Raw genomic sequence first — 70,383 nt, 5'->3', positions numbered from 1 at the left:
AGTTACCGGACATCTACTCTAAGATAATTGTCTTGTCCTCAAAACAAAAAATAACATAGCTAAATCACCTCTCGAGGTCACTGCAGACACTGGTTGATAGGTATCGTTTCAATGGCAAATCAAGGAGCGAAAAAACGTAAAGAAGAAAATACCCGTCACATGAAGAACCTCCTCCGCCTCATCATCGTCTCCAATGTAACCTTATCATCCACTATACAAATTTGAATTTTATTTATTAGTTTTCGTGATTTCTTTTGGTTCGCAAATTTTTTGTCGCAGGTGATTTATTTAGCGATAAGGATTGGAGTATTCTACTCCAGCTTCACGTGGAAGCATTGGGCAGGATTGATTTTGACTTCGCTTGCTTATGTTATTCCGTATCAGCAGCTCTCCGTAATGGCAAAGCCTGCTTACACTGAAGGTGGGGAGCTTCTCGATGGCGGGTTTGATATGAGTACTGGAGGGATTTGTGGGTATGTGATTTTTTTGTTGTTATTTTTTTTTATGGTTCTTGGTTCGCAATTGATGTGGCGTGACATTGATTTAACAAGTTCATACTTTCTTAATTTGAAGAATTGTATTTGAGTCTTGATTTTGATATCAAATTGTGATGACTGAGAGTGGAAAATTTGAGGATTTGATGAATTTTAACTTTTGAGCTGTTTGTCCTAGACTCGGTAATTTTGTTTTTCAGACAATGAAATGATATGTATATACCCCTTCTTGAGTAATAAGCTGCATCCAGTTCAAATTCTCGCTAGAATGTATTGAATTTGTTGCAGGATTAATTGTCACACTGAAAATGTGGGTAAATGCTGCCAGAAACCTTTAGCAACGTCTTTTATACAAAAAATATGAATGATTTATAGTGTAATGATACTAGTAGAGTTAACAAATTGATTGTTATAAAGCTCATATGCTGCCCTGAGATTTTTATTGGCCTTTTATATTTATCATCTAATAGCTAATTAAATGGTACAAGTGTCCTTTTTGGGTTCATAGGAGATGAAGATAAGGATCACCATACGGTTTTCACCCTTTCGGTTGGTATCTTGGTTTGTTAATATTTGTTTTTATTTGAAATTTTTCATTAGTTTATGTTTATTTCTGATCTTCAATAGGAATGGTTCCTGCTATTGTTTTAAATTTTAAGTACCCTGGGTCATTTATGCTCATAGTGTGTTTTATATTTTAGATTTCATCTTGTTTACTCTGGTGATGCAAAAGTATATAGCTGCTGGTGAAAAAATGTTGTTTCAAATGTAAGAAGTTATTTTACAATTCATTTACATAGTGGGTTTGTTGTTGGTTATGTGTTTCATAGCCTCAAGTTTTGAATAACACCATTCTACTTGAGAGTGATGATTAATCTTAGTGGATACCTTTTCTTCTGATCTGGTCAGGAAATGCATGCATGTTGATAGAATAAGGCCATATATGGTTTACTTCTGCAGCATGGGTGTCAATGGATGTCATAATGCATTTCCTTCTATTCATGTTTCGGGCATAATGTCTTCTCATATTGAGTGATAGTTATTCCCATTACAACTCTCAATACTTCATGCTGTCCATGTATAAGATGACATAACATAGTTAGGAAGCTTTGACTTATGTTTACTAACATAGCTTCTTGACTTATTCTCCTTACTTGGAAGTGGGGTGGAGATGCAGAATGGGTTGTTGTATTGTGAAATGATGTTAATTTGATGTTTGAAGCTTGTTGGTTTGATATGTTTTAAACTCTCCCCCTAGTGGATGTTTGAAAGATTCCTATTTTGCTCAATAAGATGGATGTGGCACTGGCAAATTCGAATTGTTGAAGCAAAATGAAATAAAGGAAGAAATTTATTATTGTAACCTACTTTTGCATACATGTTGCGAATTTTGATATATGTGAATGTTACTTGACTTGTTTCTTTCGTAGCTTCATAGTCTTTTTGTTGCCACGGTATACATATTGCCTACCGTATGCCACATAGATATGTATTATATTCACCACTCACAAATCATTTTCATGAAGAAGAGAACTATAGTCTTACTTTCTGTATTTTTTTTATTGCAGATATTTGCACGATTTGATCTACATTACGTGTTTTGTCCAACTCAGTTCCATCATATCTGAAAAATTTTGGCTAGTATACTTGGTGGTAAGTTATATTCAAAATTCAGATCTTTTTTACCATATCTACCCATGCATTGTTCCTTGATATTTATAAATATGATATGATTTTGTTGAACAAGTACTTGATATTTGATAAGCTCAAAAGGATCCACATGTCAATTTTATCCATTCAACTACTCTGCTATCCTGTTTTAGCTGACGTATCTAATTTCCTTGTTAGTTTCGTTGAAAGCCGAATGAACTTGAATGGATTTTCATTTTGTTTTGTAGATTCCAGCATTCGCAGCATATCAACTATTTGGACTTGTCAAAGGGTTCTTGCCTCATGGTTCAGAGGTACTCACCAGTTACAACCCACACTTTCAGTTTTATGTCTTTCATAAACAATAATTCTGCAAAAAATTATAAATTTGGTGTCATGATTCGCGGATGGTTTTCATTTATCTTGATCAATGGTATAGGGAGATGAAGAAGATGAAAAAACTCGAAAGAAAAGAGAGAAGATGGAAAAGAGGGCTTCAAGAGCCAAATTTGTCAAGACAAGGACCAGATAAAACGAAATTCTGCCATCGAAGCATTTGAATATTGGTCCAGAAAATTTTTGTATGAAGTGATTTATTGCAGCCGATGCCAACTTATATAAAACTACGACTCATATGACGATGACAACGATACAATAGGTTCTTGTGTCTTATTTTCAGCTGTAGAATGAGTGATTATGAAATATTTGTGCTTTACCAAGACATTTTCACGAGCGTCCGGGACTGAGGGTACGAAATCTTTAATAGTATTATTTTAAGAAAAAATATCTCATGCTGTATTAAATTTAAAATTTCATGATTGTATCAAAAAGGTATCAATTGATTTGTTTACTCAGAAAAATTTCATACAATTGATGTCCAAAACAAACGATATTATCAAATAGTGATATGATGTCATTTTATCTATTAGATGCAGAAGTTGATGTGTTTCACACAGATTTTATAAAACTTACAGAAGTTCAGCCCAAAAAACATTAGTTTTATGTTCTTCCACATTCATCTTATTAGTACTGGTAAAATGATGGATTTTTAGATAATTGTTGTTGAAAATATCGTATCAGACAACCTAATTTTCCCATATACCATACTTCTTTGTCTTTGGATCAAATATATTTTTTAGCATCCAACATGATATACCTAGATCATCTCTTCCTTCTGCATGTCCACTCATCAACTGAAAAGACGATTTTTATTTAAGCCCAACATCTTCTGCCGAATCAACTCATAGGCGCCTGATCTTCTGTAACATTATGTTGGAAAACCAACATGTGAACTGTCTCTTAAAGATGGAGCGGGTGATTATGTTCTTCGATAAACTCAGTAACTTTATACTTACTATCTTCAAATGTCACTTCCAATATTATTTACAATTTGTTCGCGTCTCAAGCCGAGGATTGAGTGTCAAAGAATCTCTTTTGTCTTGTTTACGAACTCCCTTCTTGCAACAAACATATTTATACAAAGTTATAAAGTTAGTGTTCTTGTTCTTGTTAAATTAATGCTTCCTAACTCCAAATCCAGTTTTCACACCATATTCAACCCAATACTTCCAAATCTCATCTAAGCTGTCAATTTTTATATCAATCTTATGTTTGAATTCAATATATGAACCACAATCCATCAAAAACTCTGCTGATCAATTAGATTTTTGTTTTTATATATGAACAATATTACAAAACAAATCTTGATTGAGCTGAGCGCTTCTACATTTATGAACAAATCCAATTAACATATGCATGAAAAATGGTGCGAAATAATTCCAAACATCTTATGCAAAAATGAGAAATTGAAAAATAGAAAATTGATTTTGTTGCAAGTTAAATATTTGAACTTGAATCCACTACGTGAATGTATAAAAACTATGCAAAAATGTAGTGTACTATATTTATAATATTTTAGCACAATGAGTAAAATCCATAAAACTAACCATATAAATCAAAAACACTAATTTGATTTGACGCACAATCTATCAACAATTTCAGTTTATAACCATGACAAATATAATCAAGTTTTTGGAAATCTTAAAGTTTGCTGCAAGAAATAATCTTTGGTGGTATTATCAAGAAATAGCATAGTGACCTAGGTAGTTGGAGGATTACTCCTTAGGCGTCATTGTCCTGATACTTAATGTTAATACTTTGGATTGGCTAAAAACATTATAAAAAAAATAGAAGGAAAAAAAAAGAATGATTAAAGATGATTAGTCGCATATCAGTGCTAAACTAATAAACCAAAATCTTCAAATCATTAAATATTAAAAATTTACTAAACTTAAGGATTGTGTGGCACACGGTTGTTTGTGGAGGGGACAAAAGAACATGGGATTGATGAAAATGGAGTGAAATGGAGAGAAAAATAGGGAAATTTGTGCCCATTTTTGCAAGCCCGATTGAAACAAAAACACACACAGTACTATGTCGTTTGATAGCACGTCATTATGTGTTGTTGTCTTTTGCACAGCAGAGGATCTGGTTCCATTATGAACACATCAAAACTAGAAAGCCAGTTTATTTTAGGTGTTCGGGTGGAGAATCTTGGGGGAATGATTTTGAAAACAGAAAGTGTGTATTTCTTTAAGTTTTTGGGAAGATAATTTTTTTTTAATATAAAAATCGAATAATATCAGATGAAGTTATCAAATGATACAAAAGAATCATAATGATCGATAAAACCTGATTAAAGCTACGAAAGGCCACTAAAACGATAAACTGCTTCTTTTCTTTTCCAATTTATAGCTACAAAAGACTAATCGAAAACATCGGGTTTTTAGAGTAATACAAGAAGAAGACAAATGCAAGTAATATAACTAAAACTGCAAACTACCATCGACTGTAGGCGCGAGTGAATTGAAGAATATATGGGGAATGAAGCATCTAAAAACGCCGATTTTGTTACAGCAGTAAGTATCTTTAAACATAAATTTTAAGACAGTCTGCTTAACATTATCTGCGAATACTAGGTATTCTTCAATCAATTTTTACCGACGAGAATAAGTAATGGACAAAGTAAAAAGATGTAAGAAAACCGATAGTGCCAGTAGAAAGCATAATTGCAATCGCCATTATCAGCGAGTACCCAACATAGAGAGTAGCTGACACAGGCCCACTCAAACTCTGGAGGTCGAAGATAAGGTAGTTTATGGAATAGAGGAACACGTACAGTGCAACCGAACCCGATGCATAGAATGCTTTCCACCACCACATCCAATCCTCGACGCAGAGATGCATGTACGTTAGGACAACAGAAACTTCAGCACAAACGGTTGCTAACAACAACATTACAATGAGCAAGAAGCCAAATACGTAATAAAATCTTCCAAGCCAGATGCTGGAGAGTATGAAGAACAGTTCAATAAAAAGGGTTCCGAATGGGAGAGTTCCGGCACCAAGAATTAGAAGCCACGAGGGATATTTGCGTGAGGGGATCTCTCTTGGGATCTGATTGGTTCGGACAGGGTATTGTATCGGCTGAGCTTGTGTGCCTAAGAATCCTCCAACAAGAGTGAGTGGCACCGAGATACAGAACCAAAGTGCAAAGAGTGTGAAGTACAAGGAAATGGGAATAGCACCTGTGCTATTACTTCCCCAAAGGATGAAATTCAAAGCTGTCAAAATCACAAAGACAATTCCCGGAAAGAAGCATGCTACTGACCAAGAAACTGATCTCCACCCTTCAGATGAACCTTTCATGGTCCTCCACATGCGTACACTTATATAACCAGCAGCAATTCCGAGGAAAAGATAAAGCATTATCATACCGGTTAACAGCATACCTCGTGAAGCCGGTGACATGAAACCAAGGGCTGCAAACACAAGAGTGACAAGTGTCATCCCAGTTATCTGAAGTCCATTTCCGACCATGACACATAGTAACTTTGAGTGGAATGGTTCTCTGAATACATCACCAACCACAAGCTTCCATCCAGAGAGCTCCTCATTCATCTGCGCCTGGGCTTCTTTGTCCAACTCTTCGTACCTCGTCAAATCTCTTCTCACCGTTCTCAAGAAGATGACAAAAACGATGCCTGCCAAGAAGAAAATCACCATCAATGAGTTCAGAATTGAGAACCAGTGCACACGGGATCCTTCCATCTTCAGATATGCATCCCAACGAGATGGCCACCTAATGTTGCTTTTTACAAATGCAACCTCGTAGGTAAACGATACCCGCTCTTGCTCCCTAATAATCTGAGACTTGTCAAGCTCCTTTGGACAACTTACAGATGTACTGTTATCATAAATGTGGAGTTTTGACATCTTCTCGGGGTCATTCTTAATGCTGCAAGGAACAACCTCAAAACCAACAATCTCATAACCTGAAGCCTTCTTTTTATCAGATTGTGAAATTACACCCATGCCTTCTTCTCCAGTACCAATAATCTCCACACCTGCTCCGTCATACTCATGTATCAAAACTGTAAACTTGACATGATTGATAATGTAATCATTGTCACTGCTGGCAGGAGTGTAACCAACTGGGAACCCAGTCCATTGGATTTTAAATCCGTTTTGCTCCGTATACCTCATAGCAGGCAAATTGTCAAGATTGATGTTAACCTGATACATATCTCGAGTCCTCTGTTTCAAAAGTTTGACCTCGTGGTCACTCAATGGAGGCGTAGTGCAGAGGTACACAGTTTCGTTAACATTCATTCTGAAACGGTATGGAGAATTGTCGATTTGATCTCCCATTAGAAGTTCTCCAAGATTTTCAGCACTTTTCTTGATGCCCCCTTGAGGTTTACAATAAGGAAGGCTGTAATAGCTGAAGGGAAGCTCGGTTTCAATGGAGGTCAAAGAATTCACTTTTGCATAAATCTCTTCCCCTGTTGAGTATGTATGCATATAACTTCCAGGTAGATAAAAACCTTTACATGCTTGCAATGTGAGTACCAAGTAGATGAAAGCAGTACATAATTTCCTTCTTGAAATCAAGTGCAACTCCATTTTTAGTAGAAGGAAAGCAAAGAAAATGTCCTGCAACTTGCTGAACCCAAGCTAGGATTGATGGCGCATTAAAAAAAATATTCTGCAATCGGATAAATTGAATATATGACAAGTGGCGACTGAATGAAGATCAATAATTAAGTATCACTAATCATGTCATGGTGGAGGCTTTTCAACCCATAAACACAGTTAACATGCATCATTTTCACTCGATGACACTGGTTAGCTACAACTTCAATTTGTGAGTGAGAGCATGCACTGAGAAACAATAACAGCAAAGAGATCATATATTTCGAGTTCATAAAAAAAATTCAGGAATCCTGACATTGAACCACACCAAAATTATATTGATGTATGAAGTTTTATCCTGTCTTCCACAGTATTTACATATGGACATACAAAATCTGAACATGGAATAGTGATTTACTTAGGCCATCTCCAACCCATAAATCTATTTTGGTGCAGTGCAATTTCTGCACCAAATATAACATTCAATGGAGCTGCGCTATTTTAGCTCCGTTGGAGAGCAATTCTTGCACCAAAATGACGTTTCACGCTATTTTGGTGCAAGGGTTGGAGATGCCCTTAGACACATCAAGCCAAGCCTAGCGTCATGCATATTAACAAACAAGAAAATCAACTAAAGACGTGAGGATCTGCAGAGATTAAAAAATTATGAGCCTGTTCAAGCCACATTTAACATTGAACGAAAGTGTTTCCATGCCAAAGATAGTAGCATGATTAAACATAATCAATTATTCAATTTGCACCCCACTTTAAGCAGTCAAATTGACTCTTTCCTACCTGAAAAAATACCAGGAAGATCCAATCTCTACAATGATATAATGCAAGGAATCATAAATAAGTCAGTTAACAGATAGTATTCCAAGTAGACATTTTATTGGAAATGAGCGGATAGCTACTGTACAAATGAGAGGAATATGTGCAAGCTCAAGTCAACAGTATGCAGTCATCAATAGCATTCGTTATGCACATCATCCTTTACAATTTTAATACGAGTAATGCAAACAATAAACTAAGCAGATGTTATTAGCAAATTAACCACAACAAATCGAACTTTAACATCTTAACTGCACAAGTACGAAGTACAATTGCACACCTCGCACCTAAAAACTGGGTAGACAGAATACTAGCATATATTGAAAGAAAAATATAGAAATGCCAGAAATTTGATATCTCAATCACAAAATTAGAAAATTAAAACATCAATCAAAACTAACATCCCATACGTGGATCTTCACACCGACCCAAGAAAGGACTCCAAACACCGACAATAACGTAAGAATCACAGATAAGTAAATCCAATCGAACTTTCAACTAACCTACAATTTTTTTAGAAAAATGCAATCATAATTTTACGTTGGCCTACATTGCAAAAAAAAAAAAAAAAAAAAACTCAACACCCGTACTAAGTGTTAGGAGAAACACATACCAGATGCAGATCTGAACTCGGATTGCGCGTAGTTAGGGTTTATCGAGAATTAGACAGATTTCTGATTTTTATAAGTGAAATCATGTGATTATGTGTAAAAGGTGCTTGCATGTTATATCATCCAGCAAACGCCCAGCTGAATCGCGTGGATCTGAAGTTTGGGGTGATTACTTGCATGACATCGCCTAGATGAAAAGACATCCATACCCCTTCTCTGAATCAATTTGAATATTTGCTATCATTTTCTTTTATATTAATGAAAAAATTGATCACAAGAATACATAGTGAGTTTTTTGATAAATCTTTACATCATTTTTAAATCCCAACAAAATTTTCAAAAATAATAATATTCTAATGGCAAAGATTTGTGTGAGACAGTCTCAGTCGTATTTTGTGAAACAGATCTCTTATTTGGGTCATCCATGAAAAAGTATCACTTTTTATGCTAAGAGTATTACTTTTTATTGTGAATATCGGTAGGGTTGACTTATCTCACAGATAAAGATTTGTGAGACCGTATCACCAGAGACCTACTCATACTCAAAGATACTAGTGACCAAAAAAAATAAATTTCTTATCAATCTCCTTCAATTGTGTTACATATATTACTTACTACTTGTTAATTTTATGTAACTTATTTCTTCGTCATCATTCTCAAGTGATTTCGAGCAAAGATTTTAAGTTTGCTGCACGAGATCGCACAAAGATAATTCTATGTTACACCGATGTGTTGTGATTATGATGCATGCAAAGATGGGCTACTTTGAGAACATCCAATACATATGAAAGAGTGTTACGTGAGGAAATTTCATTCTTTAAAAAATAGTTGATCATAACTTTAAAAAAAAATACCCGTGATACATTTGTAGGAAATTTGTTTTAGATAAGTTTATACTCCTTTAGCATTTTATCCATGATTGATGGATGGGTAATAACCCAATTTGAATTATTGTGCCCATTTAAAATATAAGTTGGGTTTGGCTCATATTTAGTTATGGGCTCCTTGTCGAAATCTACTAAAATTAAGCTTAGACCAAATAGGGTCCAAGACATAAGTTTTTTCAAAGTGTACAAATATGTGAGATCAAGGGAGTTTTTTTTTTTTTTTGGAATTATTTTGGAACATTCTTTTTTCTTTCCCCTCCGCAAGTGTTTTATAGCTTGCTACTCTTGGAGTGAGCTGTGGAATCATTATCGATTCCTTAAATTGCCATCTAAAACCTCCATAACTATGTATCAACCTTCCGCCCTCGCACACACTTATATATAAAGTAAATATTCTGTAAGATCAGTCAACTCGATTCATATTTAGAGTGCAGAGTAATACATTAAGCATAAAAATTCATATTTTCTATGAGTCGGATTGGATGAGAGATTTGTTTCATAAAATTGACTCATGAGATGATCTCATAAGAACTTTTACGATATATTATATGTAAGCATATTTGGTGGTGATGTCAATTTTTTTTGTTGCACACTATTCAATTTTTTTTTTTTTTAAATCGTAATAGCAATAATGATAATGAGTCGGTAACATTTAGGATTTCAGGTTATCTTGGTTGTTTTTAGTTGGGGGTTTAAATTTTCTCATCCCTCTTTTTTTCCATAGAATTCTTAGCTAGTGTCGGGGTATTTTCCCCATTTTTTTAAAAAAAAATTTGAAACTCGTACAATGTCATATGTTGAATAGTCCATTTTTGAATGATGACAACCTTTTCTTTTAATTTTTCACGGATAATGTCCATGTGAATGCATGAATTTTGAAATATCTTATTCAACAGTAAAGACATAATTCCGAATTTTATCTCGTATGCATGAATTTCCAAAATAATTCCGATAGCCAAATAGGGTCCAAGACATAAGCCAATCTTGTATTCAAATGTCAAGTACTCTTACTCTTTAATCACATATAAACATGATGCTAACTGATCACCCAAATTTGAAAGAAAAGTTGAGAACAAATAAGGGATTAAAAATGGTCACAAAATTATAGATTGAGCCGTGCCGCCAATATCACAGTACCGGCAGCGCCGCCGCAGCACCACCACCGTCAGAAACCGATAGAACAGCAATGGGTCGAGAAGTCAAACCCCATTTACAAAGACGAAACTTGGAACCGGCCCAAGTCAAATACACAGCCGAAGAAAAGAAGGCGTACGTGTACATTCATTTTCTTGGCAGCTCCATGCTCAAATTCAGCTCTCACGGCTTCCATTCTGCGCCAGAACTCTTTCCACCGCCGGCCGAACCAACCTATTGCCATATAAACGGGGAAATCTAGAGTAAATGTTGACTTTCTTTTTCTCTACGCACCCATCCAAGAAAATAGTAAATCTACAAAGGGGTTTTGCCTTTTGGGAAGAACTTCAAATGGTATTAATTTTTTTTTTAATCTTCCTCTTGTTCTTCCAAGTACCTGTTCCAATGGCTTTGATGGGCATTCTTGTCTTTTTGCTTCGAAATCAGAAGCGTAAAAACATTTTTATTTAAATCTCTCCGGTAATTGATTAGGTTATATTAACTGAGATAAAATAATTACTTCTCGCCCCTAGAATTATTTATCTAACTCTTAATTTATCTTATTTTTTCAATTTTAATATTCTCCTGTATCCAAACTCAATACCACTTCCCGCCGCCGACCGACCACATCCGACCCCGCCGTCGAAGTGGATGGGCAATTTTGTCAATTCATCCAAAAATTCTTAATTATCTCATTCTTAACAATCATATCAACATAATATTATTTTATCATTATATATTATATTTCTACTTCAATCAATCTTTTTATAATTTTTCTTTTTATCATTTCATAATTTTATTTAAAAATCTTTTTTGGACAATAAGTTTCCATTTTAACGTGTAGAAGTACTAAAGTTCTGTTGTCCCCCCGGTGTTGCTAGATTTTCGCTATATTTTTGCTCCTTTTTTAACCTTCGGAATTGAGGAAATCCCCATCGTATCCCTTCCGGCAGTTCAAAATCGCCAACAAAATGGATATTTTGTTATTTAAATCCAATTTCTTTTCCGAGTTTGAGCTATATGATGATCAGTTAAAAAAACTTTAACCACGTGACAAATAAAATTTAATTCATAAAAACAAATATATTTTATATAAAATGATAAAGCAATTTTTTTTATTAAAAAAAACGGCTTTTATAAGAATAATTAGCTGCCCCTCCACTGCTGATATAATAAATTTTTATACTGAAGACAGTATTTGGATAACATTTATTTTTATAGACATTGTTTTTTTATGAGTCGGGAGTAGGCGAATGTTACACAATCGAGTCTCGAACATAAGATATCGTCTCAAACTTATAGGACCAATTTAGTACTCAATTTCAACATAAATTCAAAAAATAACAGCCATTTTTTTTAATATTTATTAATAAACACAATCGTTCTCACAAGAACACAAGAGTACTAATACTATATATAATAATGCTGAGTGTACATTTTTATCAAATATTAAACTTGCAGTACCTTTTATTTATTTAGTCACTCTGAAATGGGAAAAAAGAGGAGATCGGACTTGTGGTCCAATAATCTCATCCGTCGTATTAGCAGGGCTCTCCTCCTCGGGTTCGATCCCCTCCTCTTTTGTAATCAAAAAAAAAAAAAAAGGAAAAAAGAGTCCACGAACGAAGCCATAATTTGCTCTTCTGGGAACTCCCTTTGTCTGTGCAAGTTTTGTACAGTTACTGTGTTTTACGCAACCGCTGTTAAAAGTATGGCGGGAAGGAAGAAGGTTTCATTGAACCTGTATATGTACAGTATCCTATCACAATACAATACAATACAATTGACGCCCGGTGTCTTCATCTTCGGATGAAGAAAGAGGGGATTATGCATATCGATTTTTAATTTGTTGTGGTTGAATCCATTTTGAAAAAAAAAATCGAATATGATTTCAATCTGAAAAAAAGACGAGCATCTATCGAATATGATGGCAATATGAAATATTCGAGGATCGATTGGAAAAAAAAATGAAAGATCGATGAAGCACACAAAAATATTCATGGTTTTGATGTTAAGATTGAGATCCAACTCGACACAAAAAATCTACTAGCTCAAAGATTGTCTAGATCTATATATACAATTTCAAAGACTTAGTCCAATAGATGTCGAACATTTAACATACCCAATCATGTCCACGAATGAACATATGAAACGTGAAGTTTATAAGACATTATCGGGTGACTAATAAGATGGTCCACTACATAACGATGAATTTGAACTCTGATATCATGTTAAAATATGATATGAAGGAAAGAATTAAACTAACACAAGAGTTCAACCAATATATGTATAGTATGCTCTCACAATACAAGACAAGTACTTTACAACATGAAACACGATTTCTAATTACTTCTTTAGGTACTTTTTAAAAAAGTGTGTGTGTATCTTTACATTCTAAGATCACCTAAAATTCTTTTTTTAGAATAAAACTTTCTTGGAAGAATAATATTTCAGATACAAAATCAAGTAATTGTTGGTATTAATTTATTTTGATTTATTTAATGTTTGTTTATCATTTGAAAATATTGAAAACCAATTTAATCGCATACTATGAATATTTTATAGTAACAACAGGTATTGAACACACAAGTTGTGGGGCGATTCAATACCAAGAAATTACGTTTTTTAATATATTAATTTAAGTAATTTAAATGGAAAAAACACGTATGATTATAGTATATTATATTTTTTACGACCCACACTCAACTAACAGTAATTTAAAGCACGTTGATTTTACTTTGGTCGGCTCAAATTTAGTTTTTTCCGCTAGCTGGTAGTCAGAGCATATAAACTGTCTCCTTAAAATCACCATGAAGAAATGCATTTTGAACGTCGATCCATCTGATGTAAAATTCTTCTCCAATATTCTCGTGGTATTGGATGCCTAATTCTTGATTCTCAAGTGGGATCAAACCACATGCACAGATTTTATCAACACTTTTGTGCTTGGAAATCCGAAGCACGATCAATTTCATGAATCCACTTGATCAATGAAAAATCAACCGATCTCATCCGAACAAATAAATAAAAATCGGTATGAATTCCATCTTTCTTGAATTTAAAATGTAGTGCTAATTGACGGGCGTCAAATGTAATGGAAAAATTACATTTGTTGTCACGTAACTTACATGTTTTTCATTTTTGGTAATGTTATCGGTCAATAGTCTTAGTCCACTAATTTGTATTTTTTTAACTTTGTACTTTTTAATCAGATCGTTGACGTGGTGGCGTCAGAAAATGATATCGTCTCACAGAAAAATTACTGACATGGAAATTGAAATTGACGACATGTCTGATGTCATGTCACTGCTTTGGTGAAAAAGAACCAAAAAAATTGGAAGAAAAAAATGCAAGTTAGATGAACATATAACATGACATAAAACGAAAAACGTGCAAGTCACATTACCAAAAATCGATAGAATATTGTTATCCCTTGCTTGGGAGAATATGAACATCTTATATTACACAACTTATTTGTTATTTGTTTGTATTAACGTATGCAAGCATAATTAGATCGAATTGAAAGGCTGAAATTTTAAGTTTTTTTTTCACACTTTCATTGTATCAGATATCTTATTACAACTACGCAGTGGTTGTTGCCTAAATCAAGAATTTCATGTACGTTTTGGATAAAATATTCCCTTCAAGAACAATTTATTATTCTTAATTTGTATCAACGTATAATGCAAACTCAGACGTATATCAATGTGGAAAGAACCTAAATCTTTATTGTATCAGATACCTTATTCTTTTCGCCTTTTAATTTGAAGTTAAGGGTTGTTGGATATATCTGGAAAATTGAGTCAGATTCATTATAAAATATTAAATGCAACTCCTTCGAAGAATAAAGGCAACATGTAAAATCCAGATTCTAATATGAATAAATATAGTCATTAAAAACATTTTCTACCCGATATAAATAATTTTAATATAGTAATTTAAAGAAATAAAAAATAGAAACGACTATTTCCGGTTTAAGAATAGAAGAAAAATAATTTTTCATGATTGGAATTTAATTGTGTTAAAATAGTACGAGTTATTATAGATGATACATGTTAAAATAATCAGTTCGATGGCAGTTGTAACTTTAAAATATTGCAATTTCTGCATAAAAAAACAAAACGTGGTTATACGGTAAATTTGACTCTGAAATGGATATTATCGGAATATTTTTGTTATTTTATTTATAACGACATTTATTCAACGAAATATTTATTTACGCACATATAGGAATGTGTTTTCTTATCATTTGATTACATACCTGATTTCATGTTAGTTTTACAAAAATTTCACTATCCATGCTTTGAAAACATAAAAGCACGTTCATTCCAAATGCTATACCAAAATACAATAAATCTATCAATGGCTAATGTGTGTTTGAAGCGATTGGAGGATGATGCAAGAATGCTTAGAAAATCAGATTTTCCTACTATTGAGGATTTGGTCTCCTCGCTGAAAATGGTGACATATTGTCTAAATGCAGAGACTGCTTTTCGCGTTTGGTCTCTGGGAACTTCATGCCAAAAGAGTGATAAGATACGTTTCAAGCGTGGATGATTATCATCCAGAGTATCAATCGCTTGAAATTCAAATTTTTTAGCAAATCTATTCATTTTATGTTCATCTTCTAAGAAAGAAGTAACGAGATCATGTACCCATGATTCAATGATATATAAGGACCGCTACTACAAAGAATGTTACACCCTTCATCGTATTATTATATAGACTGAAATATGATATTTAACATCCATTTTCAATCGATTCCCTTGTTACTCGTACGATGTTAAGGTAAATTTTGGTTTTTGGAAAATCAGCTTTTGAAAACGTATACTAAGGTTTTCCAAATAGATTCCGAGGAAAAAATCCCCATTATATTATTTAATTTTGTCAGTTTTTCCACATTTCTTGATAATATTTGCATCGTTCAATGTCCACCGCGGAAAAGGACTTTGCGAACTGCGAAAAGTCATTTTTGTTGTAGTGATAGTATAGATTATTATCATAATATAGCTGTTTCATGATTAATTTTAATCTCCCAATGGTCGACCACGCACTACTATATCATAATTAATTACCTCGTCGGAATATAATCTTATATATTCGTTCACTCAATTTGAAACTTCCCTTGATACTTATTCTTTCACTTTTCTTCCTATAAAACAAGGACCATTTCTGGAATCATGTGTACTGCCATACCAAAACCTTTGTAAAAGTTTCAAGTTCTCACAGTAATTAAAAATAATGAAGGTCGAAGGCGAGAAAAGATTTGCATTGTTACTCGCGGTTAAGGACTCGGACTATGTGAAGAAAGTGTATGGTGGATATGTCAATGTGTTTGTGGAGGCATTGGGTGATGAAGGGGAGAAATGGGATTTGTTTCGTGTGGTCGATGGCGATTTCCCGTCCGTCGATGATCTTCAGAACTATGAAGGATTCGTGGTGAGTGGGAGTCCTCACGATGCTTATGGAGATGATTTCTGGATACTTGAGCTTTGCTTTCTACTGCAAACGTTGTTTGCCATGCAAAAGAAAGTTCTTGGCATTTGTTTTGGTCACCAGGTATAAGTTAATGTTGGAAAATTTATTCTACAAAGTCAATTTTGATTCATCATATAATTTATATATTATGGTATTTATAGCAAGGACGGATTCTCTCTCTCTCTCTAGTTTTACATGTAATTTGTCAATGTTACAAGTTTCCACTTATTTCAAAATATATAATGATGTGGAATATATATATATATATATATATATATATATATATATATATATATTTAGGTGTTATGCAGAGCTTTGGGTGGGAAAGTTGCAAAATCTAGTAGTGGTTGGGACATTGGAGTTAGAGAAGTGAGCTTCACGCAGGATTTCTACTCATATAGCTTTTCTGATGGTTTGGATGAAATGCCTAGAAATCTTTCTATAATAGAGTGCCATCAAGATGAGGTATATACAAACTCTATGGTTCCAACATTCATGATCTTGTTTTCAGTTCTTTTTGTGCGTTTAAACACAAATCGGTGAGCTCAAACTCCAGCATGAATGATCTTGAAATTTTGGCGGGCTTGATTGATCGAATTCGCTGCCATAATAGGTGTGGGAATTACCTATAGGAGCTCAAGTACTCGCATCCTCGGAAAAAACAGGAGTGGAAATGTTTGCATATGGAGGAAACATTGTAGGAATTCAAGGACATCCTGAATACACCAAAGACATACTCGACAACCTCATTGATCGCCTCCTCGCTAACGGTTCCATTGAGGTAAGAAACCTCTCGTGTTGATGACTTTAGGTCACATGCATTGGAGGACAGAACAGGGGTGCTCAAATACAGGAAACTTTTCTACACTTTTGTTTAAATTTCACGTACCATATTCCCAAGATTTAAGTAGCCCTACCTCATCCCATTCTTCCAATCTTTGTCATCTCTTTTCCAAATTTCGTAATCCATTTTTAAGTCATTGATCTAGACTTGAGTTCGAAGCAGTTGTCGTGGTCTCTAATTTGTTCCTGTATCTTGTAATGATAATTGTAGAGGAAAGTTGGTGAAGAGGCAAGATTGCAATTGAAGAAGGAGCCAGATAAAACTAACTGGAAAAGGATGTGCAAAAGCTTTCTCAAAGGGGAATGGAGTCAATTCCAAATATATTTTTGATGGCATCGTGTTTTTCCTTTCAAATGTTAGTTTTGGATCTGTTGCTTTGTTCTCCTAATGTAAGTTACAGTCAGCATACTATACATAAATTTTAGCATGTAACATAAATTTGTGTACAAATAACAATATGCGGGGGGACGGGTAAAAAAAAGGAACACAAAGCTAAGAAAACAATCTCGATACAATACAGAAATATGAATGACCAACAATTCTTACTGAACTTCTTTAACAGTAAACATATGTAGTTATTCTTTCAAGTGCTCCTATAATGTAGTAAAATGACAATTGCATGCATGATACAACAACAAAAGAGATCGAAAGTTAACGAAACTGGGGCATCAGCATTCTTGCTCGTCTTGTTGATCTTCGACCTTTCAGACCCCATGAAATCTCTATTTTGATTCTCCGTTTAGTCCCAAGATAGCGTCGGCATTTTGAAGCCCTGCAGTGACACTCAACTTCTGGTCCAAATTGTACAAATCTGAGAAAGTAAGCTCTTAGTATTTGCAGATTATGTATGTATACGGAACTACGGCAGCATAATTTTTAGAATCAAAATCTACATCACCTGCAAATCCAGTTTCTTTTTCACATAAAATTTTGGAGCTCTCCAAGCACGTTAGACAATCCAACACTTAGGAATCACAAGAACCGGAAAGTATAAACTATGCTTGAGCACTTAAGAATTAAGATTTAGTAGGAGTTTATAAAATGTCAGATCCTATGTTTGAAAAACTAAGTTCTCAACTTATTGAGTTAAATCAGTCTGAAAAGCATATTAAGTTCTCGTTGTTGTGCGTACATGTAAAAGGATTGAGCCAAAGATTTTGCGAGGTTTAAACAAATAAGCTAGTCTGCCTGAGCTCTATAAAGAATCCGTTTGCATTAACTTTGATATTCAACGAATTCATCAATACATTTTTAAAAGATTCCCTAGACAACTTTTATGATGAGCCAAACACCCTCTCACATTCAATCAGATCATGGCTTCCCCGTTGATTTTTCACACAAGAAACTAGATATGAAAACCAACATGTTCAAGATAGAATTAGCTGCTATCAAGCCCAAAAATTTATTGTTGGGAATATCATTAAGTTGCATTCAAATAACAGGAATGCAAGAGAGAAGAAAATCAGCAACCGACTAAAACATACCGGTAATCATATGTAAGCGATTCTCCAACTTGAATAGGTCTTGATGCAAAGACACCAACACGTGTCTCACCATCAACTTGCCTTGTGAAAAAGTAAAAGATAACACGAAGAGATACAATCAGAATTTTCTATGTTTTCATAAGGATACAAATATAAGGCACCACTCCAAGAGAAAATTAAAGCCTGGTAAACGTAAAAAGACAATGCAGTAGCGATGTGGTCTCTATTAACAGGTTTATACCTAAAGTTTGGACATATTTTTCCAATTACACGCAGAGTTAGAACTACGCAACTTTTTTTCCTTTTCTTGGTCGCAGTGGGTTGTTTATAGCCATTGTTTCACAAAAAAAAACTTAGGAGCGGAAATACTTACCATATCGATGCACACAGAATTTAACTTGTCTCTTTAATTATAGGAGGTCAGTTATGGTGTAAAGGCATGAAAATCTGTAGTGGGATGATTTTACTTACCATTTTTCGAGTAGACAATTGGAGCCGCAGCTGTGGTTTAGAAACCTTGAATAATTTCCCTTAAACGTAGCATCAATTACAAAATCCTTGCTAATTTCACACATGTAAAAGTTTTTAGCATCCTGGTCTTTCATGGCCCACAGCCTTTCTTCACACATAGCATCGTTAATAACTGAAAGCATTTAGGCCAGATTTAGACTATTAAACCAAATATCAGATTTATTAAAGTCTTCTGTATTTAATATAGAGAAGCTAATACTTAAGTTATAACAGGTGAAATGACAAAATTTGAATATTATAATGTCATAGATCAGACAAGCAATTGTACAATTAGCAAACCTCAGAAAGGAAACTGGAAGAGAAAGTTTGCCATTCTTCATGATGGCCATGCAAACAAATGAAAACAACTTAAACAGTAAGCCCAACTCTAGTTTAAAAAGTTCTCAGGCTATAAAATGTTGCGGAATCTTGAAAATATTAAGAAGTTTGGAACAATATATTTGGATTCTAGAATTCGGTAATGGATTAAATCATACTGTTTTGTCCATGGTACAAAAACATTTCTTACCAAAAGAGAATCTGCAACTTCTAGTATTGAGGATATTTAAAGAAATTCATGATCTCAGCTTTCATAGTAAATTAAAAAATATACGATTCAAACATCCTTAACAAAATATTTAAACTCAAACAACCTTGAACAGTTCTCTTAATTTCACGTTGGCATGCTTAAATCTACTTTTTGCGGGGAAATTATAAAGAAATGAGTCCCAGTTAATCAACTTTTTGTTCAGCAGTTGACAAGTATATTAGACAATAAAGCCTTTGAGGAAGCAGTTTTGCTGCTGCCTATTATTAAATACCCCTCCCCTGAAAGATATAATAAAAAGTAAAATAAAAATTCAGCCATCTGTTCTCTTGTTAGAAAATTAAGTGAACGGCATAATTATTTACCAATATAGTGTATGTCACAGCTATAAAACAGTATAAATTCAGATAATAATGAAGAGTTCTTTTAGCTGAGAATCCAAAACACTCAAACGCTTTTAATAGTAAATAGATTGATATTTGAAAACTACCTTCTCCAACATACTCCACCACAAAATCTCCTTTACAGATAGATTCAGCTGCCACTACACCCCAACCACAAAGTTCTGTCTGCTAAGCAGTATATATACAACATTAACGATGGACCGGGGAGAAAACAACTCATAACCAAATCTGGAAAAAAGAAAATAAGAACATTTGACACAAAAATACCTTGACAAGTTCAATCTTCTTCTCTTTACGAAACGGTCTATTAGCACACTTTTCAGAGCAACGGCATGCTTTTGAGCAGCTGATGGACTGAACCCTTTTAGAAGAATTATTGCATAAGCAAATTACATAATACAGTATAACAAATATCCCAGAAACATCCATAGATGATGAGATCCACGAAATAGTATTAAACAATAAATCTCTGCAGGCAACACAAGTGGAATAGACGGACAATAAAATGAACAAAAAACAGAATAAACAAAGTCCTCGAAAATTTTACAGCATATAAAAAATAATGCATTGCTATAAACTGATACTAGACCAAAAGGTTAATTCAAGTTATTATGATCATGTTATATCTATAATCAAAATTTGATTGATACATTAATATGACCATACTTAAGAAGTTAACTAGGAAACTTTAATTGCAAAATGATGCTATATTTGATGCGAGCATCAATTCTATTCGGTTACACGGTGATCTTACAAGAATGGTAAGAATTACTCAATCCAACATTAATATAACTTCTTATACTTGTTACATATTATTGGACTGTGTAAAAGTTATGAAAACTTTCTTCTAAACAACACAATCTCTTTCAGAAATTTTAAAATAAGAAACACGATACACACAACGGGGGTGATGAATGTAATTTGTCCAACTCCATTGTCTCATTAAACTTAAGGAGCGCCTCGACTAATGAGAAAACTTGAATTTCTATAGGTTCATTAATCACTGAAACAGAAACGGTGCTCTTGAGAAACGATAAGCGACCATTGTAAACAAAGTGTTTTAATGGAGAGTGGGCGTTAGTGAGGCAAAGGCTTGCAGGGGATATGCATGTCAAAGTAAAGGAAAAGCCTCTTTCAATATTTGTTGGGAGTAAAAGAATATGCTGAGGGGAGTTAAGTTTACAAACTGAAAAATATAGATGTCGGTCAAAAACAAATGAATATTTAGGTGCAATCATTGTGAAGATTTTGATGGGAAATAATGATAAAGTGTTGGGTAAATCAAAGGTTTTTATTAATTAAAATTTTCAATACATTCAAAGGAAGCTCTCAATGAGATAAAAGGATGACAGATTTTTAAGACAGAGCTAACACAAAATACATGGCATAAATTAAGGTAATTTAGATAATGAAATAACTAGCATAAGGAAGAGAAAAAAGCCACAGAGAACTGAGATCTTGATCAAAGTTAAAAGCCAAGGAAAAAGTAATAACACCATTCCAAAGCCGAATCTTTGTACCCAATCAAGTAAACATGCAATTAATCAATTCAACTACATGAGATTAAGCACAACATCACTTAGCTGTATATTATTCTTAAAATTTACCCTAGCAGCTGTCAAGGCCAATGTATTAAAACTGTTATCAAACAGCACAATTGTCAGAGCACATCATGACATGCTCTATGAGTAAGGAATAAGTTTTCTAAAACTATAGTCCACGATAAAAAAAATTCATGATCACTGAAATCTGACCTGCATACACAAGCCTCGGAGCATTGAGTAGAGTTGCAACTTGTGCATCCAGTATCAGTACCAACATTTTGGTGCTTTCTCTTAAAAAGGTACACATCTATATATAGTTAAGAAAGAATGAAAAAGAGCTATAATAGGTGTCATAATTGTAGCTTGTTGAGATAATCAAATCAAGCAGAAATGATGAATTAGCTTTATCCGTGATGTCACATGGGGGTAGTTAAATTTCAAAACAGAGCATTTGTTATTATTAGGTGAGGTGTTAGGAAAGAAACCAAAATGTAAAGGATACTTCGCTTGATGTGCACATAAGGAGGTGGCTCCAATTTATTTTCCCTCTGATCTTTCCATTTTATGTCAATTTTGAACTCTTCAGGAACATGAGGAAGAGGCAAGAAAGTGAATATATCCTGGAAAGGCAGTAAAAAGTTACTGAGTGGATCCATAACAAAGAGAACTAAATCCAGCCACGGGATAAACAAACCAATTCCATCCCAAAGGAAGGAGTAAACCTTGATGAACATCATATACATTCAAGTAATGCAGTTTTAAATCAAGAATCTGATTTCATCTATATCAACCAGTAAAATAGATAAAGAATCAAAATCTAACCTCGATATTATTAGCTGGAACTTCACGCTGCATCACAAACAAGATAAGGAATCCTGTCAGCCATGTCTTAAATTAAAAATAATAACAGACCATAAAAGCTTGTAAAATATAGATGTTGCTAAGGAACTCCTGATATAAATGTGCCTAGATATTGATATAATGATCGAGGTCATTTACTGAAATGACCACGTGTATATCGAGCTTAAATTTATCATATGGTTAAGATCATGTGCCAGCCCAATAACAATACAACTGTCACCGAAGAAAAATACATTAACGAAAAAATCATATAAGTGCTGATTTTGCAGACACGTGGACGGTGGACCAATGTCTAGCTTCTACCAAAAGGATGCTAATACAGAAAAATATATGATTTATGCAACCACGCTTTTAAGAACAACGATCAATAAAAATATATCAGATTCCACAACCTTTTAAGTTGTTGACATTCTGTAGGGAAACAAATCAGCAAGGACGATAGAAGTTTATAGCGAATCATTCTACATTGGGCTTCATTTATGCTTTGAGCTCATAAAAAAGGAACATATTGCAGATTTTCTTGCAGCACAAGGACAATCGCTTAACAATTCACCATTAACTTTGTTACATCAACAAGAATACGGAGACAAGTCACGCTTGATACGATTAGGAGACGCAAGTATGGTAAAAAAATATGAATTTTGTTACAAATAGATATTAATCATGTCATTAAGACAAAATTATAAATTTATAAGAAAATGTAAAATAACCTGATCAAGAAAGCAATAAACATGCTCTTTTGACAAGTAAATATGCAACATGATTATCACATATCACATCAATTACATGGGTATTACACGGACAAAAGTACTTACATTACATTTTATGCTATAAAAATTTTGTAACGATTTAAAACGCGAACTCATTTCGAGAAATATACAGACTGTGGAAGCGTGAGTACATAATTTTTTAAGTGTATGTGCATCATAAACTGCTAAAGATAGAGTTGGCTTCAATTAAGATGTTTTGTACGCTACGATCCTTTCAAATTGTTGGTAAAAGATGTATCCAACTATAGTCTAAACATGGTTAAACATATATTTAAAATTTATCTATTGATTCTTAAAATATATCATTTAAGACTTTTCTCAAATTACTTTGAACCCAACTCACAACCAATTTTAGGCAACACATTTGTTCATCTAATGATGCTCATTTTTTATCGTGAAATTACACATACATAGAATTGTAGCTCATCGCTAAGAATTGGCTCGAGATATGTGAAGATCACTCTGACAGCATTATGATAGTTTTGCCTTTTTGGGTTTTTTATGAGATTAGGATAATATGCTGCTAATATAAATGGGAAACATTAGATAGCTATTTTCTCTTTTCAAAGAAAACTAGCAAGGTTTACTTCTTGTATTTATTTTGGGATCTACTGCTCTCTTTGTAGACCTGCAGGTATGTGCATGTCCCCATGTGCTACATGGAGGTCCTACATACTTGGCAACTATAATGAGAAATGACGACAGCAAACTAAGAAAAATATGGATGTCCAAAATAATTCTACTTAACTCCGTGTATCAAAACAATCTTAGATATTACAATAAATATAAATGCATTTAATATGCACTAGGCCACTAGCTAAGATAATGCTCCAAGAAATCACATTTCATGGGAATCTAGATACATTAAGATCCTTGGATGGTGTTTCCTGCAAAAGTACAAAAGACAATAGAAGTGTTTAAAGGTTTCCGTAAAAAAATAAGATGAAAAAGGTTCATCACAGGTGATAATATCAGATGAGAAACAGTTAGCCCATGATTGTTTCTTAGCATAATTAAATGCATGCATAAACTAAAATATCAAGTGCACGGTGACGGAGGCAAATAAGAATGTAACACCCAGATAAACTAAATACGTATCATCCAGTGTTACTTTCCTGGGAATGAAATATCAATAAATGTCCAAGGCCTTCATATATATGAAATTTTCCAAAACTTGACTCAAGGCATGGATGAATTATAGCATGTTGCTGAAAGAAATAGTCAACGCAGGTTTGTAAGGCTTTGTTTGTTGCTCAAGTAGGCCTGTGACACTATGAACCGAGAGAAGTGGGACCACAACTGTAAATCCAGGCAAGGAGCTCTTCCAGAGTATAGTTTACTCTTACAATCACATATTAAAATGATTAGTATAGTGCCATAAAGAAACTCATTGAAACCACTTCTAAATGGTTCCAAACTTCTTACCGGTCATTTGGGATGCTACATTTCGTTTTCTTCTTGTTCGGGGACATAGTAAGTATTTTAATGCGATTTTTCAGTAACGATGAAATATATAATCCATTTAAATCTATTTAAATGAAAATTATCATAAACATGAATCATTCATATTGATCCATTGACCCTCCAACTTATTGATATTATATTTTTATAAATGCCGTCCCAATTCTGAGTATAAACTTTCATTAAAAGATGAGGGAGTGGTGTAGCATGAATGTAAACGATGTCACTTTCTAAGCTCTTATGTTTTCAAGAAATGTGTATGATAGTATAATGACAGGACAATATCTTAAGTACTTTTCAATACAATTCTTGGCAAAAAAATCATTTCTCGGAGTTCTAAGATGATGACACATGCGAATGAGAGACTGGGTGACTACTACCAACATTTAACGTTGAAAATTTGAAATATGGCAATCAATGTTGAGGACTGCATATTTTATTTCTTATAATATGTTGGAACTAAGATGCACAAAAACAGTCACTTCCTGAGCATGGCAGGTATCTCCAAGAACTAAAAAGGGAGCTTAAACTTTTATAGAATAATTGAGCAAAACTTAAAGTACAATCAGAAAAGAAAGGAACTGCAATGTTAGAAAATCTCCTGCAGTAATATTGCCCAAGTGGCCAATCTAGAGACATCGAACATATAAAATCAGCCAACATCACCAAACTATCGGAAAATAGTATTTATTAGCTAAAAAGTTATCGCAAGTAACATTTTCACAACTATCAAAACAAACCATGTCTTCACATAACCAAATCATTTTGCCTGGTTATGTGACCATATGCGACATTTTTTTGCAAAGGACTACAATTTTGACCAATGTAAGGAACTCTAAACACTATAGAGAAATAGGAAAAGTACAGTGTGTGAAGAAAGCAATCGACCTTCATTTCCAAACGCCAATCAGAAGGATGTCTCCAACATATTGCTTTTCCTGGTCGATCTGGAAAATGGAACACATTTTCTGGAAATGGTGAACATTTATCATGTGATGCTATTGGACATACTACGCATCGCCATATATGATTCCTTTGCTTACACAGAAAGCATGCCTGATCAAGAAAGAAATGCAATGAATTATCTACCTCACTATCCACACTGTAATAACATACATGATATTCTTAATGAAATATTGCAGCCGCTAGAAAAAGGAAGCCTGGCATATTCTTGATGAAATATTGCAGCCGCCAAAAAAATGAAGGCTAGTAAAATCAAGAATCTGCAAATGCTTACCAGTATGCGGTTCATATTCGCACTAAATAACAGGAAAAAAAGAAAAAGAAAAAAAAGTTGACAGTGACAAAACTCCAGTTATAAAGAAACGATTAGCATTCATGAGTGCTTCAACGGTATTTAAAAGATCCTTACGATTAAATCAACATCTGAACAAAAAATTAAACCAGTATCAATCAGGTTGAGATCGCTATCAACACTACTAATTTGATATATATTACTTAACTATGATTAGATTTTGGTTTGCCACACTAAAACTTACATGTTGAGGGCACTTGAATTGCTTTGAAGATGAGAACCCAAGACTTTCCCTCGCACATGTTAGGTGAAAAACTCCTTGGCAACCACGAACTGAGCACAAGACTTTCTCCTCGGGGTAGACTAAATTCTGGCAAACATGGCATTTGGCCTGAGACAGATCAAACTCGATTAATAATATAATTTACACCTGTAATGAATATTAAGCTTTATCATAGGAAATAAATTCCCGGGGATATCATGTGTACAATTGATTATGACTTCTTGGGTTGATAGATGTTTGTCTTGTAGAGTAGCTGCACTATCAGGCATACTTAATATTTCTTATTCTAAAATACAATGCTCGAATAATATTACTCAATTCAAATCTTGGTCTCAATTTATTGTTGACGTCCGGCAGAGTGTCCTTGCTGTTACTTCAATATCATAAAGAAGTTTTGTTCACAAAATGGTAAATCCTTTTGAACTGAATGAAAATCTATACAACACCACAGTCACATTCCTGCGTCTTATAGCTCTGAAAAAAAAAAGCAAATAATCGAAATTTCAATTATTTCAAAAATCACACAAATTTGAAACGCTGATCCAAGCCCATGAACTTAAAACCCTCATAGTGGACTTGAAGAATGGTCGATTCAGATATTTAAAAAAATTCTAAAACTGACATGGATATGACGAATATATTTTAATATAATTTACAAGGAGGTAAAATTAGAAGGTACCAATAAATGGGGGGGAACAATAATTTTAAGCATCCCAATTCCCACAAACAAATTAACATCGCAAAACTGCTATCCATCACAAGAAACAGTTTAGATATTTCACAAACTCACCGGAGTTCATAAATACACCTCAAAACAGTTTGTCGACGTTATCAAATCTTTAAGCATGAAGCTCTCCACCGGCCCAATTAAAAAGGGAAAAAAATAAACCCAAGAAAAATCACAGCACAAAAAAAAAGCCATGTAAATTGGAGAAATCAGATTACCAATGGAGGCGCACCAACTAGAAAGGGCAAGGAACACTTGAATTCATGAACTCCTTGCTCAATCTTCCTCTTCCGCCAGTCTTCAATGTGCTTCGCGGTGGTGGGCCCCACCCTGCATGGATTCAAATCCCCTCGCTCTCCTCCTCGTCTGCGTTCCCCGGATTCTCGGACCGCCTCCATTTTTCTATCATCGATGGGTTCCGCCAATTGGGGGTGCCCCAACTCAATCGTGGAGTCCACACGCTGCACCTGGTAGAGCTCCATCGTTGCAGACAGATTCAGGTCCGAAACGAACTTGATTTCTGGGAGCGGAGAGTTGGACGGTAAAGATGGCTGGTTTAAGCCGAGGAAATTTGCAAGGTCCGGCATCTTTTGCCGATTAGAGAATGAAAAATGAGTGTTCGTATGAGTGGGAAAACTTGAAGCGGGAACATAAGATTTGCAATATTGCCAAATGTACCCTCGCCATTGTTGGGTTTAATTTATTTCTTAAACTATAAATTTTCAAAAAAGTGGTATTAATGTTAATTAATAATGAATATTAGGACTTTTCCGCACGATATAATTTCTTGTGTTAATTATTTTGTGTATAAAAAAATTATGATACTTTATAATAATTTTTTGATTAGGAGGTTATACATATGATTATTTGAACTCGGCTAATATTCTTATAGTTTTTTGTATTAGTTAGTTTACGATAATAGTGGTTTTTTAATATCTAAATTTACGGAGTATTTACATGTATTATCGTGGAATACGTTTTTTAAAAGATAAAATCTCTTGTGAAGTTGTTTCACGAATCAGTTTGTGAGATGAATGTCTGAGCTAACCTAACTCGTGAGATATTTATCACTTTTTTTTTTATATCAAGTATTATTTTCAATGATAATTATAAATCAGGTCACCCCATATCACATAGAGTGTGTCAACTCGAGTGAGTTGGGTGAGTTGGTCGGGTTGAGCAATAGTACTATTCAAAAATTATCCAACCCAAACCCGAGTCAACCCAAAAACTGTCAACCCGAACCCAAACCCGAATCAAACTGATCAACCCGATTTTGAATTTTTTTAAAAAAATAAAATTAAAAGAATAATATTTTAATTTAAACACATAATAACAAATTCTCCTTCATATATATATGATTTAAATTTGAAAGTTTAATATAAAAAAATAAAGTATATTTACTAAATCAAATAAACAATTGTATAAAAAATAAAAAATATTCAAATAAATATTAAATTATGAAAATGTACGATATACATAAACAATAAATATTTTTTCAAACATATAATATATAAAAATGTATGTAATTTTTTTAATTATATTTAAAAAAATTATAATTTTCGGGTCAACCCAACACAACCCGATCATTTTTTTTGGGTCAGCTATCGGGTACAACCCGATCTGACCCGAACCCAAAACCCCAAATCTAAACCTGAGTTTTTTCGGATTGAATCGTGTCGAGTTGATGGGTCGTGTCTAATTTTGACACCCTTGATGTTACAAGTAAAAATACGTGAGAATGAGCTCTATTTAAAAAAGGCATGGAAAAGTCAAGCTTAATATTTTGATGAAAGTTTGTGTTTGGACAATATATTCTCAGAATCACTGGATAAATTGATTTGCATTTAATATTCCTAGACAACCCTAATATAAAAAAAAATGATGGTCTCATATGTGACACATTGAATTATAATTATGAAAATAAAAATTAAAATTAGACACCGAGATTTATGTGAAAACCCTCCAAAAATTTATTAGAGTAAAAAATAAGAGCAAGATGAAAATATTTTACTGTAATATTTTGTATGTTATAACATCTCTCTGTGTTTCTAAAAGAACATGTACTATCTTAATATAAGATAATAAACACTTCATAAATATTATAGAACAAGACACTCAGATAACTTGAATATGAGATGAGAGAAATGAGCCCAGAACAAGAAATAAGATCAGAACGAGATACTGAATATAATTCAAATGTTTTCGAATTTGTGAGTTTATTTACATTAAGTGAAGTGTATTCAATTCAGAGTTTTGATGACCTTTGATGGTTTCTGCAAATGATAGACTTTTATGGGTTTGATAGATTTTTATTGACTTTTACAGAATCTCGCATATTTATATATAGATTTATGTGGATTCATGTAGACTTTTTTGAAATATTTTTATAGATTTTTGTGAATTTTTTTATAGAATTTTATACATTCTGTACTTAATTATGACATATTATTTTTTATTAATTTATTTGAACCAATAATTATTTGACATACATAACATATTCAGATTGAAATAGTTTTTCAATATTTATATTAATAAATAAATTTACTAACTTAAAAGTTAAATAATTTAATCCTTATATATACATGTGTGTGGGTTTGTATGCATGTTTGTAAATTTTTAAAATACATCAATTAATTAATTTATAATGTTAATTTCGAATTGATAATATACATATGAAAAAAATATTATTTAGCATGCGTAGATATAATTTTGTATAAAAATATCATAACTTACATATTAAATGAAATACTAAAGAGAATTTAAAAAATAATGATTGTTGCAAGGTTATTCAATTATTAAGAATTAAACGACATTTTTTTGGATCATCTTTTATTATCATTGAATATTACATTAATTTGTATAATTCATAAATTAAAAATCACAAAATCAATTTTAGAATTCAAAATTTCCAATGATATTAAAATAAAAAAATATTAAATAAACAATGAGTCAAAAATGAAAATTTTGAAAATAAAAGATGAAAATATATATATAGATACACTTCGAAAATTTGAGAGAGTAATAGAAATAGATGAGATGAGAGAAGATAAGAAGAGATGTGATGTGAAGCAATATAGAGATAAATAAATAGCTTGTGTATGAGTTAGAAGTTTTAAAAATCAATCCAAATAATTGGATTGAACCAAATACAGTTTTGACAATTTATAGTTGTACCATATGCATTAATGTTTGTATGTTAATGAATTCAACGAAGTTATTAAAACTCTATTGAAAATTTAATACCTTTAGACTTTTATGAAATTTTTAAAAATCAATGTTGAATTCCACTTAGATTTTTTAAAACTATATGAAAGTTTATTTTAAATACCACTAGATTTCTACGTAATATGTAAAAGTTTTAATTAATACATCTAGATTTTTAAAATCATCGAATGTCAATATATTTCCTACATTAAATACACCCCTAAATTTCACACCGAAATTTTCATCAGATTCGTCCAACTTTTCCATTGCACTGCACAATTACATCATCTTTGCTTTCCTTGTTGGTCACCACCACTAGTAAATGTCAACATCCAACTAATTTTCATTAAATACACAAAATGTTATATTAATTTAATCCATATTTTATCCAAGTGTAAATTATCATGACATTTCTTATTTATATTTATTAAAAAACCATAATTTTTAAAAAATAAGCTTATAAAAAAATTTATAGTTTTAAATTGTAATATAACATCTAATTTTTAAAAAAATTACTGAGAAAGTTAAATTTTTTGTTAGAAAAGGAAAACAAAATGCGCATCTAAATTTCTAATAATATACCATGTAACTATCGTTGAACTAAAAAAACTACATCATCCATACATTACACCTTATTTTACTCGGCATACATTACGCCTTATTTTATCATAGTGACTATACTAAATTTTATTTCACAATAAACAATGAATTTAACTTAATATTTTTCTGCAAATATTTCAATGTATATGATGATACACTAATAAGAGCCCGGGTCATTGATGGATTCTTCTGAAGCCGAGCAGGTGCAAGTTCAGGCTCAACTCCTTGGGCAATCAGGAGCCCGGGCTCTCATATAAGCTCCCGGGAGCCATTCTACTCGGACTACCTCAACACTCGAGTGTTTCAGAAGATAAGATCTTGTCTCAAAAAGCGTAAATGACAGAATCATATTGATGTGACATGATGAAAGAGTAGGGTGGCTTGACAGGAAGTAAACATCAAAGCCTATGAGTGGTAGGTGTACACGTAAATCGAGGTAATCCTTGATTTTCTTTCCTATAAATAGCAGATATGCATCTAATTTAAAGGACCTCTGAATCTTTGAACTCCCAAGCACACATATATTCTCACATATATAGCTTGTGTTCTTTGTCTTCAACCTGCTGACTTAAGCATCGGAGTGGCCACGTCGGACACCCCTCCGGCGCCCATTCACGAGTTCATCCCATTGTCTGCAGGTCACAGTGGAAGCTATAGCTCACAGATCCATCTACTATGCTTATTTTCCTGAACAACGTTATTGATAGCAGATATGGTGGAGCACCCGACCCGGCTCGTCCGATTCACTCGGATCGCATCAGTATCCATATTCCATATGTATATGAAAAACCATGTAATTGATAACACTACAACTTCATTTAAAACATTCGATGAAATAAACATATGCAGAGAACCAATATATCATCATCGTTCGCACCTAATAATGACTATTTTCTTGAGTCATTCATGTGTATATATTTTTTTCTCCTATGATCGACTAGTGTAAGACAAAAACTTGTGTAAACGGTCTCACAGATCGTATTTTGTGAGACGGATCTCTTATTTGGGTCATTATGAAAAAGTATTACTTTGTATGCTAAGAGTATTACTTTTTACTGTGAACATCGAAAGGGTTGACTCATCTCACGGATAAAGATTCGTGAGATCGTCTCACAAAAGACTTACTCATGGTGTGATACATTCGTGAAATTGAATGGATATATACAATATATATTTTTTTTTTGTAAAAGAAAGATGAGCAGAGCTCACGACTTTAATTATTCTTTTCAAAAACCTTTCCGTTGTTGTGTTCACTAGAAATTTCATTTGTTCCTAAACGTGTGTATAATTAGCTGGATTTAAATAGAATTATATATGGATGCTTTGATTTTAGCCTCGTATTTTCGGCTTTGTTATATGATTAAATTTGTTTGGAATATGTATCTTGTGAGACGATCTCACGAATTTTTATCCGTGAGACGGGTCAACCCTATCGATATTCACAATAAAAAGTAATACTTTTTCATAATGACCCAAATAAAAATCTGTCTCACAAAATATGACCCTGTGAGACCGTCTCACACAAGTTTTTGTCATATAATTATATGTAAAACACCTCATGCATCGGAGATTTTAAGTATAAATTGATAGATGTTTGAGAATTAATTTTTTGTATATTTAACGTAACTTCTCCAAAAAATGCTCTCTTATAAAACTTGGATTAAAAATATTGATTAATGATTTCGTTGTCGTTCTATGAATGATGTGAATTAATTTCTAAAAAAAATCACTTTTATTATTTTTATTTTTAGATGACGATCGTTATTTATAAACATATATTTTTATTAACAATCGGGCAGTGATCATTTTTTAATTTTATATTTTCTTAAAAATTTTGACGTTGTTTTTTGTTTTTGTTTTTAAATTTCAACACACACTTTTATTTTTTTATTTCAACCATTCAAATATCAATTTAGTACCTCCATAATTTACCAAATTTCACTTTAGTTCATAATAATGATAAAAAAGATTGTATGCACACACTAACGCGTGTGCAGGATAACTAATATATATATATAACAATCGGGCAGTGATCATTTTTTAATTTTATATTTTCTTAAAAAATTTGACGATATATATCTATACACACACACACAGTTGTCAGTTTATAATTTATATATATATATATATATACACAGTTGTCAGTTTATAATTTATCAATTATCCATCCAAATATCAACTAAAGATAGACGATAGCGGTGGAATTTCACGTGAAGTCCTGAGTTCGGCGCACTTGCGGGATCCTATTCGTTTTCCGCACGTGTTTTATCCTGTCCTTGTGGCACGGAACAAGGGGCCCACATGTAGGAGTAGTTTTAAAAGAAAAATTGTATTTTATATTTTCAAATAAAATTATATTCAAATTTGAATTTTTTAAAAGTGATTCAAAAATGTTTGATAAATAATATTTTAAAAAATGAGAAGAATTAAATTATTTCAAACCATTATTGCAGTTATCTTAATCATTATTCATTTTTTAAATAAAAATAAAGTTACTTATTTAATTTAAACAACTCAACTTATATAAATATATATATATATACTGTTATTATTCGAATAATTATTAATATAATATAATGAATATATTTCAATTTTAAATTTTATTAGAAAAAGTTATTATATAAAAACATAAACACTATTATATATACATATATATATAAACGAGGACATGAACACACGTGTCCATATTATATAGCCCAAAATTGGAATTTTTTAACTGGGTCACGTTAATTAATAGTTATATCTGGTAGAATAAGAGTGGCTGGTTCGGTGGTTCCCTCGTTCAGGACTTATAAAAAATATCGAATTTTTGATATATCCATATTATCGTATCGAAAAAATATCGAATTTATCAAATTCGAGGTATACCGAAAATTTCGATACGATATGATAACGATATCGAAGATTTCGATACGATAACGTATGAAATATGAAAATTTTGGTATATACCTAAATACCGAATATATATAAATTTTAAAATATATAATATTTTAAAACAAATAATTTTAAAATACAAGGTTTTTCATTATAAAACGATATATAACAATAGCATATCGGAATTTCGGTATATCGTACAATTTGGCTATAATCGGTATGCTAGTTATATGGGTGATCACGGTGCGGTGAGTTTTTTTTTTAAAAAAATCAAATCGAATTGTCATATGCGATCGGTTAGTATTTTGAAAAATTAATCGCGGGTTTACATGAAAAATTAGCCTTACGGTTTTGAACGGTTCCAAGCGGTTGAGGCCGGTTTACGGTTTTTTTAATGAAAAATATTAGAACATATATTCTAATTTATTTGAAAACAACAACAATATATTGTCTTCAAATATAAAATATAGTTTAAAGCCTATAAAGATCAAAATAGATAAAACAACAATCAAGATTCAAAACTAAGTTAATAATTTAACAATACAACACATTCACAACAAAAATGACATTTACACTATTTTATCATTTCTTTAGTTTCAAACTTAAAACAAAATATTGTAGCAAAAGAACTAAATATATTAATAAAATACTAATATGAAGAATAATTAAGGAAAAGATAAGTTTTATTTGTGAGAATAATAATTTTGAAGAGAGTTGAGATATAATAAATGATGACTTCTTTATTTGAATATGTTGTTTACGAATTATTATAATTCTATGCTCAATATTATGACAAGCGGTTTAGGCGGTGCGGTTTGGTGTGGTTCTTGGCAAAACAATAACCGAACCGAATGCGGTTTATGATTAATATTTTTAATCATGATTTTTATAAAATATTATGAAAAACGATGCGGTGCAATTTGGTTCGGGCGGTTAATAAAAAAATTTGATCACCCTTAGCTAGTTATACGTACTGAAATCTCGGTATATCGTACAATTTCAGTATAATCGATATGCTAGTTATATGTACCGAAATTTCGATACAGGATATAAATTTTTGTTTATACCATAATTATCGGTAAGATATATAATTTCGGTATGGTATGGTACAGTATAACCTACATTATGACTCATGGAATGATCAATATGTAGATTACATGTTAATATCTCAATCATTTTAACTTCAAAAAACTAATCGATACAAACAAAACTAAAAAAAATATATCACGCAAAAATTAATGTAATTTAAAGTAACAATCCAAAATCAATGTTATTTTTAATTCAATCATAATTTATTTAATTAAATAAATAATAAGAAACAAATATCAAGTTTTATACCTAAAATTTTAGTTTATTTTAATAATAATAATAAATAAAATATATCGATTGGAATGGACATGGTACTCGAAACTCGAAAGTATTTTATGTAAACCTGCAGGGGTATCATCGTCATTTCAAATAAAACCCCGTTGCGGTGGATGAAACATCACATATTTGACTGAGTGCGCAGAATGTCACCGTAATACAATCATTCATTCTGCCTTCTCCGCTCGATCTTCTCCTCTTCTCTTCTCTTCTCTTCTCAAGGAACAGGCACAAAACAAGGAGAAGGTGGAGAATTCTTTATCGGGTATCTGGAGAGGTAATTTGCATTTTACTCGGCATAAAGTTGGAATTCCCGATTCTCCATTTCGAATTTGGTTCGGAATTCCAATATTATTGGATTTTTGGGTGTTGGGATTGATGGTTCAGCTGATGGGATCTCCGCATGTCGACGGGGTTGAAGATTTTTTGGAGGAGGAGTATGGGCCTCTTTCTAAACGATCTTGCTCATCCGCTTCTCAATCTAGTCAGGTTTTTAAATTATAGTTGATTGCTGGAGTTTTAATTATCATATTTGATTGCCCATTTTGGTTTTAGGGTTTATGATTTTTTCTGGGATTTGTTTTTCTTTTCCTCTGCGATTAGTCGGGGTTCTATCACGTTGCACATATATCTTTGTTTATTGATGTGCTGATTAGTGTTATCGCGGTTGTTTGTTTTATTGTATTGTTCGTTTGTAGGTGTTTTTACTTTGTCCGAGTTTCCCTTGCAAGTTTTTCCATCCGTTTTTGCTTCGTTTCGCAGCTTTTGATTTCCCTGTTATTGATTTTTTTTTTTATATTAACAGTGGAGCTCAAGAAATCACGAGTTTCCAATCTCGCCATCAGAATACAACCCACTTGACGAGCCGGGTCCTTTAGGTTTGAGGCTTAGGAAGAGTCCATCTTTGGCAGACTTGATCCAAATGAGACTCTCCCAGGGGACTACTGCTTCTACTATGTTGGAGCCTGGTGGAAATGCCCACTCCCTTGCTAAAACTGATGTGAAGGGTGGAGTTGCTGCTTCATGCGCAAATGACAAGCTGAAGGCTTCAAATTTTCCAGCTTTGTTGTTGAGAATTGGCGCGTGGGAGGTGATGGCTTAAACTTTTTGCCTATAACTTTCCTACCAAAATGTCTTTTGTTTGAGACTGAACTATCTGTTTTGATTTAAGTTTGAAGAATAATTTGATATCATTATTGAGGCAGTCATGTTGGTGACAATTGGGTGCCATTATACCTGTTCTTTACACTTGCTCTCCACATGTTAGAATCTGGAATATTACGACTGACAAGTTGCTAAAGCAAATGCTACGCATGAACAGAGCTTAGGCTTTGAAGTTGAAGCAAATTTTTTATGAAACTGTTATGGATTTATTGAAGAAAATTTATATTCCAGTTATCCTAATTCTAGCCAGACTTTTTTGATTGTATTTATTCCAGATAGGAGTTTGTTTCTTGGAATAATTTCTTTTTGAAGGTCTTGTTACTTGGACCGTTTTCGGGTCATACGGAGCTAATTTAGTTTCCAGAAAACATCATTTTATTCGAAGAGTTATTCGGCATCTTCTAAAGAGTTAAATTCTTTAATTTTTTTTGCATTTTTTGGCAGTACGTGTCAAGATATGAAGGTGATCTTGTTGCTAAGTGTTATTTTGCAAAGCATAAACTTGTTTGGGAAGTTCTTGAAGGTGGTCTCAAGAGTAAGATAGAGATACAGTGGTCTGATATCACGGCTCTGAAAGCTGAATGTCCTAATAATGGTCCCAGCACTTTGACAATTGTGGTAATTAGTTTCTCTCACTGTGCTATCAATATTTTTTTTGAACTACCCAAAGACAGATTTCTTATTAATTTTTTTAAGTGAAAATAGGCAATTCCATTTGTTGCTTTATTACTCGGATTATCATTTTTATGTGTGTGGTGCAGTTGGCTCGACAGCCCACCTTTTACCGGGAAACCAATCCACAACCCAGAAAACATACACTCTGGCAAGCAAGTGCAGACTTTACTGATGGGCAGGCTGAAAAAAATAGGTAAGACTTTCAAAATTAGTTTGTGTTCCATTTTTTCATTTTATTGACTGGATATAATGGAACATTTTGGATTGCTACTATTATTGCGCACAGTCACTCAAAACCTCTATCATGAACATCTACTGTATGTAATTCAAAGGGATATTTTTTTAAAAAAAGTTTGAAGGAGCAAGGCTCAGCATATTTTCTATTTTCTGCTTGCGAATTGATGTTATAACAACTATAAGCTATTGATATGAATGTTCTGCGGGGAAAAAAGTATGCCTTTGTAATAATATACTTTTCTGGAGAATACTGATGCTTTTGCCATGCAAACTTTAATTTCCTCTGTTCCTTCACTTTGAACTATCAGGTGTTAACATTCTGTTATATCCAATCAATTATCAAAATCTAAGCACTTCCCCAAAACATTTCTAGACCTTTTCTGGAGGTTACTAAATTTTGTTTCAATATTGCCTGTGGCTTCCATTTTTTTCTAGATGTTTCTAAATCTTGTTTCAGGATTGATTTTCTTGTTCCTGCTACATGAATGAACATGTGCACTTTCTTTGCTTAACGTCTTATTTAATAAATGTATAAGTTACCTTACTATGGTGGGAATAATGACAAACTTGGCTGATGTTTTTAATTATTTGAATAGGCAGCATTATCTACAGTGCCCTCCAGGTGTGCTAAACAAGCATTACGAAAAGCTTATCCAATGTGACGAGCGTCTTTGTATTTTGAGCCGACAGCCTGAGATAGTCATGGATTCTCCATATTTTGATTCACAAGTTTCTGGTCTCGAAAACTCAGAAGAATGTAAAAGTGAAGTTTGTAATGACAGACCAGCTGTTGCTGAGGGATCTCCCTCTGTGTTCCAGGATGTGGCACCAGCAGCTGCTGTACCATTAGCTTCCTTCGCTTTTGTACGGAATCCTTTAGTCGCTCAACATGTGTCTAAAGAAGCTCCATCTCCAATCTCAGGTTTGTTCATATTCTAATTATATGTTATGATGGGCTTGAATCTTATGCTTAATTCCCTGGCCTAAAACCTCAGGGACACCTTTGTTTCTTGGTAATGGCTTCAATAAGTGAAAGAAGACTAAAATGATCTGTGTATACTGTTTTATGTGTGTCCACGGTATCAACAATATGGAGATGAGACTCTTTCTGGATCAAATGATCTTTACTATGTTACCTGCACCTACTATTGGTACTTGAGCCACATAAGTTCGACTGACAAGTGTACCTGAAAATGAATTGCATGAAAGATATATTTTTTATTTATTATTGGATGGACAGGCTGTACTATGTTTCGTTTCTTTTTTTGTATGAACGAAACAAAATTATATAAATTTCAAATTTAGTTGAATAAACCGTCCATTCACATGTTAACGGGGTCTCTAAAATTTAAAATTGATTTTGGAAGAAATAAATAATAACATTTAAGTTCTGTGCAGTAATGAATCAAAAAAGGCTGATCATGTACTAAAAACACCATTTAAGTTCCACAATATGTTCAAGTGACTAATAATGCTTATATTACCGTAGTCTCTGAATTAATTATTTTATGGGTAAAATTTCAATTTGTTTTTCTCTCGAACACTCAATCTTAACCATATTCTCTTTCATGTGAATAGTTCACCATGAATGTTTACCACTCCTTCGAAACGGGACTTGCTTGATCTATTATTATTATTGTACCATATTTATGTAACTATTTCACTACTATGGTTCCTTTTCCAAAATATGTGTTGCTGTCATCATATTCTTGACTTCACGATTTGTTTTAATTTGAATTTATTACTTTTTCCTATTTTCATCATCTTAACATTGCCATTTGGCAGTGATGGATACACAAGTAAATGAAGGGGACATCAAATTTGGGGAGAGAGATTCTGTTGTACCCAAAATTTGTGAACCGCCAAGGGTGCATGGACTTTCGCACTCTATGTCTGTGAGCGATCTTGTGAACCACATTGGAAATTGTATTTCAGAGCAAGTGACCTGTGGAAATTTACCTTCAAATAAGGCATCAGAATGCCAAGACATGCTGGAAAATATATCCCAAATTTTGTTGAGCGACACTCAACATGCAATAGGGTTGGATGAAAAATCGCTCATGAAAAAGGTGAATTCTCTCTGCTGCCTATTGCAGGATCCTGTTGCAGCTTCCAATGCACAAGTTCGAGAGAGCCATCGTGAAGATATTGATCGCGGGAAAGACATCTCCTCTGAGGTTATGAATAACTCTGTGCTCGAGGATGCTAAATGTAAGCTTGCTTTTGAGGGGAATTTCAAGAACGGGGTTGATATTAATCAGGGGCCTTCCATTTCGAGAAAAGACTCCTTAAACGACTTCCTTCTTCATCTTCCGCATATCGCTTCTCTTCCCAAGTTCTTATTTGGTATTTCAGAAGATGATGAATTTCAAGCTACTTGATGGTCGGTCGTTCTCTTGCAATCGGTTGTCAGATAGGATGGTTTTTGGGCCATTCTCTTGCTACCAGTCGTCAGAAACGAAACTAGATGGTTTTGGGTGGTTCTCTTTGAGTAGATCTTGATTTAGTACTATTTTTTAGGTGATATGTCTGCGTTTGTGGGATTTGGAAATTAAGTTTGATGAAGGATCCTGCAATATTTATTGAAAGCACTAGAATATCGAACGTGTCTCTGATAATTTGTATGTTTATCCCTCTGGATTTCAGAGGATCTGGTTGTACTTGTGCTGTAAACATACCATATCTACTGATTCCCTTTAACTTTCTAACCGGTGTCGACATTCCACAAAATGGGTTTTACTCCAAACATTAATTACAGACTAATCGAATCATAAAATTTTGAATCACAGTTTAATCACACGAAATTATTAACAATTTATGTACAATACGTCATCATCTCATGCTTGAATAGATAAAATGAAGTAAGTACTCACAGAAGGGACTGGGCGATAATTATTTTAATAAAATTATGAATTGTTAGTTTGAATTAGTGCATACGAAATTATCAAGGTTATAATATTTTAATTACGATTGTTGCTCATCTAAAATAACATAAAAAAATCACCAATCACCATGGTTATGAAACGTAAAAATTAAATCAATTATACAAATATAAACAAAAAATCTGATAGTCTCAATTAAGTCTCTACTTTATTTCATGCTAACAGTTTATGAGTATGCATAACAAACCTTCAAAAAAATAAAACGCATAAAAATGATACTCGACAAAAGAATTATCTCAAATTATCACAATTCTATGTCCAAATGCATGGAATTCATAAGATTATTCGAGAAATTGCGAAAATCAAATAAAGAGTTTGAGATAAAGAAATTGATTGTAAATAGAGTTTAAATGATATGAGATATCAATGTAATTTGATATGATAAAAAGACTATTTTGGTAAATTAATTTAATTGAAAACTAAAATTGATTATAATAATTGTGTGAAGTCTATTTAAAAAAATCTCCATATTTTATTTAGTTTACTTGCTCCAGTTTCATTATTTCAAAATTACAAAATTATTTTTCACAATTATAATATAATCCTAATTTAAATATAAAATAACTGCTTATCAAAAGTCAGTAGTATAAAATAATTTGGGATCTTATAAGAAGTTTTAATTTAAAAAAAGGTAAAAATTTATGTGAGATGGTTTCACAGGTCATATTTTGTGAGACAGATTTCTTATTTGGGTCATCCATGAAAAAATATTATTTTTGATGCTAAGAGTATTACTTTTTATTGTGAATATCAGTACGGTTGATTCCGTCTCACAGATAAAAATTCGTGAGACCGTCCCATAAGAGATCTACTCTTGAGAAAAATTAAATTAGGCCTTAAACATGGGATTAGTAATGTGTAAAATATTTTCATTTGTAGGCCGTAGAGCCCTAAAACTTCTTTATTCATAAAAGGGGATCGATTCCCCCTAATCGGTTGTCCAGCGTCAACGTAGCAGAAAACGGCAGCCATGTTGCTGCCTATCTGATATGCTAACTGGCTGAAATCAGTTGTCGGTTTGAAATAAATTGTGTTTTAGGTTGTAGGCAAAAACCCCAATGTGTTTGACGTTGATGTTGTTCGATGTTTCCTGCGATGGTGTTTGTTTGGAGCCACCACGTGTTCGATAAAATTGATGAATGACCGCAGCATACAACTTTTATTGTCGAGTTTATCATATGTGTGTCTTCACGTGTTAGATATAAATGGAAATCGGGTATTGTTTCTTAGATGGAAACGCGGATGCTGTAGAGTTTTGTCCCCACGAGTTGTTCTACAACGTGCTTGCAGCCTCCACTTACGTTCTTCAAGAGGGTGAAAGGCCTAGTCGCTCGGGTTCCATAACACTCTTTGATGTAGGTGCTGATGCCGAGCAGCTGCAGTTGATTCAGAGATTGGAAACCTCAGGAATTTTTGATATAAAGTGGAGCCCGGGAGTCGGAGAAGGTCTGGGGCCCCCTTTGCTCGCTCAAGCCGATGCTGATGGCTGGCTTAAGATACGTAGTTTGCATGGTTATGATTCAAATGGTTCAGAAATGCGCGGTATATTCGTAACCTCAGTTAATTTACATGACATGATTTCTTCTACATTTTTCTTTATCAACTGCATGCCTATTTATACGATTCATAGTTGCATAAATATTTAACTGATTAGAGATTACATGATTGATATGTGATAGCTGGTGGAAATGGCTGCGCGTTTTGTGGAACCTCCATTTGAATTATTTTGATTTTCACTAATCAAAGTATCAATTTTATTGAAGTATTTATTTTAATGTTGGCCACTTGTGTTATTTTGTGGGTAGGATCAAGATTTCAGTTTTATTTTTGTTCATGCATCTTATACGCACCAAGCACTTTGAAGAAGTTCCAGGTGTTAGCTGTGACCCAAGCCATTACACGGCCGCTGATTATAGTTAGACACAACAACACTCTCATGCTAGCATATGGGAGTAATCATGTGAAGTGATTCATAGAAAATTTACAATCAAAGCTGTCATGTTTCCAATTCTGTAAATCAAGTTTTGATGCACCATCGGAACACTTATTTGCTTCAAACATCCAACATTTGTGTTACCGAGATCCAAATGTCACGGCAATGTCTCACTAAAAAACACATGGAACGAGGTTTATTATTGTGAAGCAAGTAGAAACCGAGGCAAAAACTAGTGTACTTTAATTATGTTCAAGTTTTCTTGTGGTGATTTACAGTTGGAAGTTTTAAATTGCTGACCATCTTTCTTCTATTTCTAACTCCATTCCGTGTATCTTGTTTGATACAGGTATTCATCTGAAAGAAATGTGTGGCAAATGCATCAGTTCTTCCATGTGTCTGTGTGTTGACTGGAATCCCTCTGCAACATCCATGGTAGTTGGACTTTCCGACGGGTCTGTCTCTATAATCTCCCTCCAGGACTCCGAACTTAACATCTTACAAAAATGGAAAGCTCACGAATTCGAACTGTGGGCCGCTTCTTTTGATGTCCACCAACCAATGTTGGTGTACACAGGTTCGGATGACTGCACGTTTAGCTGTTGGGATTTAAGAAACGACCCTTCAAAATTAGTTTTCAAGAACACCAAAGTCCACAAAATGGGTATTTGTTGCATCGCAAAAAGCCCTACTGACTCTAACATTCTACTCACCGGTAGTTATGATGAACAACTAAGGATATGGGATGTCAGATCAACATCAAAACCGGTAAGTGAGTCTTCAATAGGCCTAGGTGGAGGAGTCTGGAGAATCAAGCACCATCCTTCTATATCTGGCCTGATTTTGGCTGCCTGTATGCACAATGGATTTGCAATTTTGAAAATTAAAGATGATCAAGCCCAAGTGGTTGAAACTTATGACAAGCATGCTTCTCTTGCTTATGGAGCAGATTGGCAAAGAGGGAATTCATTTATTGATGGGAAAAGGAAGAGTTCAGCAGTGGCAACTTGCTCGTTTTACGATCGACTCGTTCGTGTATGGACACCAGAAAGTGATATGTTTGTATGATTTACACCGTATATCTATTAATTGTGTGCACTTGTGGCGCTCAACTCCTACAGACATTCCCTGTTAGTGCATTGCTATCAGTACCATTTTTCTAGCATTTGTTTTACCTGAAAAGGATAATATTTTATCCCACTTTAGCTTAACAAATGAGCACTGTTCTTTATTTATATTTCTTCAGATAGGATCAAGAACACCGATTTAAAACTGTGTTGAACCAGACCAAGTGTCTATGTGAAAAAACATTTTACAAGATACATATAGAAAAATATCATTGGTTAAAATTCCAATTAAAATGCGTTTTTTATATTTTTTAAAAAAGGTTTTTGACGATAAATACACGTCCGATATTATAAATTTTTTAAATTTAATTTATGAGCTGAATTGATTTCAAATTATCCTTATTTTGGATATATTTGAAATCTCATAATTATTACTATACTTGAAATTTACTTTAGTTTTTTCAATTCAAGTAAGTTTAGGAATTAGAAAGTATGGATTTAAAATCTATTAGTTCATGTACAACTTTTGCTAATATAATATGATCTAGTATATATTTTAAATCACCGGTAAATAGTATTCTAGAATTTTAAAGGAAACAAAGTTAAGCTGCCAAACCAATACCTCTGAAAAAGTGTGATTGGGTTTACCAATGATCTATTTTGGCCCATACGTTTATTTATCTCAAATAATGAATTAAATATATTTTAATTCAGATTTTTTACAACCTAAGCTAAATCGAATAAAATTATAAAATAATATATGTATTAGCAAAAAAATAAAATCAAGCTATAAAATATTGGGTTATATTAAATAATTTTAAAACAATTATATATAGGAATGAAAGTTTAGAGTAACTGGCTTATTTAAAACACTTCACAAAAATGACAAAAATAATAATGTTGTTTTTATCTAAGAGTGTCTCATTTAATTAATTGCTCTACCTAATATATTTTAAGCAAAAACTTGTCTGAAATGATCTCACGGATCGTATTTTGTGAGACATATATCTTATTTGGGTCATCCCTGAAAAATTATTACTTTTTATGCTAAGAGTATCACTTTTTCTATGACACGTCTCATAGATAAAGATTTATGAGACACTCTCACAAAAAACCTACTCATTATAAAAACACTCAGTAAAACAGTCTTACTAATTAAGACTTAGTAAAAGGACTCAGTCCTACCGATATTCACAATAAAAAGTAATACTCTTAGCATAAAAAATAAATTTTTCATGGATGACTCAAATAAGAGATCCGTCTAACAAAATACGACCCGTGAGACTGTGTCACGCAAATTTTTGCTTTTTATAATACAACACCGAAACTCTTTATAATCCAATTCCGGGCCCAAGAGGGGTTCCTGCGGAAATACATGTTCCCATTAAAACCCCTCGAAAAGATAAAACTAACAAAGCAGACCAAAACTCTTTATAATTGAAGAGGTGTCCCAGAAAAATATATATTTTCAAAAAAACCCTCAAGTTTTAGCTCGATCATCCTTCGCCCACATAGATAAGGGTTTTTCTCTCTCTTTATCTCGCCTTCCATATAAATAGGCCCCTCCATCCTCACGTCCTCGATTCGTCTCCTCTTGTAGAGAGAGGAAACATAAATTTCTCTTATTTTCTCTCAAATCTTCTCTTTATCTCGGATTTTGTCTATCTTCAGGATATATAGGAAGAATTTTCTTTGTATACATATATAGATTGATTTTTTGGGTTTGTGGTTGATTGGACGGCGAAGATTTCCGATTTGCGAGTTATGCAGGCTGATCAGACTGTTTTGAGCTTAAGACCAGGTGGTGGCACACGCGGCAGAGTATTTGTCCCGCGATTCGATTCATCGTCGGCACCGAGTTCTGATCTCCCGCTGCTGCGTCCGCATGGTGGTACCGCAGCAGCTTCATTCCCTTCTTCCAAGGTTGGATTTTGTTCGATTTTTTTCAGATCTAGGGTTTTCTACTTGTCATGAATGTTTTTTTTTAAAAAAATATTATGGATTTGTCCTATTGTCTGGATTGGATGAGTATTGATTTGTTTATCATGCTTTGTATTCTATGTGCTATGTATATGCAGAGCAATTTTTAGTTCCAGTACGAGTTATTTGTCATTCTTTTGTGAATGTAATGAAAGTGGTTTATTGAAGCGGAAAATTGATTCACTTGGTATTATGTTTATAACATGTATGCCATTTTTGGCCGTGTTGTAATTTGTTTTTATATCGAAATGTGCATTGATGTATGTGATTTCAGGCACGTATATATGTTGAGTCTGAGTGTAACTAAAAACAAAATATTTCATGCAGTTGTTGATCCATTGTGATCTTAAATAGATGCTAATTCTGATTTCTGATAGTTTGACCTTACCTTTTACAAAAGTGTCATGCTATGTAATTAACCAGTGTTTATTTATGTAGCACCCTTACCCGAGCCATTAATAAATAGATTAATAAGCATGCAAAATTCAAACTTAATAACAACAATAGCACAGCGAAACCAAATAACTTAATCATATTACAACCCAAACGAAAACAAAACAATAGTAGCAGTCTTAAACATTAATACAACCATATCGAAAACATAATACTGCACGAGAATACGATAAACCAAACAAAACCTCCACTGGATCACCACCGAAAACCTAAATGCTCTAGCCATTGCCTTGGATGTCCGAACTGTCCAATCTAAGACCTGTCCCACGGAATGGGGTGCCCAAGATGAAGACAAGGACGTGAGCGACAATCGCCCAATACGAGAATGTACGACTATACAAATTGTTTTGATGCATGTGAAATGCAGTATGCTCAGATATGAAGGATCAAGTCAAGAATCTCATGCTCACTCTAGAGGCGCCTGAATATGTAGTCTCTGATCTGCCCTAGGCATGTTTTGGCTCGCACACTCATCATCAAGACGTGGACCTACAATGTCCAGGTCATCAGAGCCTGCAGGTCCCGTCGGACACTGTAGCTCTCGATGCCCCATCGTCAACAATACAGAATAGGGTTGAGCGAGCCCAACAAACGAGGTATATTTCAAAAGATATCAGGCTTAACATGATGTCATACAAAATATGCTAAAGCAGTAAAAGACGTATCATGTAACAGATAAATATGCAACATATAAGTGTGTACACTACGCTTCGATATCTCAGTCATTACATCACGTGCCTCACTAAAATAATCCGACAGAAATCTCTGAACCTAGACAATACCAACATAATAAAATCACTATCAAACCAGATCCTGAATTACCAAACATGCTACAAAGTTCTTCCTAATGATCTTTAAATCACTATTATGTCTTTAGGATGATACTTGCGTCCGTCGTCAGGCTGCTGATGATGTCTCGATTCCAGTTCACAGACCCCTCCTTGAGTCGACACTAGCTCCAAAATTTCCTGACATCAAACTGCCCTAGAAACTGGCTAGAAAACCTAAGTTATATTGCTAGAAGTGAACTCTCTCTGAAGGATGCGGTGTAAGAAACAAAAGAAATCATCTTCCATTTATAGTCTGTATTCAGACTAGTTCAGAAAATCCGAATCAATCTAATCTGCCACGTGTCAGAATCTCATTTGTCTAGTTAGATTTCTCGGGATAATGTAATATGAAGTAGGTTGGGTTGTCTATTTTAAATTCGGTCGATCCCAACACTTTGATCTCAAATTATCAATTTCTTAATAATGGTTAATTAACAACTCTTTAATTATCTCTTTATTAGTACTTCATTCAAAATAAGGATTCGAGTCATTACAATTTAGCCCCTCTCTTTTTTCAACCCTTGGATGTTCGAGCAAATGTCCTAAAACTACCTTTTGACAAAATTAAGATCTTGACATTCATATTGTTGCATCCAAGGATAAATTCTGGCGTTCCTAATTTGAGTTTGTTGATGTGGAGTTGTGAACGTCCTAATTCTTGGCAGTGTACTTAAGTAGTGCAGTTGCTGTAAATATGGACGTAAAGCAATTTATGTAGGATTTAGGTGGGCATCCAGTTAGGTTCAGGATGTCTATAAAGAACCTGCATATAATTGGCATCATGCCATACTTTTACTTTTCTTCATGCATTGTAGAATAATTTTCTAGATCTGCTAGGGGTCCATAACCTGTGCTGGGAACTATTCTATTTTTGGTATAGAAGTCCTTCGTTACGGAAAGAACTGCTGCTTGCATATGATATGAAAACTTTATTGACAAGATATCCAGATTTTTTGTTTGGCGTTTCACAATTATAATTTGTACACAATCGCCCTTTTTAACTATCTGTTACATGTGTCAAAATCTCAGGTATTGGAAGAGTTTATATTATTCCCAATAGTTATGGTTCAGTTTTAGAATCATTTACTGTCCTTGTATTTCCGTCGCCTTTTGAATTTTTAAAATGATTTTTTGATCTGATCTCTGCCCAAATTCAAAGATTTGAATGATAACCATGAAATCTGATTTTACTTTAAATCAGTTATCCATTTTTAAGTCGTTTTTTTGCTAGCTTTTGTGCAATTGACCACCATTTTTTTTTAATGTTGATAGACTGGAGAGTCTCATTTTGAAGGCTGTGAGCATATCCGCTACACCAGAGACCAGCTGTTGCAGCTTAGGGAGGTAATCTGCTTATCACTTTTAAGGATTTTCTGTCAATACCTCTTCTTATCACTTCTAGTGATATTCTGTCATATTATCTTGCATATTTAGGTTTTCGTGTCTTGTAATTTTACTTACAAAAAACCCATCCATTTTTTGTTTTATCTGTCTATATTTGGTTTGTCACAAATTTTTTATATGGTTTTATAACCCTTTAGTGGGTTAGTTCATATTTTTTGATTTATTTTGTGAAACAGACATATATAATGATTCTTAGTTGATTAATTATAAAGATACTTTATTATATGGTAAATTTACTCTTTAGAATAATGAATTGCCAATTTATCCATTAACTAAACGCAATTAATATGTAGGGTTATGCTGTACTTTTTTTTAGTTATCATCTATGTTACTAATTTGGAACCAGCTAGTTCAAATCCTCCCCCCCCCCCCCTCCCCTTGTCATGTGCTCAGCACTAAAGCCATCCGGCCTTTTGAATTCTCTCTTAATACTTTCCTGGCTGTTGGTTGATACTTCGCTAATTTTCCATGACTTGATTATCTTTTCGTAGGTGGTTGACATCCCAGCAGATATTTTAAGAGTCAAACAAGAGGTTGAAACCGAATTTTTTGGTACAGATCCAAGCTGGGGTCGTGGAGAAAACAATGTAAGTTCGCGCCTTACGATAAAAAAGATAATTTACTTCTCATTTAGTTTATGTGATTTTTCATTGAATTGTTGTGTTTTGACGCTGTACGTCCTGTTACCCTCTGTTGGACATGGTTTGTTAGAGTTGATTAAGCCATAAACTGCCCATTATTTTGTTGTCTTATTTTAATAACAATGTAACAGGAAGTAACTTCCTTTTGTAGCCTCAAAATCTGGTTCAGAGTAACTATTCTAAGCCGGACAATCGTGACTGGCGTAGTCGTTCTGCACAATTTCCCGTGCCTGCAGATAGAGAATTTGGACAGATTGACCCTAGGCTACAGGATGTAAACCAATACGATAAGCAAGAGCAGCTGAGCACGCAGTTTGGAACATTACAAATTTCTTCCAATCAAATTCAAGGGGTAATCCATTTCTTTTTTTTTTTGTTTGTTTTTTCCTGCATGATATATCTGTTTTGAGAACCTATTTCAATTGCGATATGCTGTTCTTTCACATATGTTAAGGTTCAAGGAGCATGTGAGTGTAAGAAACTGGCAACCTAAAATTCTGATTGTCCCAGCTTTCTGGCCTTATAAGAGTTTTGAACTTGTGCATATGTGCTTTTTTGCCATTGTTTATAACAGTTTGTGGTTATTGACTTACATCATGTTGTTTTAGCTGCTAAAAAATTTATGTGTTGTGTATCAGGTTGCACCCACTTTAGTCAAGGCTGAGATGCCTTGGTCTGCTCGAAGAGGAAATCTTTCTGAAAAGGACCGTGTTTTGAAAACAGTGAAAGGGTATTACAGTTTACCTCCGCTAAATTTTGATTCACACATAGTCGCTATATTTGAGTATTATATATGCTTTTTTATTTTTATCTGGGAGGCTTGTGCTTGTTTTAGTTTTTCATGTCCTTAACATGTACTGTCATGTTTACTGTCATTTGTGTGCATCCATCGACATTATTGTAATTGGGGTTTCAAATTCTGCAACCGCCATTGCCATTATGTTCACATGGTGAAATTGGCAGAAATTTTCTGATTTATTGATGACTTGGTGTTATCTTTCTTCACCAGAGTTCTAATTTAGAGTACTCTTAACACTCCTTTCACCCAAAAACTGGCTGCTGAATGTCACGAGTTTCTTGCAGCATACTGAACAAGTTGACGCCTGAGAAGTTCGATCTTCTGAAGGGCCAATTGATTGATTCTGGGATTACAACAGCTGATATTTTGAAGGTACTCGAAGTTGCAAATTTAGTTCAGTAGTAGGTTTCATGAAATATTATAGTTTTCTCGGTACAAGTACTCTCTGCTCCCTATTGCAAACTTCATTCTTTTTTCACATTTTTGAGCCTATGTTCATTTTTCTACCGCAGGGAGTTATCTCCTTGATATTTGACAAAGCTGTGCTGGAGCCCACATTTTGCCCAATGTATGCATTGCTGTGCTCGGATCTGAACGAAAAGCTCCCCCCATTTCCATCAGATGAGCCTGGTGGTAGAGAAATTACGTTTAAGAGAGTTCTCTTGAATATCTGCCAGGAGGCATTTGAAGGTTCTGACAAATTAAGGGAAGAACTTCAGCAGATGACTGCTCCTGAACAGGAGTCAGAGCGAAGAGATAAAGAAAGGTTAATCAAAATTCGAACCCTTGGAAACATTCGTCTAATCGGTGAACTTTTAAAGCAGAAGATGATTCCAGAGAAGCTTGTTCATCATATCGTTCTGGTTCTCTCTCTCTCTCTGTGTGTGTGTGTGCGCGTGTGTGTGTCTCAACCCCTCCTGTGTCTATGCATCACTTTATATATGCCTCCATGATTCTGTTCATTTATTTTAACCCATTTATCTATGTTATTGTATATCTTTTCTTTACTGATATGTTTCTTCTGTGCTGCAATTTATTTGTGTTTTATCATCAACTACTTGGTCTGATAGCTTTGGGCTTTTTCACAGGAACTCTTGGGACCTGATACCAAGAGTTGTCCAGAAGAGGAGAATGTTGAGGCCATATGTCAGTTCTTTAACACCATTGGTAAACAGCTTGATGAAAACCCAAAATCGAAGCGTATCAATGACATGTATTTCAATCGCTTGAAGGAACTGTCAACAAATCCTCAGTTGGCTTCAAGACTGAGGTTTATGGTTCGTAACGTGCTAGATCTGCGAGCTAATAATTGGGTTCCAAGGCGGGAAGAGGTAACCCCATATCTTATTTTTACTGCCTTTCTCCATATGTTCTTTTCCCTGAAATATTATTATCTATTTTTCTGCTTTGACTTATTAGGTGAAAGCCAAAACCATCACGGAGATCCATAGTGAAGCTGAGAAGAATTTGGGGCTACGGCCAGGTGCTACTGCTAGCATCAGAAATAGTCGGGTGATTACTTCTGGAGCTCAAGGGGATATTAGTCCCAGTGGCTTCCCCATGAACCTTCCTGGTTCAGGTGGTATGATGCCTGGCATGCCTGGAACAAGGAAAATGCCTGGAATGGATGAAGACAATTGGGAAGTTCCGAGATCCCGATCTATGCCAAGAGGTGATGGTTCGAACATTCAGACTGCCGGTCGTGTTCAACCGCCACCAATTGGGAAATCACCTTTACTTAACCAGCGGGTTCTACCTCAAGGTAGTGGTGGTTTCATGAGTGGTAGAGCAAGTGCCCTCTTGCAAGGTAGCAGTGGTGCACTTCCTCGGCCAGCCAACTATAGTGGATATTCTACGGAACCAGCATCTCAAGTGCCTACCCCATATGGTCAGGCTCAGGTTCCAAATGCAACCATTGTTCCAGTTACTGACAAGCCATCGGTTCCGGTTTCAAGGTTGAATCCAGGTGAGTTTAAGAGTAAAATAACCTCGATTCTGGAGGAATATTTTAGCATCAAACTTTTGGATGAAGCCTTGCAATGTGTGGAGGAATTGCAGTCACCTTCATATCATTCTGAGGTAGTCAAAGAGGCCATCTCTCAAGGTTTGGAGAAAAGCCCACCTTGTGTTGAACTTGTCTCAAAACTTTTGGAACACTTGCTGGCAAAGAAGGTTATTAACGAGACCGACATTGCTACTGGATGTCTTGCATATGCAGCGCTACTGGATGACCTTGCCATTGATTTACCAAAAGCCCCAGCTAATTTTGGTGAAATTATTGGGAAACTAGTTATAGCCGGAGGATTGGACTTTAAATTGCTGCAAGAGATTCTTTCGAAGGTTGGTGATGATTTTTTCCAGAAAGCCATATTTACGGCTACTATAAAGGCTGTTAGCTCCGACCGGACTGGCACGAAGATAATGGATTCACAGGCACCTGATATTGCCGCGTGTGAGAGCCTATTTTAGTGCTCACTCGTTGTGCAGGAGTCATTTGTAACATCATAAAATGAATGTGCTCATCATTCTCCTCCGTTGCTGCGGTTTGTGGTCTGAATTATGCCATGATATCCGGGCACCCGGGTCAACAATGTCACTTCTAGACAAGTTGGTGCGGAGCCATGTAGCATGAGGTGATGGATGGAGGATGGGATGTGTACTTTTATCCCGGTCATCATATTAGTGTGTTCGTTCGGGCGGAAAGGCTTGGAATATGATAGATTTATGTATTCTCTCGTGTTGGCCAGTCGGTCCCAATATGCTCGAGTTGTTCTGTATTTCATTAGTTTTTTTTTTAAATCTTTGATTTAATATTTTTTTCACTTGTTAAATTACTTTAAATCGCTATATCATAACTCGAATTTGCACAATTTTAAAAGAGTGATATATTTGTTTCATTTTCTTTTAAGGATCTATTGTTTCTTGCGACGACTATTTAATTTCTTGTAGTTGTCACATTTTATGCGTGCAGCCTATATTTCATGATTAAGTATCACTTGTTTTGGTCATTTCTTACCAGTGACTTGGTATGCTTGATTTATATTAAATATGAGTAATATTATGATTATAAGAATTAATCACGAATGATACTGTAATTTCAAATTGTTTCATTTTATTGAGAGAAATACGAAAATCAACAAGAAAATTAACTATAATTTTGAAATAATTAATTAAAACAAAAACAAACCATGACACAAGTTGTTTTGATTCTATTATGTCCAAATGTAATAAATAGTAAGAGAAGAAACACATATAATTTTTTTTGTTGTTGAAAACACCGTATTATTTCATATTCTAACTAACAACTTCTCGTTTCTATTTTTATAACTTATTTTTATTCCTTATTTGCTATTTTGAGTTTCTCAAATTTCCAGCATATTCTACATCTTAATTTAAAAACTAGTTTTCAACAACAAATACAGAATCATTTGAAGCCCGAAGGCCCACCGGCCCACCTTTAATAATGGTTTGGGCCATTATATAGCCCATTGAACCTAACACATCTTCGCATATAAATTTATCCAGTCCCGCGCTGAACTATCTCATCTCAATCAGGAAAATGGAGAATCCGCCAAAGCAATTTAACTGCGATTTGAATCCTCACATGGAACTCGCTTTAGCAATCGCCATTCTCAAATCCCGGCGTCATCCTTCTTCTGCTGCTACTGCTGATCAAGTTCAGTCTCAACCTTCTTGCAGCATCATCTATGAACCAGACGCGATCAAATGGAAACGAAAGGTTGCAATTCTCATTTTTCGTTTTGTTTTTGGTGAATCTATCTCTTTATTTGTAGCGCGAGTGATCAAGCTTTTTTTTTGGGAAAGTTCAGTCTAAACAGCGGAAAGAAGAAATCACGAGGCTTAAGGAAGATCTCAAACTTGCTGAAGGTTAGCTCTCTATTTGTTTCTCTCTCTCTCTCTCTCTAGGCATTTTATTGTTTTGTGATTTATATCTATCTTAATGTCTTTTATCTGTTATTATTTTTGAATTTTCATAAAACAGGTGCAGAAACATTTGAAGGCGGAGTTAATATTAGGATGAGTTCTGAGATTTTTTTGTTAACGATACTTTCTTAACACATGATTGGTTTCTAACTTTAGATGGGATCCATCATGATGTCTTTCCGGGAAACATGATGTGCACATGCTATTTCTTTGATGATTTGGGGGATATCAGTCTTAAGGATACTACAGATGGAGCTGGATCTGATCAGAAGAGATTTAGAGATGTACTTAGGCGGAGATTTCTTAGACAAGGTTACTCCTCGCAAATTGTTTATATATTACGTAAAAGTCATCGATTTGAAACCTTTCAAATAGAACCTTGAAGTGTTTGTCTTTATTCTTGTTTTTTTCACCAGGTAGTAATTTTATTTCTTTTTAACGTTTGTTGACAGAGTTATAAAACAATTCATTTTTGTTTCGAAATTGCAGTGCGATTGAGGGAACGGAAGAGGAAAAGAGATGATTGCTCATCAGAGAGATCATGTATCTCAGGTGAAACTTCATCATAAATTTTTTAAGTACTGGAAATAAGTTGTGTTTTTGGCTATTGAAGTAACAAGTATTTTAGTCTCATTTTGTGAGGTGAGGCATATGTGATTTGCTAATAAATCGGACTTGAACCTTTTTAATTTAATTGTCAAGGTCATCTTGGCAAAGGGGAAGTTAAAATGAGGATCCGCACAGGTGACTCAAGACCAGTATGTAAACTTAAATTTAATGAAAAAATGTGAATTTGTCTAAAAACAGGGGAAGTTCATTTTTCCATGATGCTGTAAGAATGAGCAACATGAGTTATTCTCATTCCTAAATCTTTACCTAAAATTATCCTGTTGCTTCCAGACACATCATGAACAATACTAGAATATCCATGTTTCAGCATCAGTAAACAGGCTAAACATTTCACGTCCATAAATTTTGTGGTTCGAGGTGACGACCGGAAATATGTTTAAACTCCTGGATCAATACCAGTATGCACGTATATTATCTACAACATCTGTGCCTGTGTGGGAGAATTAAAAGGAAAACATGGTTTACCATTGAAACAGAAGTGCAAGTTGGTTGATGGTTTGCTCGTTGACACTAGTGAAATTTGGTTTCTAGTTTGATTTTACTGTGCCTTACTGCTTGATTATTGTACTTGGCAGATTTTTCCAGTGAAAATGAAATGGAGCAACTGAGAGCTTCAGTAGATTTTCTTGTGGAGCTTTGTGAGAACTCCTCTGTGGCCAGAGTGTGTTGCTTTATCCTTTCTTCCCTCCAGAGTTTCATCAAACTGGAGTTGATAAATTTTATTATTTCACCACTCATAGTTCATCAGTTTAGACTTTTTATTCAGGCTTCCATATATTTTGTAGGTAGAGGGTAATTTCAAGAACTGGTCTCACCAAGCTGTTGACTTTATTCTAGGTACAATTTAATTGTTCTTCTCCTTCCCCCTCTAAGCATGCCAAAGCTGTACTTAAATACCACCAGTGCTGGTGAATGACCTTCCTATATTTGGCAAATGATAAAGGTAGTCCAAGTGCCAAGGATGTGAAGCAGACACGCTCAATAATAACACCTGTTTCTTTGTGTGCCTTAGGTAGTCGCTGGATAAAATTATAATCCTTGAGAAACCATAGAGAAGTTCGTCATCGTTTCGTCCAATCTTGAAATCGTGACTGTTCACAGTGTTGTAGAAATTTCAATACTTCAGTTTTCTAAGAAAGAATAATTCAATTTTCATTTTGGAACATCCGGAAACTTTTTGTTTTCTATTTAATAACCATCCTTGCTCAAAACCACAGTGAGCTGAAGTCTTGACCACTTTTTTGACATCCATACTGCATTTCTGGAAATATATTTAAATTTAATGTCTTCACTCTAGTCTAACATTAAATGCCAATTCAAGCCAAGCCATTAATTTGTCAATGGAAAGACTAGAGAAATATTTGTCTGGGTTAATCTGAAGCCATTGCTTGCCCAGGACTAGAGAGCAACAGCTTGCTCAATGGCATTTCTAACTCATGTGAGCTTAGTTTCCTGGGCAGGTGATCTTGTGATATCTTTTTTCTTAAATAGAAGGGTTGAAAAAATTTGTTATTACCTGTAATTTGTCTCATGTTATTTTCTGGTTTTATGAAGCCACACTAAAAGCTCTATCACCAAAAGGAAATATTGACGAGACTGTTGAAAGCATTGTTAGTAGCTTAATCCTGCGTTTGATACGAAGGATGTGCGATGGGTCACGAGGAGATGGTAATGGTTGATCGTGTATCCATTTGAAGTCTTGCCTTAGTTGCTATGTTGTCTCATTGTCATTATTTATGCAGATATCTTGTTTTTCAGTGATTTAGTTGTGTCAATGATTCCCCTCCCATTTTATTTTATTTTATTTTTCTTTAAGTTTACTGGTGGATTTGGGTTTCAAAAACAATTAGGCCATATGTTGGAATTTGGATGTATTTTCCACTGATGTTTTGAATTTTACCAATTCTGTTTCACACATAACATATCTGGTACTCAGTACTTGTACAAATTTACTCCTCCATGAAACATCTTGGAATGACTTGTCTGCGGACTTTTTCCTCATAACTGCTCATATATATGTTTTTTTACTCAGGAACTTATTTGAATCACTAGAAAGAGTTCTAAGACCATGACTATGCCCAAAACTACTGAATTTTATTGCAATAGATATGCTTAACGGTTTCTTAATTAACTCCACGAGCTTGAAAAAACCTGAATGTTCTGCTTGAATATGAAATTTCAAGGCCTGGATCATTCCATCTTAACTGGCAAGGGGCTGAGAACAACTTGAGATTTTGTTCTTCTTGAGAAGTATCCAGCTGTACGTACCTAAAGTTAGCCAAGCTAATATTATATCATGTCCGTGGATGCTGTAACAGTCCAGCATCTGAATCTTGAACAAGGGATAAGCAAGTACTTGTATTGAACAAGCGCTTCATGTCTAACAGGTCTGTTCTAGACAAAATAGATGAAGCAAAACTCAGGAATTAAAATTTGGATAATAAGCACATCCATCCATCTATAATGTCATAAAAAATTAATATGACTGCATTGGAAGAATTTGTAGGAATAGTATTTCAAGATCTTCTTCAATTAATCAGGATGCTTTAATATGCAGGTATTCCACGCCTAACAACCTCCGTTAGTAACATAAAGAGCTAGGCTTTGGCTTTTGAGCATGCCTTTGATGCAATGTATTCTTAATTTTTTTTTTTTTAAAGAATGAAGTATTCTCGAAATTTGTGTTAGTATCTTTATTAACGAGTTAGTTTAACTTAATTTTTACTTCCCTGTATTAAATTGTTTTTCTTTTCCTTTTTAGAGTCCCGTCATTCTCACAATAATTTCCAGTTCTATATTCAACATTTATTGCGTAAGCTTGGAACCAATCCTTGTGTTGGTCAACGCGTGATCCTTTCAGTTTCTCAGAGAATTTCTCTAGTTGCAGAAAGTCTACTCTTCATGGATCCATTTGATCGTGCCTTTCCCCAAATGCATAACTGTATCTACATAATGTAAGTGTCAAAATTCACATAATATTTATAAGTATCAACATAGATAACTCGTAAGGTTGCTTTAGCACCAGAATCTGTTTTCCTCTATTTAGTACAACGCTGTTTTTTGGTAGCAAGAAAACCATGTTGTTCACTTAGAAACATTGTAGTTTAAAGTGCACTGGTTACATGTCTAGCCTGACCGCATAACGAGGCACAAATACGAATGCTGCATCTAGGCTTAAGCCAATGCTTGGCCTTTGGTATTCCACATGCTTCTAATGTAGGCATTGTAAGTTCTGGTGCCATGCAACATAATAATAGTCAGTCGCATTACTTGTACACATCAATTTTGTTTTATTGTTGTATGATAGTTTGAGAGTGCATACCATATCTTAGCATTAAAAATTTCCTCGGGCACAAGGTACTTGGACAATTTAGTTGCATTTGGAACTCGAGTAGCTATATCTTAAAATCAATTTGTAGACATCTTTCTTCTGGCTTTCTATACTGCATAATTAGAGCGTTTGATGTTTTTGTAGCTTACCACTTTTCATCCCGTCGACTACTTGTGGAATCTTAATGAAATTTCTTAATTGAGAAATTATTAATGACGATGGCAGGATCCAGCTAATTGAGTTTTTGGTTTCAGACTGTCTGATTTCCTGGTCAATCAGTCAAGAATTTGAGTTAAGTAAGTTTTCTCTTGAATAATTTTTTATAATCATCAATATATTTGATTGTATTCGGTGAAGCGCAGCAGAGTAACTATTTCTTATCCTAAAAAAAATAACTTATAGTAGATAACTTACACATTTAAATAACATTTCTATTTTTTAAACAAGTAATTAGAAATTTAAAAATTTTACCAATATTTTTTTCTGATGTTATCCTTCTCTTGACACGGACAAGGAATGAACAATTGTCTTTATCATGATCCCTGAATAAGTGGTTATTGTTCAAATGTAGTTAAAAGTCTTCTGTATAAAATTATATTGACCAATGTTATTTTAAAAATTTTCCCCAAATTAATTTATTCACCATGTGTCTTTTATATGAATGAATCATTTGGTACGGAACATCTGGATTGTTTGAAACGAACATGTATTCCCAAAAAATGTCTTCCTGTAGGGATTTTAGAAGATTGGGTGGCATCCATTTTCCATGCCCGAAAAGCCTTGGAGCTTTTGGAGGGCAGAAATGCACTGTACATGTTATATATGGACCGAGTCGTGGGAGTTTTAACACGACAACTGGGTCAGGTTTCGTCTGTTTGTCAGCTACAGCCTGATATTCTTGCTAAATTGTTTGGCTGAATGCTGCATTCTATCTACATGTGTTGGCTGCAGATTTTTCAAAATAATTTAGGGATATTTCATGTTCATATTTCTGTCACTAACATATTTGGGTGACATCATGGCATAAGAACTTGAATTCGATGCAATTTTTTTTTTCCCGAAAAATTATTTTGTATAAAATTTTTGGGTAAAACCTCATCATTGAATTTGTTAGGACGGCACAAATTGTATGTGAAAAAAATATTTTAAAGATTTGATTAAAAATAACAATATTTTCAGTTTTTCATCAATAAATTTTGATAGATAATCTCGTGCACCATTTTCAATCTAATTTTAGATAAATTAATTTAAATTACTAATTTTTTTTTGAAACAATATAAATCACACTTACGGTGTAAATTTTACTTTTTATAAGGATGGATTAATTCTTAAAGACTGCATGTGCTTTGTTTATGTTAGGTGCCTATTGGTGATTTCGTATCTTCTAATCTTGGCTGGACAACCTGCAACTTTTAACACAACAAGAAACAATATAATATGATATGTTAGAATAAAACGGGGCTCAGACGAACTGATTTTGGCTTTTCCAAATACGCAGTAAACCAAGGCGAAGACCACAAAGGTTTCCCTATAGAAAAATTGATTAATGCCCTTTCTTTCACGCTCTCACTGTCTCACTTTCAAGACGGCCAGGCGGATTGCGCACACACACAGATTTAGCCCATTTCTGTCACGTGAACAAACGAGAGAGAGAAACACACAGAATAGCACAAAGCAAAGAGAACACCGAACACACTCAGTCACCGAAGGAAGACGCACACAAAGCAAAGTATCACGTTCTCTCTTCTCTCAAGTCGGCTGCTCACTCTCTGGAGAAAAGAAACTTTAGGCGGCTGCTATAAATAAAGGAAGATAGGCTTCTTAAAGCCCTACAGCCCAGATGTGAAGACAAAAAAGGGGGTAGAAGTCAAAAGGGCTATGGTAATGGGCTGGAGGAAAGTTGGGCCAAACCCAAGATTTCTCCACCGTTTTGGCCCAACACTTGTTCAACTGGTCAGGAGAGTCACCTACAGCAATCATCATTGCCCCACTTGCAGAAAACACAAAGTTAGTACACGTATCAATATGTAGCAAACACTAAGTAAGCTACACTACAAACCAGAAACAGAACACATCAATCAGAAGCATCAAAGTTTAAAATTTTTAGACAAGATATAAATTTTTCAGCTGATAAATACTTAGTTCCTATATCAGCAGAATTAAATTGAGAAGTGATTTTTTCAAGATAGACTATGCCTTTTGCAACCACATCACGAATGTAGTGGAATCTAACATCAATATGTTTAGTTCTATCATGAAAAATAGGATTCTTACACAATTGTATACCAGGCTGGCTGTCAGAAAATACTACAACTTCACCTTCAAGAAAACCAATTTCAGAAATAAGACCATTCAACCAAATAGCTTCTTTTAAAGCTTCAGTGACAGCAACTGTAACGCCCCGAAAATTTAAGAGTCCACGCGAACCACATGCATGCAATTATTAAATTCTTTGTGTATTTTAATTAATTGTTTTAATTGCTTGAATTAGTTATGTTGTGCATATTAGCATGTTTAAAATATATTTGTTTACATGATTGCATTAAAACGTATTTTTAAAGGTTATTCGAGTTGCGATCGAGGAACGGAGATCGAGGGCTGGAAAAAAAAATAAAAAATGTTTTTATTAAGCAATTGTTTTTAATTATTTAAAATAAGGGTGATGCTTTTTCTTATTTTTGAAAATATGGGGTTTTGAGGTGATTTAATACGCCGTGATATAAATTTTATCGGTGTTGATTTCTCAACAAAAATATGAACTTTTTAGCAACCTGGCTATTTACTCTACAAACTATTTTACCAAAAAACTATTTTAATATTTTATTTAAATCTTAATTAGACTAATGAGCTTAATTTAATGGCTTAATAGGCCTAAAGCCTTGTTAGTAATTAATTAGTATATAATATATGTTAGGTCTCCTAAACCCTACACTCCTCACACAATCAATCGGCCACCCTCTTTTAAAATTCTGAAATTTCTCTCCTCCCAAAACACCACACACACGACACTATACACACAAGTTTTGAAGAAAATTCGTAGGCCAAAGGAGAAACAAGCCAAGGTTGCTATCCGTTCTTCGACGTCAACGGTTATTCGTGCGCATATAACGCAAAGGCACGCCTATTCTTTTCTTCAAACCATCAGCACATCATATTAAGTGTTTTATGCATGAAAAGTTTGCAAAATAAGAGACACTTTATGTAATTTTCGTTTGTGCATGTAACATGAAATTTTCAAGTAGGTTCTTTGATCCAAAGTATGTTGTTTATGTGCAAAAAGGGGCTGCCATGTCTAGGAAGGGTTAAGGTATGGTTTTACATGAATTTCAGACTCTTAAAACATCACCTAAACCACACACACCAATCTGGACACAACCTACAAGCACTTGGCTGTCATGGGGAACAAGGGGGTTCGGTTTTATTGTTGCAGGGGCTAGGGCTCGGTTGGTTGGTTCCAGAGGCTAGCCAAGGTCGAGGGTGAGTCAGTGGGAGAGTCCTAGCCACGCTAGGACTCGATACCATGGGCTGGGGAGGAGTCCTAGCAAGCTAGGACTCCACCCGAGAGGGAGAAAACATAGGGGCTGTGCAGGTTGCAGCAAATGTGCAAGGTTTGTGGCTCGGTCAGGGGCGTTGGGGCTGGGCTAGGGTAAGTCCTTAGGATCCTAAGAAGGTGCACAAGGGGCTGGTTCAAGGTCTGGCTCGATGCTTAGGGGCTTAGCATCAGAAAACGTGAGGAAGGGTCATGGCAACAAGGGTGGCGTGAGGGTGCTGTCCAACTTCAGGAGTTTGCTGCTCGCGTCCAGGGGCTTGGGTTGGTCTGGGTATGGTCTGGGCGTGGTCCAGGGTCAGTTAGGGTCAGGGTGGCTCGATGGTTAAGGGTTGGGAGGAGTCCTAGCCTAGGTAGGAGTTCAATGGCTCAAGGTAACACATGCACACACACCTGCAGAAGGTTGGGTCAAATTCCAGCAAGCTTTTGGTCGGGCCAGGGCCTGGATTTCGGGCTGGGCTTGGTCATTAGGGTCCCTAGGTGGGTTGACTAGGTTTTGGCTCAAGCTGGCTCGGGCGTGGCTCGAGTAAATTAGGAGATGGCTCGGGTTGATCGGTTAAGGGTCAATTTCGAAAATTAAACAACTAAAATTGAATCCATGGGTCCACGAGGGTGGCTCACGACTTGGAAGGGTAGGATAAATCATAAAAATGCTATGTTAAAAATTTGGGATCAAATTAACTAGTTTTGGATTTATTCGGGATTTAATCGCCGCACGAAACGCTAATTAACGAGATAATTGAAAAGCCTAGTTTTAAGCTTTATAAAATTATGAAAAATTTGGTTTAAGCTTAAATAATTATTATAAGTCTTAGTTTTTAATTTGAGAATTTTCTATTAAGGTTTGGTTTAATTCGGGATTAAAACGCATTAATACGTCACATTTAAATATTAAATTAAAGGTCATCGATTTAAGCCAAATAAAAATATAGAAAAATTCGTGTAGGCTTAAATAATTATTTGGGACATGTTATAGTCAATGAAATTAAATAAATGTCAAAAATGGGAAATTTTATGTCCAGGGGTAAAACGGTCATTTTACACCTAGAAATTAGTAAACGTCATGGCAGTGCCCTATTTGCTGTTGAATATGCTAATATGATTATTTCACATGCTTATGGATTTTTATACATTGATATATGATTTTTAAAATGTTCATGGATGTTTATGATTTTTAATATGTTAAGTTATGATTTTTAAATGTCTATGATTTTTTTTATGATTTAAATTGGACATTTAAAAGATATGTTGCATGCTTGGTTTCAAAAATAAAATGATATGCATATACATGATTTTTATTAAGTGATGATAACATGTTGAAGGAAGTGAAGGGATTGTGACTACTGAATATGTTGAAAATATCGTGAGGGTCATGGTCCCAGTGGGAGCCCGACGATCGTGTTTTCGTTGATACGAATACGAATACGTGATACGAGTACGAATATGTTAATACGTAGGCCAAGGCCCAGTTGACCGATGAGAGTGTTGCTGGTGTCCCCGCCGCCCAGTACTGTGGTTTTTTAGATGGATCCATCGCCCAATACGATCAAGAATACGAGTCACAATCACGATCTGAATTCAACAAACACGAACATGAACATGAATACGATTATGAATATGGATACGAATATGGATATGCATATGAATATGAATACGAATATGAATATGAGTATGTTTATGTTTTTATGAAAATGTTTTTATTCATCATGAAAATGTTTACGAAAATGTTTATGTTTAAGTTTATGCATCTTCATGAAAACGATATTTTAAGTACAAGTATTTTTCACTGTTATATGTTAACTGTATTACGTATTACTTGTTATCAAGGATATGACGTGTTGAGTCTTTAGACTCACTAGGTGTGATTGATGCATGTGATTATGATAATGTAAATGGAGGTCTTGATGGTTGATCTGACTGGACTGAAGGTGCACATAACCCGAAGACCGACGCTAGTTTTCCGCACTAGTTATGATTTATGATTTCGAGATATGTTAAAAATATTTTTACGTCTTTTATTTTTGTTATGAGAGATTTTTTAGAGGTTATAGTATGAGCTATACTTTTCGAATAATGTTTTTAGGTTGGTAAAATGTTTGACGATTTTATGCTTTAAAATATTTTCCTTTGGATTTTTAAATGGCAGTTGAATGTTTATTTTTAAAATAATGTCAAAAATATTTTATGGTTCGGCCGATGCTAAGTGAGGTTTTAAAAAAAAAATTCTAGTACTTTTTAAGAAAACGAATAAGCAGACGTTTCAACAACATACTCAGATTCAGTGGTTGAAAGAGCAACAATGTGTTGTAATTGAGATTTCCAGCTAATACAAGCACCACACAATGTAAACACATAAGAAGTTGTTGATTTTCTATTGTCCCTATCATTTGCATAGTTAGAATCCACATATCCAACCAATTTAACACCAACATCAGATTTTGAAAATTTTAAACCATGCTTTACAGAACCATTCAGATATCTCAAAAGCCATTTGACAGCTTGCCAATGGTGAACACCAGGATTAGACATATACCGACTCAAACAACTCACAGAATAAGCAATATCAGGCCTTGTGCTAACCATTAAATACATGACAGAACCTATAGCATTTGAATATGGCACATTCTTCATGTTTTTAACATCAAAATCAGTTTTAGGAGATTGCTCTTTACTTAGAACAAAATGACCAGCCAAAGGCACATTGACTTGTTTTGCATTCGACATGGAAAATTTACTCAAAACTTTCTTAAAATATGTATCCTGATTCAACAAAATGACAAAACGTTTTCTATCCCTATAAATGTTCATGCCAAGAATACGTTTAGCATCTCCTAGGAATTTCATATCAAATTTAGCACTCAAGCAATTTTTGACATGATCAATAGTTTTCACACAAGGACTAATCAATAGCATATCATCCACATAGATAAGCAAGAAAACATGAACTTTAGCATTGTGTTTGAAATACAAGCAATGATCATAATTACTTCTAGTAAAATCCATAGAGAGCATGCATTCATCAAACTTTTTGTTCCATTGCCTAGGATATTGCTTCAATCCATACAAAAATTTCTTTACCAAACAAACATGATCAGGATACTTAGAATCAACAAAACCATCAGGTTGCCTCATAAAATTTTTTTTCATCAAGTTCACCATGTAAAAAAGCAGTTTTAACATCTAATTGTTTTAACTCCCAATCAAACTGAGCAATAAGAGCAAGCACAATTCTCACAGTAGTAAACTTTACAACAGGAGCAAATATTTCAGTATAGTCTATCCCTTCCTTTTGAGTAAATCCCTTAGCCACTAACCTAGCTTTAAATCTGACAGATTCACATTCATTCTTGACCTTAAATAACCACTTACAGTCCACAACAGAACAATTTTCAAGTTTAGGTACAAGAATCCAAGTGTTGTTAACATGCAGTGAATTAATTTCTTCATTCATCGCATTTAACCATTGCACATAGTTTTCAGATTTTAAAGCTTCTTCATATGACTTAGGTTCAACATTATCAATTGACTCAAACACACTAAATGCATGAGAAGTCATATGAAAATCATCAAAACGTTGTGGCTGCCTAATATTTCTTTTAAATCTATCCATAGCTGTTAAAACTAATGCAAGAAAGATTAACGTAAAAATCAACACACAGAATTACGTGCTTCACTAACAATATGTTAGCTACGTCCACGGGCAGAGAAGAGGATGCTTTATTGCCTTAGGTATTCAGAAATTACATAGTATGTTTCTAGGTTACAGAATAAGCAGTATTTATGCTGCTAAAAAAAAAAACCTTAGGACCAGAAAGTGCCAGCTTAAGCCCATAATCAGACAGCCCAAATACCCAACATAGCATACACCGAGTCGGGGGCCTCGTTGCGCCCCCGAACCCCCCAAAAACCAGGGTGCTTCGCCCCTTGACCCCGACTCGCTGACCAAGCAGCGAGACCCCCGTTAAGGGTCGCAGTAAGGGTTAGACAGGTTGAAGGCATATTCTAACACTAGCCAATTGATAATCATTCAAATCACTAAGATCAGTTTCAGGCATATTTTCAGAAATTTCTTCATGTACATCAGCATCAACTTGATTATCAAAAACAGTTTCAGACAGATTTTTAGGTAAATCGTTCACATCAGGAACATCATGCACATTTTCAGAATCATGACTTGGACCAAGTAAATGCTCCACCTTGTTTGGATTAGTGGTAGGTTCAGGAATAGGTAAAGGAACAGATAAACAGGGAAATTCAAACTCATTGAAAACAACATCCCTACTGATTAACACTTTAAAAACAAGTTGGTCCCTTAACCACAATCTATAACCCTTAACCCCATCAGGATAGCCAAGAAAAACACATTTCACAGACCTAGGTTCAAGTTTGTCATTTTTCTGATGCACAAAAGCAGAACAACCAAAAACTTTCAAGTTTGAAAAATTAATTTGCGTAGCAGACCACACAGATTCTGGACACTTACCATTCAAAGGCACAGAAGGAGATCTATTTATCAAATAAGCAGCAGTACAAACAGCTTTACCCCAGAACTTTTTTGAAAGACCAGAACTTGCAAGCATACACCTCACCCTTTCAAGTAAAGTTCTATTCATACGCTCATCTACACCATTTTGTTGAGGCGTATAAGGGACTATCCTATGTCTGTGAATACCATATTCAGCACACAAATTGTCAAACAATTGATTAAAAAATTCAAGACCATTATCAGTTCTTAGAATTTTAATTTTCTTACCTGTTTGATTTTCAATCAAATTTTTCCAATTTTTAAACTTCTCAAACACATCAGATTTGTTTTTCATTAAAAACACCCAAACTTTTCTTGAAAAATCATCAATAACAGATAGAAAATACCGACTTCCACCATGCGTTGGCACACTAGCAAGACCCCACACATCATCATGCAAATACTCAAGTATTTTAGAAGTGACAGAGTGTTTGGGAATATGGGAATTTGGAAACTCAACTCTGGACTATTTACCAAGAACACAAGAATCACAAAATGGCATACAAGACAATTTATCACTACTAAAATAACCATCTTTGTGCAAAATTCAAGACCTTTAGAACTCATGTGACCTAATCTTTTGTGCCACAAATCAGTTTTGTCACTTAAGACAACATTCACAGAATTTTGCACACAAGATTCACATTCAGCATGACAAACATACAAGTTTCTCTTTTTGGCAGCTTTGAAAACCACTAAAGATCCTTTCATAAATTTCATAACCCAATTTCCCCATCTACCCTGTAAACCATCATCTTCTAATGCAGCACATGAAATCAAATTATGACATAAATCGGGAACATGCCTCACATTTTTCAAGGTTAACACATAACCAGAATCAAATTTCAGCGATACATCACCAAGACCAGCAACTTGACACAATTTTTCATTTGCCATAGAAACAGACCCATGCTTCACTTCTTTATAATTAGAAAACAGATTTTTAAATGGGGACATGTGGAAAGTGCACGCAGAATCAACTAGCCATTCATTCTCACACAAAGAACTTGAATGCACAGAATTCACCATAGACACATCACATACCTCAGTCACAATAAAAACATCACCCATGTTTTCACTACCAAAAGCCATATTAGCAAGGTCATTATGCTGATTTTTGAAATCTTGGTTTTGGTTTTGCTTGGGCATAGAACACTCTCTAATGTAATGACCAGTTTCACCACAATTATAGCATTTTCTATTCTTGGGTCTCGACTTGGACTTTGCCTTACTTTTACCTCTATTTTTAACAAAAGATTGATTGTGGTTGTTTGAAGGTTTTTGATTCTAAAATCTGTTTTTAGACATTCCTCTAACAAACATAGCCTCACCAGAATTATTACCACATTTATTGGTTTTTAAATCTATCTCTTTGCTTTTCAGGCCGTTCACGACAGTTTCTAAACTTACCTGATCTCTACCATACTTAATAGCAGATTTAACATCATTGTAAGAATCAGGTATGTCATTTAAAAGAACAATAGGGTGTAATCATCAATATTTTTATCTCTTGTTTGCGTAATATCTTGAACTAATTTGGTAAACACATCAAGGTTTTCATCGATGTCCTTGTTTAAATCAAGTTTGAACCGGATAAATTTCTCAAGCAAAAACAATTTACTGGGCAACGAAGTTTCGGTATAAAGTTCTCCTAATTTTTCCCAAAGTTCCTTAGCCGATTTTAGTTTACCAACTTTTCTTAACACAGAGTCAGACAAGTTCAGAATTATAGACGAATAAGCAAACTCATCCATTTCAGCCATTTTTTCAGGAGTTTTAGCAGCAGGTTATGACAAGTCTATCGCTTTAAAAACTCTTTGTTGTACCAAAATACCTTTCATTTTTGTTGTCATATTGAAAAATCTGTTTTTCCAGGTTCAAGATTATATCCAGTCATAGTCATTTTCAAAAAACACAACAGTTAACAAAAAAAAAAAACAAATTTTCACACAGAAAAAATTTAAATCACACAAGATCAAAACGAATACAGCGGAAGCAATTTTTAGCCACGGAAATGAAAACACAACAGTAAACAACAAGCATACAAAACCTAGCGTTCTACCAGCAGCAAATCCTAGCACATAAATCCGCGGCAAGCGGTTACGCTACGAAAACAGTAAGAAAAAGTTCCAGCCAATTTACCAGAGCGAAACCCTGAGTAAGGATTTCAGATTCCAACGAACCAAAAATCGAAGACACGGCAGATAAGGCTCTGATACCACTGTTAGGTGCCTATTGGTGATTTTGTATCTTCTAATCTTGGCTGGACAACCTGCAACTTTCAACACAACAAGAAACAATATAATATGATATGTTAGAATAAAATGGGGCTCAGGCGAACTGATTATGGCATCTCCAAATACGCAGTAAACCAAGGCGAAGACCACAAAGGTTTCCCTATAGAAAAACTGATTAATGCCCTTTCTTTCACGCTCTCACTGTCTCACTTTCAAGACGGCCAGCGGGTTGCGCACACACACAGATTTAGCCCATTTTTGTCACGTGAACAAACGAGAGAGAGAAACACACAGAATAGTACAAAGCAAAGAGAACACCGAAGACACTCAGTCACCGAAGGAAGACGCACACGAAGCAAAGTATCACGTTCTCTCTTCTCTCAAGTCGGCTGCTCACTCTTTGGAGAAAAGAAACTTTAGGCGGCTTCTCTAAATAAAAGGAAGAGAGGCTTCTTAAAGTCCTACAGCCCACACGTGAAGACAAAAAAGGGGGTGGAAGTCAAAAAGGCTATGGTAATGGGCCGGAGGAAAGTGGGGCCAGACCCAACAGTTTACCTACAATACAAAAGTAAAAAAAAAATTGTTTTCAATAAATTGAAAGATCTAATAACACGTCAAAAAAAATTCTAAAAAAACTAGAGTAGGTCTCTTGTGAGACGGTCTCACGAATCTTTATTTGTGAGACGGGTAAACTCTACCGATATTCACAATAAAAAGCAATACTCTTAGTATAAAAAATAATATTTTTTCATGGATAACCCATATAAGATATTCGTCTCACAAAATATGTCCCTTGAAATCGTCTCACACAAAGTTTTGTTAAAAAACTAATACTTGCAAAGATTGTTATTATGGGGAAAAACATTAAAAGTAAAAAAATAGTATTTATCAAGATAATCTTAATAAATTTATATTAAAAAAATAACTTTAGATTTCGAATAGGACAATTTATTATTTATCTATTACTATTATTAAGAAACTCCAGATAAAAAATTTGTCTGTTTTTTATTTTCTCAATTTTGCCCTCATTTGATATCAAAATTAAATTTTTGTTTTTATTTTTTTAATTTCAAAAATATTTTTGTTTTTTTTAAATTACAACGATTCAAATAGCACTTTAATCATTCCATAATTTGTCAAATTTCACTTTAATTCATAAATAATTATAAAAAAATTGTACGCAACTTTGTAAAGTAGCTAAATTTATTTACTTTAATTAGCAGTGCGCATTGATTTGCGCGTCAACTTTAAGTATTTTATTTTAAAATCGAATCTTTCGATATGATCACATACACACACTCAGATTTTTGATACACTCGTAGATTTCTTCATCTGAATCTCCCATAATTGATAATGCAGTGGAATCCTCCACCACCAATCAACCGACAAATTTCTCGGCTCGTTCCTCAATCTTCCAATCGCAACCATGTTACTGAATTAGAGCTTCAAGGTGCGTACACTCTGAATTTGCCCCTTTTTTTGTTTGTTTCTCTGCAAAAATGTTTCCATTATCTGTATTATCACCACTAAAATTTTCAAAAATATTTGGCTTTAATTCAAAATTACCGTATTCAATCACCAATGATGAATGAAATCCTATATTAATTCGATTTAATTTTGAACAATTCACCATCGGAGCAGATTATTCCGCGATTGGGTCAACAAGCGACGACTGCTATTATGGAGAACTTAAGCCTGAAGGTATGTTTTTTCTGATGCAATATTTAATCTTTCCTTTTTTTTTTGGATTTTTGAAGTGATACGTATATCAGTTATTTGATGTTGTACTGAAGTAATGAAGATCTTTTGTCAATTTAAAATTGTGGAAACTGCTGGAGTTTCTGATTACTACTTATATAGCTCATCATTAATCATTAAATAAATAAAACCTTATCCAAGTTTGAGGTCGTGATGAGTTTTTTTACCGAGCACGTTTAGACGGTTTTACGAATATTTATGTGAGACGGGTCAACCCTAACTCTTAGCATAAAAAGTAATATTTTTTTATGGATTATCCAAACAAGAGATGTGTCTCACAAAATACAACCTGTAAGATCGTCTCACACGAGTTTTTGTCTTCTTTATATGATTTATCTCCAGATAAGCTTCACTAGTTTTTGGATGGTTATTGATTATAATAAACATAAATTACCCTAACATAAAAAAAACACTCTCCACCTTTTGAGTTTTTGGACTATAATGTATGAGCTCAAGTTTAAACACAAGCTCAGTTGAGATTACCATTCCCTGATTTAGGTCATGCGCCAGGGTCCTTTTGTTTAAAATAAGCTCTGATTTTTATCTTTTCTGCTGAGTTTGTGTACTTTTGTGCAGATGTTTATAACTTGTTCAACTTTTTTAATCATGGCGAACAATTAGAAACCGTGTTCAAATTTTAATTTTTTTTTTCTCCGATTAATGCCTGAATAAGCCATATTAAGTTTGCAATGCAATGAGTTTTTGTTTTCAATTCGTTTGGGTAAACAGACTTATATATTGAAATTTATAATTGTATTTGATCATTGTTTTCATGTCACTTGGTAAATTAGAAATCAGGTATTGATTTCATCGACCTCATATCCAGGATTTAGTTTATCAATGTTTTGTTTGAAACTTTTCAGCTGGCTATTTGAGACCAGAAATAGGCTGGAGTCAGCAGGAACACTTCCAATACCATCACCCTCCATTGAAAGAGAAATTGAAAAGGAACACATCAGAGGAGATTTGATCCGATCGGATATTGCAAGAAGGCATGTTCTAGAAGCTGAGGTGAGAAGGGTGCTGATGATGGAGAGGGAGTCTGTTCCTCAAAGAGGCAGCAATGGATATCCATCCTCCTCATTGCGGAATTTATTGTTCTAGTCACAGATGAGGCTTCCTTGTTCTGTGACTAGAGTAGAGGAAAGGTAGGTTTTAGAGTTTTAGGTTTAGGCTTCAATTCTATTTCCCAAGATATTATTTTCCTGTTGCCAGGTATGCAATTCATCAAAGATTTTAAATTAAATAAAATTCATGACTAATTAAACACATGGCAGCAAAAGAATGAATGTAGTAAGGGGTGGAGCAGAAAATGATGCTGAAGATTTCACGCACTAATTTTGATTCCTCACTTGATTTGGTAGTTTTGAATATTTCATCCAAGTATATATCGGTTTAGTAATCTGTGGATCCATTTTGGGCGACCGACGAAAATATTTGTAAACAAGTTTTAAAGATGTGGTGTTGGTGTTATTTTAGGCAGAAGCTGT

General features: G+C 34.2%; 8 protein-coding genes, 1 long non-coding RNA gene and 1 other non-coding gene across 14 annotated transcripts; 8 read left to right on the top strand and 2 right to left on the bottom strand.

Moving 5' to 3' along the window:
* Window positions 1–33: 33 nt before the first annotated feature.
* Window positions 34–2,994, top strand: LOC142549460 (uncharacterized). Its single transcript, XM_075658417.1, has 5 exons — window positions 34–195; window positions 280–473; window positions 2,063–2,147; window positions 2,393–2,458; window positions 2,584–2,994. Exons 1-5 carry the CDS (start codon window positions 112–114, stop codon window positions 2,674–2,676), a joined length of 522 nt encoding a protein of 173 aa, XP_075514532.1. The 5' UTR covers window positions 34–111; the 3' UTR covers window positions 2,677–2,994.
* Window positions 2,995–4,859: 1,865 nt separating this feature from the next.
* Window positions 4,860–8,742, bottom strand: LOC142549458 (transmembrane 9 superfamily member 12-like). 3 transcript variants are annotated; one of them, XM_075658414.1, is made up of 2 exons: window positions 8,563–8,742; window positions 4,860–7,191 (listed from the first exon to the last, which is right to left on the bottom strand). In XM_075658414.1, the coding sequence occupies exon 2, from the start codon at window positions 7,107–7,109 to the stop codon at window positions 5,130–5,132; it is 1,980 nt and encodes a 659-aa protein (XP_075514529.1). In that variant the 5' UTR covers window positions 7,110–7,191; window positions 8,563–8,742; the 3' UTR covers window positions 4,860–5,129. The 3 variants fall into 3 exon arrangements, with proteins under 3 accessions (XP_075514529.1, XP_075514530.1, XP_075514531.1); XM_075658415.1 differs by having other exon boundaries at window positions 4,860–7,149; window positions 8,563–8,717; XM_075658416.1 differs by having other exon boundaries at window positions 4,860–7,139; window positions 8,563–8,717.
* Window positions 8,743–15,813: 7,071 nt separating this feature from the next.
* On the top strand, window positions 15,814–17,336 carry LOC142549457 (gamma-glutamyl peptidase 5-like). The gene is made up of 4 exons (XM_075658413.1): window positions 15,814–16,140; window positions 16,360–16,524; window positions 16,673–16,840; window positions 17,114–17,336. The coding sequence occupies exons 1-4, from the start codon at window positions 15,823–15,825 to the stop codon at window positions 17,231–17,233; spliced, it is 771 nt and encodes a 256-aa protein (XP_075514528.1). The 5' UTR covers window positions 15,814–15,822; the 3' UTR covers window positions 17,234–17,336.
* A 164-nt stretch (window positions 17,337–17,500) lies between these two features.
* On the bottom strand, window positions 17,501–27,405 carry LOC142549456 (histone-lysine N-methyltransferase ASHR3). 2 transcript variants are annotated; one of them, XM_075658412.1, is made up of 11 exons: window positions 26,968–27,405; window positions 25,984–26,130; window positions 25,373–25,540; window positions 22,215–22,241; window positions 21,895–22,012; window positions 21,603–21,699; window positions 20,116–20,209; window positions 19,935–20,013; window positions 18,859–19,030; window positions 18,388–18,468; window positions 17,501–17,714 (listed from the first exon to the last, which is right to left on the bottom strand). In XM_075658412.1, exons 1-11 carry the CDS (start codon window positions 27,334–27,336, stop codon window positions 17,555–17,557), a joined length of 1,512 nt encoding a protein of 503 aa, XP_075514527.1. In that variant the 5' UTR covers window positions 27,337–27,405; the 3' UTR covers window positions 17,501–17,554. The 2 variants fall into 2 exon arrangements, 1 of the variants encoding a protein (XP_075514527.1); XR_012821211.1 differs by having other exon boundaries at window positions 17,699–17,714; window positions 18,388–18,463.
* A 7,528-nt stretch (window positions 27,406–34,933) lies between these two features.
* LOC142549455 (uncharacterized) lies at window positions 34,934–39,601 on the top strand. Its single transcript, XM_075658411.1, has 7 exons — window positions 34,934–35,072; window positions 35,183–35,284; window positions 35,601–35,885; window positions 36,404–36,577; window positions 36,721–36,827; window positions 37,468–37,793; window positions 38,657–39,601. Exons 2-7 carry the CDS (start codon window positions 35,186–35,188, stop codon window positions 39,250–39,252), a joined length of 1,587 nt encoding a protein of 528 aa, XP_075514526.1. The 5' UTR covers window positions 34,934–35,072; window positions 35,183–35,185; the 3' UTR covers window positions 39,253–39,601.
* A 1,073-nt stretch (window positions 39,602–40,674) lies between these two features.
* Window positions 40,675–42,908, top strand: LOC142549454 (uncharacterized). Its single transcript, XM_075658410.1, has 2 exons — window positions 40,675–41,355; window positions 42,096–42,908. Exons 1-2 carry the CDS (start codon window positions 41,019–41,021, stop codon window positions 42,812–42,814), a joined length of 1,056 nt encoding a protein of 351 aa, XP_075514525.1. The 5' UTR covers window positions 40,675–41,018; the 3' UTR covers window positions 42,815–42,908.
* Window positions 42,909–44,366: 1,458 nt separating this feature from the next.
* LOC142549452 (eukaryotic translation initiation factor-like) lies at window positions 44,367–51,877 on the top strand. Its single transcript, XM_075658409.1, has 9 exons — window positions 44,367–44,736; window positions 47,349–47,420; window positions 47,972–48,067; window positions 48,273–48,473; window positions 48,760–48,851; window positions 49,205–49,292; window positions 49,433–49,783; window positions 50,009–50,251; window positions 50,340–51,877. Exons 1-9 carry the CDS (start codon window positions 44,578–44,580, stop codon window positions 51,387–51,389), a joined length of 2,352 nt encoding a protein of 783 aa, XP_075514524.1. The 5' UTR covers window positions 44,367–44,577; the 3' UTR covers window positions 51,390–51,877.
* Window positions 44,761–46,769, top strand: LOC142549453 (uncharacterized). Its single transcript, XR_012821210.1, has 2 exons — window positions 44,761–45,227; window positions 46,578–46,769. It is a non-coding gene; the product is annotated as an uncharacterized LOC142549453 (long non-coding RNA).
* On the top strand, window positions 46,745–46,851 carry LOC142550401 (small nucleolar RNA snoR103). Its single transcript, XR_012821360.1, has one exon. It is a non-coding gene; the product is annotated as a small nucleolar RNA snoR103 (small nucleolar RNA).
* A 568-nt stretch (window positions 51,878–52,445) lies between the features above and the next one.
* Window positions 52,446–57,956, top strand: LOC142549451 (protein MULTIPOLAR SPINDLE 1-like). 2 transcript variants are annotated; one of them, XM_075658407.1, is made up of 10 exons: window positions 52,446–52,659; window positions 52,751–52,808; window positions 53,022–53,177; window positions 53,355–53,417; window positions 54,071–54,156; window positions 54,281–54,332; window positions 55,050–55,163; window positions 56,257–56,449; window positions 57,052–57,117; window positions 57,560–57,956. In XM_075658407.1, the coding sequence occupies exons 1-10, from the start codon at window positions 52,480–52,482 to the stop codon at window positions 57,717–57,719; spliced, it is 1,128 nt and encodes a 375-aa protein (XP_075514522.1). In that variant the 5' UTR covers window positions 52,446–52,479; the 3' UTR covers window positions 57,720–57,956. The 2 variants fall into 2 exon arrangements, with proteins under 2 accessions (XP_075514522.1, XP_075514521.1); XM_075658406.1 differs by having other exon boundaries at window positions 57,052–57,122; window positions 57,560–57,955.
* Window positions 57,957–70,383: the final 12,427 nt, after the last annotated feature.

This window comes from Primulina tabacum, chromosome 6, assembly GCF_025594145.1.
Source record: "Primulina tabacum isolate GXHZ01 chromosome 6, ASM2559414v2, whole genome shotgun sequence".
NCBI lineage: Eukaryota > Viridiplantae > Streptophyta > Magnoliopsida > Lamiales > Gesneriaceae > Primulina > Primulina tabacum.
The sequence above is the reverse complement of the archived record's forward strand: the minus strand, read 5'-3'. Positions and strand labels throughout refer to the sequence as shown.

Excerpts from the sequence above, each read along its gene's own strand:
- LOC142549460 (XM_075658417.1), top strand. The coding sequence starts at position 112 with ATGGCAAATCAAGGAGCGAAAAAACGTAAAGAAGAAAATACCCGTCAC. Across the intron at positions 474-2,062 it reads AGTACTGGAGGGATTTGTGG|ATATTTGCACGATTTGATCT; the intron begins GTATGTGATTTT and ends TTTTTATTGCAG. Across the intron at positions 2,459-2,583 it reads TCTTGCCTCATGGTTCAGAG|GGAGATGAAGAAGATGAAAA; the intron begins GTACTCACCAGT and ends TCAATGGTATAG.
- LOC142549458 (XM_075658414.1), bottom strand. The coding sequence starts at position 7,109 with ATGGAGTTGCACTTGATTTCAAGAAGGAAATTATGTACTGCTTTCATC.
- LOC142549457 (XM_075658413.1), top strand. The coding sequence starts at position 15,823 with ATGAAGGTCGAAGGCGAGAAAAGATTTGCATTGTTACTCGCGGTTAAG. Across the intron at positions 16,141-16,359 it reads GCATTTGTTTTGGTCACCAG|GTGTTATGCAGAGCTTTGGG; the intron begins GTATAAGTTAAT and ends ATATATATTTAG. Across the intron at positions 16,525-16,672 it reads TAGAGTGCCATCAAGATGAG|GTGTGGGAATTACCTATAGG; the intron begins GTATATACAAAC and ends CTGCCATAATAG.
- LOC142549456 (XM_075658412.1), bottom strand. The coding sequence starts at position 27,336 with ATGCCGGACCTTGCAAATTTCCTCGGCTTAAACCAGCCATCTTTACCG. Across the intron at positions 22,013-22,214 it reads TTCCAGCTAATAATATCGAG|GATATATTCACTTTCTTGCC; the intron begins GTTAGATTTTGA and ends CTGCCTTTCCAG. Across the intron at positions 19,031-19,934 it reads GGTGGAGTATGTTGGAGAAG|TTATTAACGATGCTATGTGT; the intron begins GTAGTTTTCAAA and ends AAATGCTTTCAG.
- LOC142549455 (XM_075658411.1), top strand. The coding sequence starts at position 35,186 with ATGGGATCTCCGCATGTCGACGGGGTTGAAGATTTTTTGGAGGAGGAG. Across the intron at positions 35,285-35,600 it reads CCGCTTCTCAATCTAGTCAG|TGGAGCTCAAGAAATCACGA; the intron begins GTTTTTAAATTA and ends TTATATTAACAG. Across the intron at positions 35,886-36,403 it reads TGAGAATTGGCGCGTGGGAG|TACGTGTCAAGATATGAAGG; the intron begins GTGATGGCTTAA and ends ATTTTTTGGCAG.
- LOC142549454 (XM_075658410.1), top strand. The coding sequence starts at position 41,019 with ATGGAAATCGGGTATTGTTTCTTAGATGGAAACGCGGATGCTGTAGAG. Across the intron at positions 41,356-42,095 it reads AAATGGTTCAGAAATGCGCG|GTATTCATCTGAAAGAAATG; the intron begins GTATATTCGTAA and ends TGTTTGATACAG.
- LOC142549452 (XM_075658409.1), top strand. The coding sequence starts at position 44,578 with ATGCAGGCTGATCAGACTGTTTTGAGCTTAAGACCAGGTGGTGGCACA. Across the intron at positions 48,852-49,204 it reads GTTTTGAAAACAGTGAAAGG|CATACTGAACAAGTTGACGC; the intron begins GTATTACAGTTT and ends AGTTTCTTGCAG. Across the intron at positions 49,293-49,432 it reads CAACAGCTGATATTTTGAAG|GGAGTTATCTCCTTGATATT; the intron begins GTACTCGAAGTT and ends TTTCTACCGCAG.
- LOC142549451 (XM_075658406.1), top strand. The coding sequence starts at position 52,480 with ATGGAGAATCCGCCAAAGCAATTTAACTGCGATTTGAATCCTCACATG. Across the intron at positions 54,157-54,280 it reads AGAACTCCTCTGTGGCCAGA|GTAGAGGGTAATTTCAAGAA; the intron begins GTGTGTTGCTTT and ends TATATTTTGTAG. Across the intron at positions 54,333-55,049 it reads AGCTGTTGACTTTATTCTAG|CCACACTAAAAGCTCTATCA; the intron begins GTACAATTTAAT and ends GGTTTTATGAAG.